Source organism: Physella acuta, unplaced genomic scaffold (assembly GCF_028476545.2).
Source record: "Physella acuta isolate Inbredline_101_S28 unplaced genomic scaffold, ASM2847654v3 ptg000818l, whole genome shotgun sequence".
Classification (NCBI taxonomy): Eukaryota; Metazoa; Mollusca; class Gastropoda; family Physidae; genus Physella; species Physella acuta.
This window is the reverse complement of record NW_026732336.1, coordinates 62,890-127,500: the sequence shown is the minus strand read 5'-3', so window position 1 is coordinate 127,500 and position 64,611 is coordinate 62,890. Positions and strand designations below refer to the sequence as shown.

At 38.2% G+C, this 64,611-nt stretch overlaps 2 protein-coding genes across 4 annotated transcripts in view; both read left to right on the top strand.

Moving 5' to 3' along the window:
- The window catches only part of LOC131951626 (uncharacterized), a 42,909-nt gene extending 24,586 nt beyond the window's left edge, over positions 1–18,323 (top strand). Inside the window, exons 9-15 of the mRNA XM_059313964.1 lie at positions 504–638; positions 2,433–2,618; positions 3,006–3,785; positions 11,057–11,287; positions 12,898–13,047; positions 15,054–15,182; positions 15,702–18,323. Coding sequence (XP_059169947.1) covers positions 504–638; positions 2,433–2,618; positions 3,006–3,785; positions 11,057–11,287; positions 12,898–13,047; positions 15,054–15,182; positions 15,702–16,328 — 2,238 coding nt within the window. The 3' untranslated portion in view covers positions 16,329–18,323. The remainder of the gene's footprint in view (positions 1–503; positions 639–2,432; positions 2,619–3,005; positions 3,786–11,056; positions 11,288–12,897; positions 13,048–15,053; positions 15,183–15,701) is intronic.
- A 9,272-nt stretch (positions 18,324–27,595) lies between these two features.
- On the top strand, positions 27,596–63,235 carry LOC131951625 (uncharacterized). 3 transcript variants are annotated; one of them, XM_059313963.1, is made up of 14 exons: positions 27,596–27,720; positions 32,299–32,413; positions 34,818–34,916; positions 38,718–38,865; positions 42,699–42,780; positions 42,867–43,026; positions 43,158–43,283; positions 43,386–43,520; positions 48,152–48,337; positions 48,725–49,501; positions 50,744–50,974; positions 51,182–51,331; positions 51,887–52,015; positions 62,562–63,235. In XM_059313963.1, the coding sequence occupies exons 1-14, from the start codon at positions 27,638–27,640 to the stop codon at positions 63,102–63,104; spliced, it is 2,964 nt and encodes a 987-aa protein (XP_059169946.1). In that variant the 5' UTR covers positions 27,596–27,637; the 3' UTR covers positions 63,105–63,235. The 3 variants fall into 3 exon arrangements, with proteins under 3 accessions (XP_059169946.1, XP_059169944.1, XP_059169945.1); XM_059313961.1 differs by having other exon boundaries at positions 48,152–48,448; XM_059313962.1 differs by having other exon boundaries at positions 27,602–27,720; positions 32,304–32,413; positions 48,152–48,448.
- Positions 63,236–64,611: the final 1,376 nt, after the last annotated feature.

Sequence of the window (64,611 nt, the reverse complement as noted above, 5' to 3'; positions counted from 1 at the left end):
GTTAATAATGCTCTAGGGTAAACTAAACTCACACACACACTCTCTCCTAATTCAAGATTTTTCTAACCTATTTCTGTATAACCTACAACTGACCCGTAACAAGTAACTAAATTTTATATTTCTAATTATTATTTGGTTAAGTAGCTATTTTTATAATGTAAATACTAAATTTCTTACCATAATATGGTTGAGTAACTAACTTTTATAATGTAAATGCTAAATTTCTAACCATAATTTGGTTGAGTAACTAACTTTTATAATGTAAATGCTAAATTTCTAACCATAATTTGGTTAAGTAACTAACTTTTACAATGTAAATGCTAAATTTCTAATCATAATTTGGTTAAGTAACTTTTATAATGTAAATGCTAAATTTCTAACCATTATTTGGTTGAGTAGCTATTTTTATAATGTGAATGCTAAATTTCTAATCATAATTTGGTTGAGTAGCTTTTATAATGTAAATGCTAAATTTCTAATCATAATTTGGTTGAACATTTTAGATGGACAGCACCGTGACAGCCAAGACGAAAATAGATTTCAAACAAATCTCGAATTGGTCCAGATTTAGAAATTTTCTTAAAACTATTCCATTGGATGAGACGTTCACTGTGACCGTATCAAAACTTCGCATAAAGGTTAGGATTAGATTGAAAATTTATTTGAGTCTAACTGTATAGCGTATATATATATATGAACACGTGTATTTATATGAGCACGTGTATTTCTAGATAGATTGTGTATTATGATACCATTAGTATGTGTGAATTGTGCGAATAGAGATCTGATTACAGGCCAACTGTTAGTGGGGTTGTTACTTTAAGGGGATATTATTCATTTTTTCTAAACTCACCAAACAATTTTTTTATCATTAAAACTATTGTTATCTGAATACAAAAATGGGCAAAGTATCCAAAAGTGCAAGAAACACATCGTGATGAAAAATCAGATTTTTTTAGTGATTTTTTATGCGCATATCCCCTAAATGTAACTATTACCTGTCTGAAACCAATGGGCATATCCTGGGGTGAAGGAATGACAGATAGGGTGATGTTGTATGTGGGAGAGAAGTGATGTTGTATGTGGGAGAGAAGTGATGTTGTATGTGGGAGAGAAGTGATGTTGTATGTGGGAGAGAAGTGATGTTGTGTGTGGGAGAGACATGATGTTGTGTGTGGGAGAGAAGTGATGTTGTATGTGGGAGAGAAGTGATGTTGTGTGTGGGAGAGAAGTGATGTTGTATGTGGGAGAGACATGATGTTGTATGTGGGAGAGAAGTGATGTTGTATGTGGGAGAGAAGTGATGTTGTGTGTGGGAGAGAAGTGATGATGTGTGTGGGAGAGAAGTGATGTTGTGTGTGGGAGAGACATGATGTTGAGTGTGGGAGAGACGTGATGTTGTGTGTGGGAGAGACGTGATGTTGTGTGTGGGAGAGAAGTGATGGTGTGTGTGGGAGAGAAGTGATGGTGTGTGTGGGAGAGAAGTGATGTTGTGTGTGGGAGAGACGTGATGTTGTGTGTGGGAGAGAAGTGATGGTGTGTGTGGGAGAGACATGATGTTGTGTGTGGGAGAGACATGATGCTGTATGTGGGAGAGAGGTGATGGTGTGTGTGGGGGAGAGAAGTTATGTTGTGTGTGGGAGAGACAAGATGCTGTGTGTGGGAGAGAAGTTATGGTGTGTGTGGGAGAGAAGTGATGGTGTGTGTGGGAGAGAAGTGATGATGTGTGTGGGAGAGAAGTGATGTTGTGTGTGGGAGAGAAGTGATATTGGATGTGAAATACTTGATATGTTACCGGCAACGTTGTATTGGAGCTACTGAATTCATGTACTCAGCTGGGCACATGTGTGATAAAAGGCGAGGTAGAAGCTCTACAAATCAACAGAGGTTGAAAATGTTGATTTCTTTCATTGATGTACAATATCTGCTCAACTATCATTTATAGGAACTGAACTTTATCTCTGTGTTATGTGTCTATTTAAGCTAGTGAACCATTTCTCTATCATTTAAATACGTTGTTAGAAAAATCGTATTGATAACAATATGTACACACATGCGCGCGCACGCACACACACATACACACGCGTATATATATATATATATATATATATATATATATATATATATATATATATATATATATATATATATATATATATATATATATATACAAATGCTGTTATGTTACTTTCGTGGTTCTTTATGTGTCTATCATGTGTGTCAATATGTCTAAATGTGTGTGCCATATGTCTGCCATATGTCTGCCATATGTCTGCCATATGTCTTCCATATGTCTGCCATATGTCTGCCATATGTCTGCCATATGTCTGCCATATGTCTGCCATATGTCTGCCATATGTCTGCCATATGTCTGCCATATGTCTGCCATATGTCTGCCGTGTGTCAGTACTCCTCCACTGGTCACCGAGCAGGTCAAAGGCAAGCGAATAATTCCCGAGTACGACCCTCCCGTCGGTTTGCTCAAGACGATGTACGACAATCTGGTCAGGTGTAAGATCCGAGCCCTGGGCCCCCTCGAGCCGTGCTGTGAGACCAACATCTTCACCTTTCTTGGGGAGAACACCCGGCACTTCATGCAGTGGCAGAAACTCGTCTTGGTAAGTCAAACCAATCCAAACCCGAACCACTTGGTAAGTCAAACCAATCCAAACCCGAACCACTTGGTAAGTCAAACCAATCCAAACCCGAACCACTTGGTAAGTCAAACCAATCAAAACCCGAACCACTTGGTAAGTCAAACCAATCCAAACCCGAACCACTTGGTAAGTCAAACCAATCAAAACCCGAACCACTTGGTAAGTCAAACCAATCAAAACCCGAACCACTTTTGCCATGTAACACTTTAGAGTTGTCTCATTTATGGGTTAGGTCAGTCTTATGTATGACTTAGGGAAGTCTTATGTATGGGTTAGGGAAGTCTTATGTATTGGTTAGAGCTGTCTGACTTATGCTCTCTTGAAGTGCCAAACGTTCTCTGTTCACAGCTCATCATCAAGGCTCTGCTGCTTGCGGCCATACCCCTCCCCTTCTACATCCGGCTTATCATCTACTACAAGTTTGAGGCCGAGGAGCTCACCCAACGACGTTTGGCACGTGAGGCTAACGGTCTGGACGAGGCTTTCAGTTTCTACCGAACCAATGTCATTCAGTATCTGACTCCGACTCACGCCATTTTTATCACCACATATATCCTTTACTTTCTCATCGGTGTCATCATCGGCTTCGCTAGTCCCAGCTTTAGGAACAAGCTAAAAGACATCTGCAAGTCATCTCTGCAAGACATGAACGCTGTCTCGCAGACAGAAGTTCTCGGCATGATGGTCCAAGCCTGCGTCTACCCGTTCAAACGTTGGGGTCTGCTGGGGTTCCTAGTGGCTCCCGTCTACCTTATCCTTGTCCTGCCTGCATGTTTGCTCTACTTTATCATTTACTGTGTGCCAACCATCTACTTGACCTACAAACTGCCGTATCACGCTAAACAATTAGCGAGTAGACAACCCCAAAATGTCAAAGGCGGCAAAAAGAAAATAGTCAGTAAACTGCAGCATTACGGCAAGAAGTGGCAGAAGATCGACCAGGCTGTCCATGCCGAGGACGAGGTCACGCCCGTGGATGAAAACCATTGTTGTCCTGACGATATGGGGTGTTACGGATGTCTCACCTTCAAAAGCGTCGGCTTACAAGTTGTGACAGCGATCTTTTGTCTGTGCATACTTTATTCTATAGCTTTGTTGTTCTCTGAATCAATTGGACTGTTTATAGAGGTACGTACTTTTAATATCAAAGAAGTGTACTGCGTGGCTTTGCTATGTTTTCGAAAAAAATAAATGTCGCCCTATACATATTCCTATACTAAAACTAATCAATTTTAAACTTAACACTAATTCTTATTAAATACGAACGGTTTATTTTGTTACTCGATATTTTTAACTGAATGAATTGGTCGAAAAATATACAAAAATCTCTTTCATTAATCGCTCATAGAAAGGATTTAAACAAAATATTAAATATTCATTTTAAGCATAATAAAATGTTGCACGTTATACACAATACTGCGATTAAGGAATAAATTATTGGGTTTTTGTTTTGTTCTATTGCTTGCTTATCAATTATTTCGACACTAAGACTTGTTGTCTTATGTAAATGGGAAGCTATGTAGTTTTATCGCCTTTAGTCCAATGAGAAACGTCAAAGCAGTGCTTCTTTCTAATAGCTTTCTTCATATTGGTTGTGGTTATTTTTCCATTGTAGTTGTGGCTAAATTTGCTATGGGTTGTTGAATTGTGTAATGATGTCAGTTGTTTTGTAGAATAGTTGTGTTTTGTGTGTATCAAAGGGAGATTGTTGTTGTGTTTTGTGTGTATCAAAGGGAGATTGTTGTTGTGTTTTGTGTGTATCAAAGGGAGATTGTTGTTGTGTTTTGTGTGTATCAAAGGGAGATTGTTGTTGTGTTTTGTGTGTATCAAAGGGAGATTGTTGTTGTGTTTTGTGTGTATCAAAGGGAGATTGTTGTTGTGTTTTGTGTGTATCAAAGGGAGATTGTTGTTGTGTTTTGTGTGTATCAAAGGGAGATTGTTGTTGTGTTTTGTGTGTATCAAAGGGAGATTGTTGTTGTGTTTTGTGTGTATCAAAGGGAGATTGTTGTTGTGTTTTGTGTGTATCAAAGGGAGATTGTTGTTGTGTTTTGTGTGTATCAAAGGGAGATTGTTGTTGTGTTTTGTGTGTATCAAAGGGAGAGTGTTGTTGTGTTTTGTGTGTATCAAAGGGAGATTGTTGTTGTGTTGGTTGCTTGGTGATAAAAAGGCGAGTCTTGTGGTTTTTGGGGTACCGTAGTTGGTGGTTTTTGGGGTACCGTAGTTGGTGGTTTTTGGGGTACCGTAGTTGGTGGTTTTTGGGGTACCGTAGTTGGTGGTTTTTGGGGTACCGTAGTTGGTGGTTTTTGGGGTACCGTAGTTGGTGGTTTTTGGGGTACCGTAGTTGGTGGTTTTTGGGGTACCGTAGTTGGTGGTAGATTTGGTCCTTGGTGGTAGATTTGGTCCTTGGTGGTAGATTTGGTCCTTGGTGGTAGATTTGGTCCTTGGTGGTAGATTTGGTCCTTGGTGGTAGATTTGGTCCTTGGTGGTAGATTTGGTCCTTGGTGGTAGATTTGGTCCTTGGTGGTAGATTTGGTCCTTGGTGGTAGATTCGGTCCTTGGTGGTAGATTTGGTCCTTGGTGGTAGATTCGGTCCTTGGTGGTAGATTTGGTCCTTGGTGGTAGATTCGGTCCTTGGTGGTTGATTTGGTCCTTGGTGGTAGATTTGGTCCTTGGTGGTAGATTTGGTCCTTGGTGGTAGATTTGGTCCTTGGTGGTAGATTCGGTCCTTGGTGGTAGATTTGGTCCTTGGTGGTTGATTTGGTCTTTGGTGGTAGATTTGGTCTTTGGTGGTAGATTTTGGTGGTAGGGCTTGCAGAGTTTGAGAGAGGCGGTTGCGTAGTAGTTCACCAGCATCACCTTAACTAATATGGCATCGAAGAGTGATTAGCTGCAGTCGTTTAGTGAATGGTTCCGTTGTGTCTTTGTTGGTTGGGAATGGGATTAGAAAAGGTGGGGTTGTGTCTTTGTTGATTGGGAATGGAATTAGAAAAGGTGGGTTTGTGTCTTTGTTGGTTGGGAATGGAATTAGAAAAGGTGGGGTTGTGTCTTTGTTGATTGGGAATGGAATTAGAAAAGGTGGGGTTGTGTCTTTGTTGGTTGGGAATGGAATTAGAAAAGGTGGGGTTGTGTCTTTGTTGGTTGGGAATGGAATTAGAAAAGGTGGGGTTGTGTCTTTGTTGGTTGGGAATGGAATTAGAAAAGGTAAGATTGTGTCTTAGTTGATTGGGAATGGAATTAGAAAAGGTGGGGTTGTGTCTTTGTTGATTGGGAATGATATTAGAAAAGGTGGGTTTGTGTCTTTGTTGGTTGGGAATGGAATTAGAAAAGGTGGGGTTGTGTCTTTGTTGATTGGGAATGGAATTAGAAAAGGTGGGTTTGTGTCTTTGTTGGTTGGGAATGGAATTAGACAAGGTGGGGTTGTGTCTTTGTTGATTGGGAATGGAATTAGAAAAGGTGGGGTTGTGTCTTTGTTGGTTGGGAATGGAATTAGAAAAGGTGGGGTTGTGTCTTTGTTGATTGGGAATGGAATTAGAAAAGGTGGGGTTGTGTCTTTGTTGGTTGGGAATGGAATTAGAAAAGGTGGGTTTGTGTCTTTGTTGGTTGGGAATGGAATTAGAAAAGGTGGGGTTGTGGCTTTGTTGGTTGGGAATGGAATTAGAAAAGGTAAGATTGTGTCTTTGCTGATTGGGAATGGAATTAGAAAAGGTGGGGTTGTGTCTTTGTTGGTTGGGAATGGAATTAGAAAAGGTGGGGTTGTGTCTTTGTTGGTTGGGAATGGAATTAGAAAAGGTGGGGTTGTGTCTTTGTTGGTTGGGAATGGAATTAGAAAAGGTAAGATTGTGTCTTAGTTGATTGGGAATGGAATTAGAAAAGGTGGGGTTGTGTCTTTGTTGATTGGGAATGGAATTAGAAAAGGTGGGTTTGTGTCTTTGTTGGTTGGGAATAGAATTAGAAAAGGTGGGGTTGTGTCTTTGTTGATTGGGAATGGAATTAGAAAAGGTGGGGTTGTGTTTTTGTTGGTTGGGAATGGAATTAGAAAAGATGGCGTTGTGTCTTTGTTGGTTGGGAATGGAATTAGAAAAGATGGCGTTGTGTCCTGTTGATTGGGAATGGAATAAGAAAAGGTGGGTTTTGTGTCTTTGTTGGTTGGGAATGGAATTAGAAAAGGTGGGGTTGTGTCTTTGTTGGTTGGGAATGGAATCAGAAAAGGTGATGTTGTGTCTTTGTTGGTTGGAAATGGAATTAGAAAAGGTGGGGTTGTGCCTTGCTGATTGTGAATGGAATAAGAAAAGGTGGGTTTTGTGTCTTTGTTTTTTGGGAATGGAATTAGAAAAGGTGGGGTTGTGTCTTTGTTGATTGGGAATGGAATTAGAACAGGTGGGGTTGTGTCTTTGATGGTTGGGAATGGAATTAGAAAAGATGGGGTTGTGTCTTTGTTGGTTGGGAATAGAATTAGAAAAGGTGGGATTGTGTCTTTGTTGGTTGGGAATGGAATTAGAAAAGGTGGGGTTGTGTCTTTGTTGGTTGGGAATAGAATTAGAAAAGGTGGGATTGTGTCCTGTTGATTGGGAATGGAATTAGAAAAGGTGGGGTTGTGTCTTTGTTGGTTGGGAATGGAATTAGAAAAGGTGGGGTTGTGTCTTTGTTGGTTGGGAATGGAATTAGAAAAGGTGGGGTTGTGTCTTTGTTGGTTGGAAATGGAATTAGAAAAGGTGGGGTTGTGTCTTGTTGATTGGGAATGGAATTAGAAAAGGTGGGGTTGTGTCTTTGTTGATTGGGAATGGAATTAGACAAGGTGGGGTTGTGTCTTTGTTCGTTGGGAATGGAATTAGAAAAGGTGGGGTTGTGTCTTTGTTGATTGGGAATGGAATTAGAACAGGTGGGGTTGTGTCTTTGACGGTTGGGAATGGAATTAGAAAAGATGGGGTTGTGTCTTTGTTGGTTGGGAATAGAATTAGAAAAGGTGGGATTGTGTCTTTGTTGGTTGGGAATGGAATTAGAAAAGGTGGGGTTGTGTCTTTGTTGGTTGGGAATAGAAATAGAAAAGGTGGGATTGTGTCCTGTTGATTGGGAATGGAATTAGAAAAGGTGGGGTTGTGTCTTTGTTGGTTGGGAATGGAATTAGAAAAGGTGGGGTTGTGTCTTTGTTGGTTGGGAATGGAATTAGAAAAGGTGGGGTTGTGTCTTTGTTGGTTGGAAATGGAATTAGAAAAGGTGGGGTTGTGTTTTGTTGATTGGGAATGGAATTAGAAAAGGTGGGGTTGTGTCTTTGTTGATTGGGAATGGAATTAGACAGGGTGGGGTTGTGTCTTTGTTCGTTGGGAATGGAATTAGAAAAGGTGGGGTTGTGTCTTTGTTGATTGGGAATGGAATTAGAAAAGGTGGGGTTGTGTCTTTGTTTGTTGGGAATAGAATTAGAAAAGGTGGGATTGTGTCCTGTTGATTGGGAATGGAATTAGAAAAGGTGGGGTTGTGTCTTTGTTGGTTGGGAATGGAATTAGAAAAGGTGGGGTTGTGTCTTTGTTGGTTGGGAATGGAATTAGAAAAGGTGGGGTTGTGTCTTTGTTGGTTGGAAATGGAATTAGAAAAGGTGGGGTTGTGTTTTGTTGATTGGGAATGGAATTAGAAAAGGTGGGGTTGTGTCTTTGTTGATTGGGAATGGAATTAGACAAGGTGGGGTTGTGTCTTTGTTCGTTGGGAATGGAATTAGAAAAGGTGGGGTTGTGTCTTTGTTGATTGGGAATGGAATTAGAAAAGGTGGGGTTGTGTCTTTGTTGGTTGGGAATGGAATTAGAAAAGGTGGGGTTGTGTCTTTGTTGGTTGGAAATGGAATTAGAAAAGGTGGGGTTGTGTTTTGTTGATTGGGAATGGAATTAGAAAAGGTGGGGTTGTGTCTTTGTTGATTGGGAATGGAATTAGACAAGGTGGGGTTGTGTCTTTGTTCGTTGGGAATGGAATTAGAAAAGGTGGGGTTGTGTCTTTGTTGATTGGGAATGGAATTAGAAAAGGTGGGGTTGTGTCTTTGTTGGTTGGGAATAGAATTAGAAAAGGTGGGATTGTGTCCTGTTGATTGGGAATGGAATTAGAAAAGGTGGGGTTGTGTCTTTGTTGGTTGGGAATGGAATTAGAAAAGGTGGGGTTGTGTCTTTGTTGGTTGGGAATGGAATTAGAAAAGGTGGGGTTGTGTCTTTGTTGGTTGGAAATGGAATTAGAAAAGGTGGGGTTGTGTTTTGTTGATTGGGAATGGAATTAGAAAAGGTGGGGTTGTGTCTTTGTTGATTGGGAATGGAATTAGACAAGGAGGGGTTGTGTCTTTGTTCGTTGGGAATGGAATTAGAAAAGGTGGGGTTGTGTCTTTGTTGATTGGGAATGGAATTAGAAAAGGTGGGGTTGTGTCTTTGTTGGTTGGGAATGGAATTAGAAAAGGTGGGGTGTGTCTTTGTTGGTTGGGAAAGGAATTAGAAAAGGTGGGGTTGTGTCGTACAGTTTATTATGCTTAATCTTGAGAACTCGTGAGTTGTATAATCGTGATTTGAGAACGTTGGGTAGTTGAGTTGAAAGTATAAAGAGCCGTCTTTTTCAGTTGTCGTGAGTTGATGGTATCGTGTTGGAGGTATTGAGTTGATAGTATCGAGTTGATGGTATCGTGAAAACGGTAATGTTTAGTTTTTGTGTAGTAGTGAGCTGTGTAATTGAGGGTTCAGTGTATCGAGGAGTCGAGTTGGTTGTTTTATACAGTTAGACTAGGTTCAAATGTATCGTGATGGAACATCCTACCTAAGATTGCTCCTAGGTAGGCGTTGTCCAGGCTGAAATTTTGATGGAAAAAATAGATATTAGCCATATGTATATTGTAGCCAGGAAAGTTTAAGTATTTTGTGACTCTTTTTGAGAACCTTGAACATTCAAGGGATGTGTAGGTCACAATATTATCTATTCGATAACTTGACTAATGTTTAGGAAAAGACCCACATTTTATCTATAGTTATCTAAATAGTAGTGTATTATTATATACTAGATAAATGGCCCATTGAAGGAGAAAAACAACCGGCGATAGTTTGATATTGGTTTTTTTCTGAACCGAAACCAAAACCAAAATCACCACCTCAACTTAAAATTTAACTGGAAACGAAAAATGTAATTGAATACGGATTTTTATAGAGAATCGGCATTTTTGTGCATGTGTATGTGTATGTGCATGTGCAAATGCATATGCATGTGTAAATGTATGTGTATGTGTATGTGTATGTGTATGTGTATGTGTATGTGTATGTGTATGTGTATGTGTATGTGTATGTGTATGTGTATGTGTATGTGTATGTGTATGTGTATGTGTATGTGTATGTGTATGTGTATGTGTATGTGTATGTGTATGTGTATGTGTATGTGTATGTGTATGTGTATGTGTATGTGTATGTGTATGTGTATGTGTATGTGTATGTGTATGTGTATGTGTATGTGTATGTGTATGTGTATGTGTATGTGTATGTGTATGTGTATGTGTATGTGTATGTGTATGTGTATGTGTATGTGTATGTGTATGTGTATGTGTATGTGTATGCGAATGCGTATGCGTATGCGTATGCGTATGCGTATGCGTATGCGCATGCGTATGCGTATGCGTATGCGTATGCGTATGCGTATGTGTATGCGTATGTGTATGTGTATGTGTATGTGTATGTGTATTTGTATGTGTATGTGTATGTGAATGCGTATGTGTATGTGTATGTGTATGTGTATGTGTATGTGTATGTGTATGTGTATGTGTATGTGTATGTGTATGTGTATGTGTATGTGTATGTGTATTTTTTAAATGTATGTTACGTCTACGTCTACTTCTACGTGTACCTGTACGTTTACGTTTTCGTTTATATTTTTTTATTTGTATGTTCATGTTCACGGTTGACGTTGTGGTGAGCTTTAAGGTTTATGTTTGATTTAGTTTTTACATAAGTGTTTTTGTTTGTGTTTGTTTATGTGTTTGGTTTTTTAGACATAGAAGTGCGCGGTTTATCTTTGTTTATCTTTTTGTTTGTGGTTGTGGTTGGTTGTGGTTAAGGTAGGTTAGAGTTAAGTTCAGGGTTATATAAATTTACTAGCTTTGCATATTGGAAATTTAACATATTCCCGAATTCCAGGCAGCGCCAGGTATATGACAAACATAATTATAAGTCACGGTTCTTTACAGATAAGTTGTTCACAAAAGCCAGTGCGGAGCCTGGCCGGGACGGCTAGTGTAATATATAAGAAACTTCAAAGTACTCATATTGTATGCCAGTTTATTGGGCGTCTGGTTTTTTTCGTGACGATGTGCGCTGATGCGGTCCTTTTGGAAGGGGGTGATAAAAGTCTTTTAAAACCATGATTGCCGGTGATGGCCTTTACTATACTGTTTGCAGGTGATGGCCTTTACTATGATGGGAATTATTATAAACGCTGGTAATGTCCTGAAGTACGTCTCGATGGTCTTGCTTGTTTTTGTCTACATGAATGATTGCTATAGCAACGTGTTTGAGAACTACCTGTCTTTAAATAAATTTGTCATTGAAGAATTCTCAGAGAGGACATCAGCCGAGCTCAAGAGTATTGCCAGTCAGTCCGCGGACGTGCAAGAAAATACGGCTTTTCAGGTACGATTAATTGAAAAACAGATACGGTTAATAGAATGTAGTTATGGTTAGAGTTAGTACAGTGTAGTTTCAGTTTACGCTTGTTTCAGTACAGTTTAGTTACATTGTAATTGCTTTTACATTCGCAATAATTTACGACGATATTTATTTCGTTTTATTTACCTGTGTGTACAACCACTCCAGCTACTCTCCTTGTCAGTGTTTCTTCAAGTCTTTTTTCTACGTGGTGGGGGGGGGGGGGCACTTGCTATTTATAGTGGGGGGGGGGGTCGGATTTAATTTTCCGGGGACACTGGTAAAAGTATATGTTTTCTATATAAAATCCAGTTCGGTGGTGGGGAGCTGTAGACTTTCTTCGGGGTGGGGATAATAATTAGATATTATTATAGTTCCATTTGCATCTTTTTATATAGATAACACATAAACCAACAAAATCTTAGTTGATGCATGAACCAGTTAATATAATTGTTTGTTTCATCTCTATTTTTACGGATGCTCCTTCGTGAGTACCGACATTCGGTTTAAACATCGCCCTACAAAAGAGATAGTAACTTAATAACCTAAATCTTGAGGCCTACTTAAAGTGGACACACATTCTTGAATAAAATGTATTTGTTGTAATCACGCAATGCAGGACCACACGATTAAAGATGTTAAATACGCATGCATATTTTTCAACGGTAATAGAATGTGTTGAGATTTTAAATTATTCATTTAAATTTTTCCATTAAAATAATTTTTTGTAATTTAATTATGATATTGTATTATTCATGTCATCTGAAAAAGCCTACGAGAAAACTACAAATTCGATATATAACACGAATATATAATATTTCACAAACCTATCTGAAATGGTACTCTGGTCATCGGGTCTAAACAGAGAGAGAGAGAGAGAGAGAGAGAGAGAGAGAGAGAGAGAGAGAGAGAGAGAGAGAGAGAGAGAGAGGATGGGCTGAATTAAAAACTATTTATTTCGGCTGCTAAAGGTTATTTAAACATAAAACTTTATCAAGATCTCGAATTAGATTTTCGCAGGTATACAATGCATCCTTCATCTTCCACAAACCACAAAGTGGAGAGATGCAAAATTGCGAAATCTCTTTTAATTATTGTGCACGATTAAAAAAAAAAAACACTTCTACCGTACAGATTTCTTTCTCTTTTCACGTTCGTAAAGACTTGATGACAATGCATTCTTGGCAAAATACATGTCTTAATTATAAGCAAATTATTTTTTAATTAATCGATGTTTCCTATAAACAGTACTCATTATTCGCTCTATGGTTTGCTTTCATTCGATGACTAATCTATTTTCTACTTGATTCTATTTTATTTAAACTTTTAAGTTTTCAAACAGTTCATGAAAATTCTATCCATACCCCAATTGAACTTGAATTGCCATCCCCTTTCCTGTTATATAAAAATATGATATATATATTCATAAGCATTTTATAAGAACTTTGCGGCTCTCCAAAAAAAAAAAAAAAACTTTTTTCACTTTCGGATTTCATTATGAGTTTCATCCTACTCCCCAGTTTTACATGATACAAGGGAACTTACTTAAAAACAAACAGTTATAAACAAAGCTATATACAAATATCATTCGGCAGATGAAATGTATTGATGAAAAGAAAGAGCGTCCCCCAAGAATCCATTACAAGGACGGGGAAATACAATGGGACATAGGCCAACCCTTGCTATTTTTAGACAAGTTTGATACGCCAAGAATTCCACTTAGGCTATTCCAGAGGTTGTGTCAGGTTAGTGGTCTAGGTTAGTCGGTCAGTTTTGTGGGTCAGTGGAGTGGGTCAGTGGAGTGGGTCAGTGGAGTGGGTCAGTGGAGTAGGTCAGGTGAGTGGTCTAGGTTAGTCGGTCAGTTTTGTGGGTCAGTTTTGTGGGTCAGTGGAGTCGGTCAGTTTTGTGGGTCAGTTTTGTGGGTCAGTTTTGTGGGTCAGTGGAGTGGGTCAGTGGAGTGGGTCGGTGGAGTGGGTCAGTGGAGTGGGTCAGTGGAGTAGGTCAGGTGAGTGGTCTAGGTTAGTCGGTCAGTTTTGTGGGTCAGTTTTGTGGGTCAGTGGAGTGGGTCAGGTGAGTGGTCTAGGTTAGTCGGTCAGTTTTGTGGGTCAGTTTTGTGGGTCAGTGGAGTGGGTCAGTGGAGTGGGTCATGTGAGTGGTCTAGGTTAGTCGGTCAGTTTTGTGGGTCAGTTTTGTGGGTCAGTTTTGTGGGTCAGTGGAGTGGGTCAGTTTTGTGGGTCAGTGGAGTAGGTCAGGTGAGTGGTCTAGGTTAGTCGGTCAGTTTTGTGGGTCAGTGGAGTGGGTCAGTGGAGTGGGTCAGTGGAGTGGGTCAGTGGAGTGGGTCAGTGGAGTGGGTCAGTGGAGTGGGTCAGGTGAGTGGTCTAGGTTAGTCGGTCAGTTTTGTGGGTCAGTGGAGTGGGTCAGTGGAGTGGGTCAGTGGAGTGGGTCAGGTGAGTGGTCTAGGTTAGTCGGTCAGTTTTGTGGGTCAGTTTTGTGGGTCAGTTTTGTGGGTCAGTTTTGCGGGTCAGTGGAGTGGGTCAGGTGAGTGGTCTAGGTTAGTCGGTCAGTTTTGTGGGTCAGTGGAGAGGGTTAGCTTTGTGGGTCAAGCGAGTGGTCTAGGTTAGTCGGTCAGTTTTGTGGGTCAGTGGAGTTGGTCAGTTCTGTGGGTCAGTGAAGTGGTCTAGGTTAGTCGGTCAGTTTTGTGGGTCAGTGTAGAGGGTTAGCTTTGTGGGTCAGGTGAGTGGTCTAGGTTTGTCGGTCAGTTTTGTGGGTCAGTTTTGTGGGTCAGTGGAGTGGGTCAGTTTTGTGGGTCAGTAGAGTGGGTCAGGTGAGTGGTCTAGGTTAGTCGGTCAGTTTTGTGGGTAATTTTTGTGGGTCAGTGGAGTGGGTCAGTGGAGTGGGTCAGTAGATTGGGTCAGGTGAGTGGTCTAGGTTAGTCGGTCAGTTTTGTGGGTAATTTTTGTGGGTCAGTGGAGTGGGTCAGTGGAGTGGGTCAGTAGAGTGGGTCAGGTGAGTGGTCTAGGTTAGTCGGTCAGTTTTGTGGGTAATTTTTGTGGGTCAGCGGAGTGGGTCAGTGAAGTGGGTCAGTGAAGTGGGTCACGTGAGTGGGTCAGTGGAGTGGGTCAGTTTTGTGGGTCAGTGGAGTGGGTCAGTTTTGTGGGTCAGTGGAGTGGTCAGGTGAGTAGGTCAGGTGAGTGGATCAGTGGAGTCGGTTAGTTGAGTGGTTCAGTGGGTCAGTTTTGTTGATCAGTTTTGTTGGTCAGTTTTGTGGGTCAGTGGAGTGGGTCAGTGGAGTGGGTTAGGTGAGTGGTTCAGTGGAGTGGGTCAGGTGAGTGGGTCAGTTTTGTGGGTCAGTTTTGTGAGTAAGTTTTGTGAGTCAGTTTTGTGGGTCAGTGGAGTGGGTCAGATTAATGAATTACTTTAATTAAATAAAGTTGTTGGGTCTAGTGTGTGTTTAATTTAGCGTAAATAACATTTGTATTGATGATATTTTGACCTGACTGACCCTCCCCATAACGCAGGTTCAAGTCTATGGTGCACCAGGTCCGGTGTATTGGGTCTAGTGTGTGTTTCAATTTAGCGTAAATAACATTTGTATTGATGATATTTTGACCTGACTGATCCTCCCCATAACGCAGGTTCAAGTCTATGGTGCACCAGGTCCGGTGTATTGGGTCTAGTGTGTGTTTAATTTAGCGTAAATAACATTTGTATTGATGATATTTTGACCTGACTGATCCTCCCCATAACGCAGGTTCAAGTCTATGGTGCACCAGGTCCAGTGTATTTGAGTCTGCTGATGGCTACAGGAAAGTTTATGATTATCGTCGTGTTTTTGATGTTTGTCATGATCGTTGTCATGGCCTTTGGAAACGTGTATGCGGTAGGTTTGTCTACAATATTAGTATGGGTACACTGTTAATTTGTGTGCTTTGTTAATTTGTATACATCGTTAGTTTAAGTACATTGTTAATTTGTGTATGCTTTAAATGTGTTATTACGTAAACTTATTTTGTGTATGCTGTTCATTTTGTTTACAGTGTAAATTTGCGTATGTTTAATTTTGTGTACATTGTTATGTAAACGTTTAATATCTGTAGGTCTTCGCTGTTAATTTGTGTACACTGTTTGTTTTAAAATTCTTATTCGTGTACAGTTTTATTTGGTGTACATTTTTCTGTGTATATTGTTAATGTGTGTTTGCTGTTAAATTTTTATAATCTTTATTTGTGTAAACGGTTGAATTTGTGTACACCGCTTATTTGTGTTTGCGGTTAATTATTGTATAATGTAGGATTGCGTACACTGTTAAATTGTATACATTATAAAATGGAGTACGCTTTTGAATTGTGCACTATATTAAATTGTGTACGCCGTTAAATTGTGTACATTGTATCGGTAGGTGTCATCGACCAACTCCACGTTGGCCACCCTCGCTGGTGGATTTATCCCGATGTTGCTGAAAAACGTCCTGTCATCTAGAGGTGCCAGAATCAGCCTGAAGACGGTCAGCTTCAAGGGTCAAATGGATGAGGTCATCAACGAATATAAACAGAACTGGCCGCTGGCCGATTTAGAAGCAAAAAAATATGTTCCAGGTGAGGAGGACGGTGAAGAAGAAAACAAGAAAGAAGAAGAAAATAAGAAAGAAGACGAGGTCCAGTCAAACGATGATAAACGTGATGGTCAGAAAAAAATAAAAGAAAACCTAATTAACCAAAAGGAAAACTTCAATGCTAATGTTTTTAACGGAAACGGTGACGCAACAACACTGAATCATGAAGAACCGGAAGTTGATCTTTTCCTACAGCTGACTCCTGACGTCACAGACACGTGGTCTGTGTACCACTCGAGCGAGGACAACACGTCGACCGGATCACGGTTCTTCGAGCCGGCAGACGTCCAGCCCAACATGTACCGTAGTGACAGCATTGATGAAGGCTACAGCCGGCAGTCACGTGGTCTGAACATGATGGCCAATGTGGCCCCCTTTGTTGTCATGTACGCTCACACTAAAGATGAACACTAACCCTCATCATAGCCAATGTTAATTGTTATGAAGAGCCCTAATCCTAACCTAAGTGAACTGTTGTAAAGAACTCATTCCAATATCAGCAATAAATCAGCAATCAAGGATCGCAACCTATCCCACAAAAAATATTTCCATTGCTTTTATTCCAGATAATTCTTTTTCATCTTTTTCATTCTTACTTGACGCAATGGTGTTCGTCGCATACGTTGACTGGACCGCCGGTACACTAGTACCGTGTGGGCCACTAGTACCGTGTGGGCCACTAGTACCGTGTGGGCCACTAGTACCGTGTGGGCCACTAGTACCGTGTGGGCCACTAGTACCGTGTGGGCCACTAGTACCGTGTGGGCCACTAGTACCGTGTGGGCCACTAGTACCGTGTGGGCCACTAGTACCGTGTGGGCCACTAGTACCGTGTGGGCCACTAGTACCGTGTGGGCCACTAGTACCGTGTGGGCCACTAGTACCGTGTGGGCCACTAGTACCGTGTGGGCCACTAGTACCGTGTGGGCCACTATGATAGATGCTGTAGTATTCCTATAAAGAGCCTAACTTTTTATTGCTTTAAAAAAAATCTTTATTTTTTGTTAAGTAACGCTAACTGCACCGGTGGCGTCACCTTCCCTCCCTTAATTATCATAGCGTGAAATTCAGCATTTTAATTTCGTTTCCTAACCCTAACCCTAACCCAGTTGGTCAGCCCCTTTTTTTTTTTTTTTTTTTTGTCGAGCTAGTGGCAACAATATACACTTTGTAAAATACGTAATGCAGTACAGATAAGCAGCTTACGTTAGAATCCGATAATGCTAAAAAAAAAAAAAAACGATCGCCTGCGAAATTAATTGGAGAAAATGAGCGCACACCTAAATCTGATATTGACTTAGTCGTTAGAGGCGAGCGCTTTTTCTGTGAATTTTAGAAGTCAATTGATCACTGTGTACTAAAATCTGCTCGTATTGACAAAATGGACACAGAAAACAGCCATTCCTAAACGGCCGTAAGCGCTATAACCTTCTGATTCAAAATTTCGACCAATCGTCTCTTAATATTCCGCATATTGAAAACATTCCAACAACAAATAAACTAGGGAAGTTCACTGAGGCAATACTAGGCATTTCGCTGACCAGTGCAACTTTTTACCAATTCCACGTTTTGGCCGTAATCCACTCATACACTTTAATAAGTGTACACTTTAATTAGTGTACAATTTAATTAGTGTGCACTGTTCATTTTTCATTGTTTTTTTTTGTGTGTATGTTTAATTTGTATACACTGTTCTAAATTCGTGCACGCTATCAAAACGTGAACGGTTATGTAGAGTCTCTAAGATTCAGACAGCCATACAAAATCTAAACGTTTGTACACATGTAAAGTTTCAATACATGAACACATGTGAAGATTCAACCTATGAACACATGTGAAGATTCAACACATGAACACATGTGAAGATTCAACACATGAACACATGTGAAGATTCAACACATGAACAAATGTGAAGATTTAACACATGAACACATATGAAAATTTAACACATGAACACATGTGAAGATTCAGCACATGAACACATGTGAAGATTCAACACATGAACACATGTGAAGATTCAACACATGAACAAATGTGAAGATTTAACACATGAACACATGTGAAAATTTAACACATGAACACTTGTGAAGATTCAACACATGAACACATGTGAAGATTCAACACATGAACAAATGTGAAGATTTAACACATGAACAAATGTGAAAATTTAACACATGAACACATGTGAAGATTCAAAACCCGTGCTGTAGAAATACACGCAAATGTTGCAAAACTAAACTTGTTTGTTTATAAATACATAATGACAAGCGTCTACCCATATCACTTGTGACGGAGCTTTCTCTAAACTGAGATCCAACTAGAATTGTTTGCCATTGATTTTACTCATATTGATAGCAGTTAATTATGCGATTTCACTAGTGAGTCCTAATAAATTTATTCACTACATCATTAATGCGCGCATGAGTTGTTTTTTTTTTTTTTTTTGGCCAACTAAATGAAGCTGGAGAAATCTTCTTTAGCCTTTATCTTATATTCTTATACAACAATAAGGGAAAATAACACTTTCAGCGCTATTGGGTTATAGACATTTTTTTTTAAATTAATGCTTACATTTTTAAAAAATGTAACATAATCTAGTAGAAAAAAATATTTCATGCCAAATGGTTAGTGTCATCGAGCAAAAAGTATTAAAAGAAATCTTTTTTTTTTTTTTGAGAAATTAAAGAGTACTACTTTTGGTCACCGGAACACACTGAAAATTTATCAGAATCAAGTAAGTAATATCTGTGTATAGATTTTCATCCACTGAACTAAATCAGTACTCAAGTTACCGATATTAGAAAAATTAAGAAAATAGAGTAAAGAATAAGTTAGTTTATTATTAGAACTTATAATTCTATATATTTCATCTGCCTCATGTATCGTGTTCGCAGGGAAATTAAGCTAGGAACATAGCTAGGTAGAAAGAGGATGCCTTCCTATCAAATTACGGCATCTCCTGATTCAGGTGGGGGACGGGGAGGGGGAACAAACCCACTAGCATCAATAATAGACTCAATTTAAACAAAAATCCCTTAAAAATTGATTTAAAAATCTACAAATTTAATATTTTATTTATGATGAAGTTTCGTCGGTACTCAAGTCAACCTGTTTTATGCACAAAGACAAACAAAATCACAAAACGTTTTTCCGGATGTAAAACGTCAAAGTTTGTCATCCTTACCCCCTCCCTTCAATGGTGCAGCCTCGCCCTCCCCTACCCAATACTGCCATAAATTCACAACAGCCCCCCCCCCATGCAACTCCAACTTTCCTCTCCCCAATTCAGCTCTATGTCTCTCCCTCCACCCCCATCTAATGAAGCTCTGCCTACCCCCCCCCCCCCCCCCTAATGAGCCTTACATTTCCCCCCACCCCTTCACAGTGTAACCACAGCTTTACATCGCGGTTCCCCCGCCCCCTCCCCCGCCAATCGCACACTTATACATTTCCCCCCCCCCACACACACACACACACAAAATATAGCCCCAGCGTCACTCCCCACATTGGAGCCACACATTCGTCCGATAAAGTCTCAACTGCCTCTCGCCAGTGTTGCCCCGCTTCGACCCCCCTTCCACCAACCCGCAATGTACCAGCACCTTCACCCCTTACATAATGTAGTCGTACACCCCACCCCCCCTTCCACCAACCCGCAATGTACCAGCACCTTCACCCCTTACATAATGTAGTCGTACACCCCCCCCCCCTTCCACCAACCCGCAATGTACCAGCACCTTCACCCCTTACATAATGTAGTCGTACACCCCACCCCCCCTTCCACCAACCCGCAATGTACCAGCACCTTCACCCCTTACATAATGTAGTCGTACACACCCCCCCCCTCCACCAACCCGCAATGTACCAGCACCTTCACCCCTTACATAATGTAGTCGTACACCCCCCCCCCCTTCCACCAACCCGCAATGTACCAGCACCTTCACCCCTTACATAATGTAGTCGTACACCCCCCCCCTTCCACCAACCCGCAATGTACCAGCACCTTCACCCCTTACATAATGTAGTCGTACACCCCCACACACACCCAAATACATCCCTTCGCTAATAACATACATGTCATAGCAACCAATGAAGGGTGTTATAATTAGTAGACCGATCGGACAAAATATAAACAACCTATATCAAGTCGATAAGAAAAGGACAAAAACCAATAATCCGAGGGTTATAATGCCAGACATGAAATTACCAAAGATTATAGGAAGTTTTCTCATTCAAAAAGCTTGGGGCTATCCTATCTGTTGAGGGAACGAAGCAAGAAATACTACATTAAGTGCCCAAACAACATCAACACTCAGTAACTTATGTAGCATTTGGCGAAATAAAAAGGCCAAAAAATGAGACAAAGGTCACAGGTCATATCTGTCATAAGAGTGCTAGGTGTGGTGTCATAAGGGTGCTAGGTGTGGTGTCATAAGGGTGCTAGGTGTGGTGTCATAAGGGTGCTAGGTGTGGTGTCATAAGGGTGCTAGGTGTGGTGTCATAAGGGTGCTAGGTGTGGTGTCATAAGGGTGCTAGGTGTGGTGTCATAAGGGTGCTAGGTGGTGTCATAAGGGTGCTAGGTGTGGTGTCATAAGGGTGCTAGGTGTGGTGTCATAAGGGTGCTAGGTGTGGTGTCATAAGGGTGCTAGGTGTGGTGTCATAAGGGTGCTAGGTGTGGTGTCATAAGGGTGCTAGGTGTGGTGTCATAAGGGTGCTAGGTGTGGTGTCATAAGGGTGCTAGGTGTGGTGTCATAAGGGTGCTAGGTGGTGTCATAAGGGTGCTAGGTGTGGTGTCATAAGGGTGCTAGGTGTGGTGTCATAAGGGTGCTAGGTGTGGTGTCATAAGGGTGCTAGGTGTGGTGTCATAAGGGTGCTAGGTGTGGTGTCATAAGGGTGCTAGGTGTGGTGTCATAAGGGTGCTAGGTGTGGTGTCATAAGGGTGCTAGGTGGTGTCATAAGGGTGCTAGGTGGTGTCATAAGGGTGCTAGGTGTGGTGTCATAAGGGTGCTAGGTGTGGTGTCATAAGGGTGCTAGGTGTGGTGTCATAAGGGTGCTAGGTGGTGTCATAAGGGTGCTAGGTGTGGTGTCATAAGGGTGCTAGGTGTGGTGTCATAAGGGTGCTAGGTGTGGTGTCATAAGGGTGCTAGGTGTGGTGTCATAAGGGTGCTAGGTGTGGTGTCATAAGGGTGCTAGGTGTGGTGTCATAAGGGTGCTAGGTGTGGTGTCATAAGGGTGCTAGGTGTGGTGTCATAAGGGTGCTAGGTGGTGTCATAAGGGTGCTAGGTGTGGTGTCATAAGGGTGCTAGGTGTGGTGTCATAAGGGTGCTAGGTGTGGTGTCATAAGGGTGCTAGGTGGTGTCATAAGGGTGCTAGGTGTGGTGTCATAAGGGTGCTAGGTGTGGTGTCATAAGGGTGCTAGGTGTGGTGTCATAAGGGTGCTAGGTGTGGTGTCATAAGGGTGCTAGGTGTGGTGTCATAAGGGTGCTAGGTGTGGTGTCATAAGGGTGCTAGGTGTGGTGTCATAAGGGTGCTAGGTGTGGTGTCATAAGGGTGCTAGGTGGTGTCATAAGGGTGCTAGGTGTGGTGTCATAAGGGTGCTAGGTGTGGTGTCATAAGGGTGCTAGGTGTGGTGTCATAAGGGTGCTAGGTGTGGTGTCATAAGAGTGCTAGGTGTGGTGTCATAAGGGTGCTAAGTATGGTGTCATAAGGGTGCTAGGGATGGTGTCATAAGGGTGCTAGGTGTGGTGTCATAAGAGTGCTAGGTGTGGTGTCATAAGGGTGCTAGGTGTGGTGTCATAAGGGTGCTAGGTGTGGTGTCATAAGGGTGCTAGGTGTGGTGTCATAAGGGTGCTAGGTGTGGTGTCATAAGGGTGCTAGGTGTGGTGTCATAAGAGTGATAGGTTTGGTGTCATAAGGGTGCTAGGTGTGGTGTCATAAGGGTGCTAGGTGTGGTGTCATAAGAGTGATAGGTTTGGTGTCATAAGGGTGCTAGGTGTGGTGTCATAAGGGTGCTAGGTGTGGTGTCATAAGGGTGCTAGGTGTGGTGTCATAAGGGTGCTAGGTGGTGTCATAAGGCTGCTAGGTGTGGTGTCATACAATTACAATAATTCCTCTCTACTTCGTATACGAGAAAGTAAAAATGGATAAAAAAATCATGTCTATATCCCGAGTTGCCATCACTAAGTATTTGAAATCACTAAGTAGTTGAAAGAATGTAGAAAATAAGTACTTATACCAATGTGTACAATTAGGTCTACCTAACTGAAACGGCACTTAAATTATCGGTATTTTAAGAGACCAGAAATGGAGTACCAGTTTCATTTATTGGAGGTCAAAGGTTAAAAGTGATCTAGTTATAGAATCTAATATTTGCATCTGAAATTGCGTCTTCTTAACTGAAACAGTACTCAAAACTATAGTAAAATATCATTTTTGGTTACCAGATATCGTTGTGAATTAGCTAGAAATATGCGCATGTAATACAGTACTTATATGTGAAATTTTGACTACCTATTGTAAACGGTATTCAAGCTATTGGCCTTAAAGAAACCATATCAAATAATAAGTACCACTTCCGGTTACCAGAAAATCGTTCAAAAGTTCCTACAGAGCTTTAAATTGAACATAATACCTGTATATGAAATTTCGCCAAAATAACTGAAAATATAGGCTACTCAAGTTATTGTGTTTACAGACACACTGATATACTGACGAATTTACAAAACCAAGTTTTTCCACTTCGGGGGGGGGGGGGTGTAAAACGTTGAGAATTGTGAAAATTTCGATTTCGGTGGGGTTTTTTTTCCAAGATTACAATGCCTTCTCTATATTTTGTATACGAGATTGTAAAAATCATTATTTCTCGTATTATCTTTGTTTCTTGTTTCTGTGTGTTGGGGAGGGGGGCGGTGGTGATGCAACGCTAAACAATTATATAGAGGTGTTGTAATCTAATGAGATGTTATGTAACGTTACACATTAGGACAAGAGGTGGTTATGACGTCACCTCCCATCAATACTCGCCCGGTCATTTCACTGACGTCACCAGGCGCGGATCAAGTACCCCCTGTTAGGAACAGACTATCCAATTGGAAGATGGATGTGGATATGGGGAAAGACAGTGTTTAGAGAACTATCCAATTGGAAGATGGATGTGGATATGGGGAAAGACAGTGTTTAGAGAACTATCGAATTGGAAGATGGATGTGGATATGGGGAAAGACAGTGTTTAGAGAACTATCGAATTGGAAGATGGATGTGGATATGGGGAAAGACAGTGTTTAGAGAACTATCCAATTGGAAGATGGATGTGGATATGGGGAAAGACAGTGTTTAGAGAAGAATGGCAGGAGCTGTGTTAAATTTTAGAATCAAGTAAAGTTTATGTGTTGCTGCTTTGAGCGTTGCTTTATGTATTACTCTTGTTGTTGTGGATTTTGTTATTTTCAACACAAATTCATGTTTTATGACTGGAGCAAAGTCTAGTCTATAGCGGCTAGTGTACACCAGTATCCTTTACTACTAGGTATGGATAAAGATTCTTGATTGAAAGACCTTAAAAAAAGGATTATCGCATCGTACGAGCCTTTGAAAGGCTGGGTTCACTTGTTGTGTTTGAGCTAGCGGCCTTTGAATGTGTCACCGCGTGTTGCGCCGTATCCAGCCCTCAAGTGCCTTTAAAGTCCACAGACGGCGCCGTCAAGCGTGGGCCTCCTTGTGTGCTCTGGACGGTAAGGTTACTACAGGCAAACACCAGGTAAGGGAAACCATAAGAATATTTTCATTTCTACAATGTACCTGTGTGTAGGATTTTACTTAGGGTTACCTATATGACTGTCTTCTAGTCTGTAATTAAATTAGTTTATCTGCAGAAATACTACTACTTTTGTAGTAATATCTGTAGATTAATATAAATGAGACTGGTATGTTTATAATTGGTATGAAAAATATTTGCATCTATTTGATTTATATCTGTAAGATTTGTATCTGTGCGGTTGATATCTGTGAGGGTTGGCGTTTTAGGACCAGAAAAGCTCATGTTTGTTGAACAGAAAAGCTCATGTTTGTTGAACAGAAAAGCTCATGTTTGTTGAACAGAAAAGCTCATGTTTGTTGAACAGAAAAGCTCATGTTTGTTGAACAGAAAAGCTCATGTTTGTTGAACAGAAAAGCTCATGTTTGTTGAACAGAAAAGCTCATGTTTGTTGAACAGAAAAGCTCATGTTTGTTGAACAGAAAAGCTCATGTTTGTTGAACAGAAAAGCTCATGTTTGTTGAACAGAAAAGCTCATGTTTGTTGAACAGAAAAGCTCATGTTTGTTGAACAGAAAAGCTCATGTTTGTTGAACAGAAAAGCTCATGTTTGTTGAACAGAAAAGCTCATGTTTGTTGAACAGAAAAGCTCATGTTTGTTGAACAGAAAAGCTCATGTTTGTTGAACAGAAAAGCTCATGTTTGTTGAACAGAAAAGCTCATGTTTGTTGAACAGAAAAGCTCATGTTTGTTGAACAGAAAAGCTCATGTTTGTTGAACAGAAAAGCTCATGTTTGTTGAACAGAAAAGCTCATGTTTGTTGAACCGAAAAGTCCCTAGTTCGAACACCCTTACAGATGAGGCTACATAGCTTTGGATAGCAATCCATCTATGAGTTGAATCTCCGAATTAAACAACTGCTGCCTTGTAGTTTATTGTTGGTTAGACAAAGAGGTTAAAGCAAATCAAGAAAAGCATAGGAGTCACCAGACTATGTGGCGCATAACCAGTTGACACATAACCAGTTGACACATAACCAGTTGATACATAACCAGTTGACACATAACCAGTTGACACATAACCAGTTGACACATAACCAGTTGATACATAACCAGTTGACACATAACCAGTTGATACATAACCAGTTGATACATAACCAGTTGACACATAACCAGTTGACACATAACCAGTTGATACATAACCAGTTGATACATAACCAGTTGACACATAACCAGTTGACACATAACCAGTTGACACATAACCAGTTGACACATAACCAGTTGATACATAACCAGTTGACACATAACCAGTTGACACATAACCAGTTGACACATAACCAGTTGACACATAACCAGTTGACACGTAATCAGTAGCGAAACTGTGGAACTAGAAAAAAAGAGCCACCCACTCCTCCACAAAACATTTTCGGGCTCAACTTATATATATATATATATATATATATATATATATATATATATATATATATATATATATATATATATATAAAGCAATGTATGTGTGTCTGTCTGTTTGTTTGTTTGTTTGTCTTTAATGCATTAGTAGACGTTTCGTTTGATCGCCGTGAAACTTTGGAAAGTTGTTGAGTGTACTCTTGGGGAGGTATCTGCGAAAAAAAAATTAATTCGCCTTGGCGCCCAGACACCCTAACCCGACATGGCGCCATTCGATTTTTCTACAGTATATAAAATATAAACGTCGATTGCGGTTTTACACCGATCGCCATGAAGCTTTGGGGAGCTGATTAGCTCCAGGGGAGGTTTGAGCATTTTTTTTCTTAATTTCGCAAGGGCGGCGCCCCATGAAAGTGCTATTTTGGCTATATACGGTACATACAAAAAAATAAAAGCTAGATGCAGTTCGACACCGTGCATCCGAGTTTTCAATTTTCAATTTTCAATTTTGCACGGAAAGCGCCACGGCATGGTACAATTTTGCGCCACTGGGTTTCACATGAGCGCAACTGCACCTACGTTCGCTTTAAACCGTGCGATACACGATGAATACAATGCGGTAGTATAGTTGCTCACTAAACTGAATCAGGTGCGTCCGCCAACGCCCCGATAGGGTGTGTTTTGGCGCCCAGGGCTATACCTTGTCCGCTTTTGCGCCGACGTTCGTTTTAAACAGTGCGATAGACTATGGATAAGATTGGGGTATTATAGGTGTTAAGTAAATTGAATGTGGCGCGTCCTCCTTGGGCTATCCATTAAGCACTATGGCGCCTACGTTAGTTTTAAGGTGCACCCCCACAATATTGACACGGTGATATACTACACTCGATGCTTAACCCGCAAGAGGCGCACCTTCAGTAGTGTAATCGGGGGCTCCCGAGAGAACCCCTCTACGTCCCTGACAACTGGGCTGTTTAGAAGTGTTGTCTACCTCACTATTACGGTGAGTTATAAAGTACATGATGCTTTCATGTACCAGTCCATGTGCGTTCTCGACGGAATTGTAGGTATACACGTGCCCCGATAAATATGATCCAATCGCAGGGTTTGTTGACTTTTAATAACTCAGTTTTAGAAAACAAGGTTACACGTCTAAGAATATAAGATAGGTAACGCATTTATGAAACCGTCCTAATATATTGCATCAGACTTTCTTCTAACCCCTCGGCGATGCGCGGCGACGGGCACGCTAGTATATATATATATATATATATATATATATATATATATATATATATATATATATATATATATATAAACACCATCTGTAACATCGTCGTTTGACAAAACAACACTTAAACCTAATCCTAGCTCTATCTTTAAACTTACCAATAACCACAACCAACCAAAACCAAAACACACTCAAAAACACAAACAAAAAACACAAAGAAAACACAAACGCAACCACAACCACAAAAGCAAACGCAAATATAAATGCAAACGCTAATATAAATGCAAACGCAAATATAAATGCAAACTCAAACACAAATGCAAATGAAAATCCAAACGCAAACGTAAAGTCAAACGCTAATACAAAGGCAAAAATAAACACGCAAATAATAACTCAGAACAGAATGCAAAATTAAACGCGAACATAAACACAGACTTAAACGCAAAAATAAACATAAACGCATATTGCTCACAGTATAACCCGGAGCGCCATAAAAGGAGATTAAGGATCGGCTTCTAAGCTGTTATTGATTAAAAATAATAGTACGTTCATTGTATAAAATAATTAAATGCCAGTAGGCCTATTTAAAATGTCCGTGTTGTACACACAACATTGTACTTAACCAATCAATTCTTATTATTTTTTAATGTTTTTCAAACAACAAAATCAACTAGTAAAATATATATTTTTACTGGTGTAAAGTTTTATTTATAAGGGAATTAATTTTTTTGTGATCTATCAAGGAAAACGATTGGATGTAAAGGGACTAAGGAAAGTAATTTGAACACTTATGTTTTGACACTAATAAAAATGTCGTAGTGGGTGATATATGCAATTAGATTTTGTTCTTTACACGTGACGTAAATTAAAATGATAAGTTTGGAAAATGAAACTATTTTTACAAAAACATAAATATTGATATTATGAATTTAGGCAATAAACATGTAATATACGTGTCATTCACGCGTCCGTCCGCCCGCTGTCACATATAATAAAATTTATTCCAACGTATATTCATCGTGAGAAAATATGCCACATAGAAATGGGCCCAAACTAATTTCTTGCCTAAAAAAACTTATTTTGTCGTTATTGGAGAAAATCCCTTTCAGCATTAGAACGAAGACAAAGGAGGTATTTATGATATTGGTATATGTGAGATTGGCCATTGTGAGATTGCTATCTGTGAGATTGGTATTCTCGTGAATGAGTGGAAACACTATTTGAAAATCCCATGGCAAATTACTATAATTGCTCAAAGCCTTTCAGGTCGCAAAATTTTACTTTTACAGAGCGGATGTTTAAAAGATCGATAATTACAACTGTAAAAAATGAGACTGTGCTACCGACTAATTTGTCTGTTTCATGTCTGCACATCATTTGCTCTTCTTGTCGAAGGCAAGAATATTGACAAGTAAGTAGAAGACAACCCTTCAGCATCAGTGTTAATGTAAACACAACGCCTGCGTCGATTGCTGAATCAGATACCACGTCTGCTTCAGTTGCGCTGGAACATAATAATATATTACATAATATATCAGAATAGTATCATGTAAACGGATATAGCTTGTTACATGGTAATGGCAGAAATTTAAAAAACGAAACATTAAAGCATACAAAAATAAAACTATGAAAAAAAATGCAAAAAAAAAAACCGTTATAATAACAAAGACAAAATGATTGTTTTTTTCATATATAATAATGTACTACTATTTAAATAACTATAAAGAAAAGCGTAGGTCAATATATTATGTATTTAATACTATAACTAATAATTAGGAAGAAACCCACGCTTTTCTTTATAGTGATTTACAATAGTATTGTATTTTTATACTTTTTTAACTATTTATTTTCTCTTTTTACTTTCTCGTATATACGAAGTATAGAGAAAGTATTGTAATCGTGCACAAAAATCACTTGAAATTTTAACAATTTTCACCGTATTACACCTCAGTCCTTCATCACATCCGAAGTATAGAGGACTTATTTTAATCGGGCAATAATTATCAATCCAGATTTATCAAAATTAAGAGGTTTCATGCGTAATCCAGTCTGTAAAACTGGGCTTTGCAATTCTGTCCGTATGTCTGTGTGTCTGTCTGTGTGTGTGTGTGTGTCCGTGTGTAAACACGATAACTTGAGTACCGTTAAAGCTAGCTTGATGAAATTTCATATATAAGTATTTCATCAAAATCGTAGATCCGTATCAACTTTTGAGCGATTTCCGATAACCGAAAGTGGTACTTTTTCTACTTTGAATTTTTCAAAAGCCTATAACTTGAGTACTATTTCAGATAGATAAATGAAATTTCACATGTAAGTATAAGATCTAATTCTCTACTTTCTGTTAAATTTTGAGTAATTTCCGTTGACTGGAAGTAGTAATTTACGCTACTTCCGATTTCTCAAAAAACTAATGTAAATTTTTAAAGTACTAATAATATTGCGCACTATTATGTACTTTTTTTATTTGGCGTTCACTTGGTGTGCAATTATTTTGTCTACGAGATTTTATTCTATTTTTAAAAATTTAAGTATTTAAAATGGATTAAAAATCATGTCTACAGCCCGATTTCCCATCCCCTGTAGTTTTATATAAGAATATTCGAGAAAGTTTAGGGGAGATCACTCCCGGTTTATTTAAAGCATTATTACATACAAGTGTATTATTAGAATATGCAATTTTTTCAGTGTATTTTACATTTTTACTTTCTTGTATAAAGAGTATAGAGGAATATTGTAATCGTGCACAAAAATCACATGAAATTTCGACAGTTTTTCACCATTTTAGTTCTCAGTACTTCATCACACACGGAGTATTTTCGATTTCTAAAAAAAACGCAAATCAGTTTATAAAGTACTAATAATATTCCTCAATATCATGCACATATCGCTTGACGTTCACTTGGTGCGCAATTATTTTTTCTACGAGATTCTAATTTTAAAAGTTTAAGTAATTAAAAATGGATTAAAAAATCAAGTGTATATTCCGAGTTTCCATCCCCCGTAGTGCTATATAAGAATATTCGAGAAAGTTTATGGGAGATCACTCCCGCTTTATTTTATTTACAATAGAGTTACAAGACTAAAAACAATTGCACACCGAATGAACATGATAATACATGTATAATTGTGCAGAAAGAGTAGTTGGACTGCCTACTAATTTATAAACTTTTAATCCTAATATATAAAAGCCCATGAGCGCACTTCTCTCTGCCCGCAATATGTTTGGCAACGTCGTCAGCCTGTTCAGCGATATATAGAGAACTTAAAGATATGGACTTGTGTTGAAAATAATATGGTAGACGGTATAGATGTATAAACTAAACTTTATTTAAAGATGGATAATCAAAATAAAGGCATATTCGAATGTAGAACAGATTTCTAACTAAAGCGTTTATTGTCGTGATAAGAACGCATGAAACAATGACGTCACATGAAGTTTAAACTAAGTCTAAGGAAAGAACACAAAACTAATGGCGTCATCTTCCAATTTTAGAATATGAAGAAATGAACTATGTCATTCAAATTTGGTTTAAATCTATAGATCTACTTATCATGACGTTCGCAATGAAATGTATACAATTTTCTAGGCTAAAAGTAATATAAAGTACTTTAAAAAACAACATAAATACCATTGAACAGCCGGAATTTTAATGGAATCTTAATCTGTGTGTACATTTAATAATGTTAAATTAATACGGTGTTGTGTTGACTAATAATGTAAACATTTTTTTAAATAGGTATTGGTAGCCTATGTTATTTTAAATGTATCGGAGTTTTAGCTATTTAGCTATTACTTTGCTTTGTCACTAATATCGTTCGACGTATAGTAAAGCACACTGCGTTTTGACTGATAACTATTTTATCAAATAGTTTTCTCAAACAAGTATATCATTAAAATATAGAGGCCTATGATTCCCGTGTAACGGATACCGACGGTTAGTTAATTCATAAAGCCCATGGTCTTACCCTACAGTAATATGACATTCAAGCAGCTTCGCCTGTCTGTATGAAACGATATATATATGCCACTAAGATAAATGAATGGGTTTTCAGTAGTCCAATATCAACGGTAATTAACTTAGATGAGATATTTGTTAAAGTTTTCATTCCATGATGTTTCCATAAAACGTTATCCTTAACCCGGACAACTAGGAAAAATTGAAAGTGATCCGAGTAAAAGATAGTTCACTTCTGTTTGAAATTAAAACAGTTCTCAAGTTATCACGTTCTCCTGGCAATAAAGTACCACTTGCCATTACTGGAAATCGTTGAGAAGTTGAAAGTAACTTACACATACAATCTAATACTTCTTTGTGAAACGTTCTCGACTTTTTAATCTAGGAAGTAGTGTACTACAATTTACGGTTCCAGAAATTGCTCAAAAATTGATCAAAAATACACATTTCAAATAATACTTATTTTTCAAATTAGATCCTCGAGCTATCGTGTTTACAGAAAAATGCATACACATACACACACACACACAGAGAGAGAGAGAGAGAGAGAGATGTGTCCGAACCTAACCCTAACCCTAGATTTTTTTCACGATTACAATACATCCTTAGTATTCCGCACAAAATAAATTAGGGACGTTTAAAACAGTGAAAACTTGAAAACTTTTGCGTGATTTCTATTTCTTCTGTATACAAGAAACTACAAGCGTGAGTGATCTCCCGTTAACTATCACGAATATTCTTATACATCACTAAGGGAAATGGCAAACCCAGTGCAATCAGGATACAGACATGTTTTTTTTTAATACTTAAAAAAGAATTGTGCATCTAATGAACGAACATAATACGTGAATAATAGCGCTATAATTTAGTTCTTTATAAAGAAAAAAAAAGATTAATATTTAAAAAGTTAATTAAACGTCTATTTAAGTCACATTTTGTGTGGCATATTTTATTGTAATTGTGTCTGTATCTACATGAAAAATTTGAAAGAAATCGGTTCAGTGGAATTGATATTTTTGGAGACAATAGGGAAATATCATAAAGCGCCACATCCAATCTATTTAAAATCGGAGACATTTAAGACAATATTATTTTGTACCTATGTACACTGCTTCGTTCAACGAAATGAAACGGTACTTAATTTATGAGTATTTTTGAAACCGAAAATAGGGTAAAATTACTATTTCTGGTTATCGGATGTAACTCAAAAATTTAAATTATCCAAGTGTAAGATCCTATACTTATCACGTCTTCCTAACTGAAACAGTAAAGTAAGACCTAGCAATCCATTGGGCAGATGAAGTAGAGTTGATATGTTACTTGACCTCGGCATATGAAGGGAAGGTGTGGTCAGCACTTTGCCAAGCCGGTACCCATTAGAACTGTGTGCACTCAGTCACGTAAACCTGAATGAACCCGGATTCGAACTCGAGAATTTCGGATTAGCAGCCTAGCTCTCAACTCCCTAGGCCACACCGCCCCAGTAACTGAAATAGTTCTTAAGTTAAAGTGTTCACACGGAAATAGAGAAAGCTCCCTCATCCGGTTATCGAAAAATGAATGAAAGTTGATAGAAATTTCCGCACACCATTTAGTACATATGTATGACATTTCGTCGACCTAAGTTAAACGGCTATGAAACCGAAAGTAGAGTAAGTACCACTTCCGGTAGCTGGATATTGCTCCAAAGTTGATTTAATACCGTTCCGGTAGAATGTAAAACGTCAAAGTTTTAAAAAATCTCTATTTAGATTGTTTTCGTGATTACAGTGCATCTTTTATGTTCCCATTATGATAAAATATCTGCTAATTATTCAGCACAACTACCATACTCCATCTGTAGAATACGAGAGAGTAAAAATTATGAAATTCATTTAAAACATTCAATTCCATATTTAAATGTGTACACAGGATCCTGTTCAGTATTACTAATATTGATCAACTCTGCATGAAATTCCCCTAATTACATTACAGGGAAATAAAAGAAACAATTCCAAAATAAATAACATTTTTTTTTACTTTGCAACCAGCAGAGAAGGTGATGAGTCAAGGGTGGACATTTTAAGGGACGCCGGGACGGAAGAATTGGCTGTGGGAGAATGTGATCTTTCTACAAGCGATGATCTGCAGCGTTTCATTCTTAATGTAAGCGTCTTAGTATTCTTACTTGAGCATCTAATATATCCCAAATTTAACTGTCTAAAATGTTACTAATGTAAGCGTCTAAAATGTCCTTAATTAAAACGTCTAGTGTAAAGTAAAACTCTTTAATATCTTTGACGCAAGTCTAAAAATGTAATGGTATAAATTATTCTAAATACAAGCGTTTAAAATATCCTAAATTTAATGGTAAAAAGTATTCTTCATGAAAGTGCCTATAATATCCCTAATGCAGGGGCAGAACTACCATGCCGCCAGACCCCGAATTGCCGACCCGAAAAAAAATGAATTTTAATTTTCGTAAATAAATTTTTTCGTGCACATTGATAGTGGTTTTGTAAAAATGAAACAGGTCTACTATAGCAGTGTTCTACCATAACACTCACACATTGTTGCATAAACGCTCAAATTACCTCCACGACTTATTCTCCTTCTTAACATAGCCTAGTAGGTGTGCACGTACGGCTCATTTTCTCTATGTACGGTATAAAAAAATAAAAGGTAAATGCGTTCGACACCGTTCATCCGGTCGCCATCAAACTTTGAGGACTTGATTGGAACACTCCAGGTGAGGTTTCAGGGGGGGGGGGGTGAGGAAAGGTTTTATTTGTGTCAGTTATTCTCCATGTCTCAGCTCCATAGACTAAAACAAGTTTCACTAGTGTGTTGAAGAGCCGGATTTTTATTCCAAGGGTTAAATCTCCAGAACCCCAAATATTTTTTTGGTTGGTTGAAGACTGCTCTTGCCTTGCCCGTCCTTATCTTTATGTCTGCTTCTATCCCGTCCTGCTTATCAACAATACTTCCATTGTCGTTTAATCTATTTACTTCTTCTAAGGCTTCTTTTACCAATGTTACAGGGGTGCTGCGTGATGCATTGACATTGAGAACTTTAATTTTCAATCTGTGGATGTTCAATGCCAGGCATGTAAAAAAATTAGCAACACTGTTGCTTTTATCTTGCATTTGCTGTTGTGTGTGAGAAAGAAGGGCCAAGTCGCCAGCAAAGTCCAGGTCATCCAGCTGGTTCCACAGTGTCCACTGTATACCGTTTCGCGTTTTCTCTGTTTGAACATCTTCATAATCTAGCCTATGGCCAGCAGGAACAGCAATGGTGAAAGTAGACAACCCTGCCTTACTCCGTACTGGGAAGGCCTCCAAAGTCTATTTGCCATGCAGTACTCTACTTTTCAGACCTTCATATGAAGACATAATAATGTTGACTATTTTCTGTGTCACCCCATAGTGTCTCAACAATTTCCACATTGACTGTCTATCCAGGCTATCAAAGGACTTCTCATACTCTATGAAATTAATATAGAGAGATGAGTTCCACTCTTGGGTCTGTTCAACGATGATGCGCAGGGTAACAATTTGGTCTATGCATGATCTTTCCTTCCTAAAGCCCGCCTGTTGATCTCGAAGCTGTAGGTCTATCACTTCCTTCATTCTGTATAATATTATTCTGTTGAAGACTTTGCCTGGGATGGACAAAAGTGTTAAACCTCTATAGTTAGAGCATGCACTAAGATCGCCTTTCTTTTGAAGTTTTATGAGTAGTCCCTTCTTCCACTCCTTCACTCCTTTGGTATTTGTTTACCTTCCCAGATTTTCTTGAAGAGTGTGTATAGTAGTGTGGTGCTAGTTTCTATATCTGCTGTCAGTGATTCTGCCGGTATACCATATGTTCCTGGAGCCTTCAAATTTTTCAGCTGCTTTATAGCTTTATGTATCTCTTCTCTTGAAGGTGGGTTGCAGTCTATAGGGAGATCACTTTCAGCTGGTGGTCTATTCAGTGGTTCTTCAAAACGTTCTGCACATCTCTTCCTCTGTCCTTCCTCATCAGGTATTGTCTTTCCATCTTTTGTCTTCCCTGGCCTTTCTGGCTTAATGAACTTCCTAGATATCTTTTTAATTATATTGTACACGTCCCTAATATTCCCATAGTAAAGTGCTTTTGTTTCACTTGCCAGCAGTTCTAAATAACTCCGTTTCTCTTTCCTTTTGCATTTCTTGACACTTGTTTGTTTCAGTATATTCTTCAATCATGCCGCTAGCGAGATGTAATTACAAGTAAACAATCTGTATTGCTTGTTTGTTTTTTCTTGAAAAAGTTTTTACTATTTAAGATATCCGTAGTTCAATTTTTGTTACAATAATTTAACATCCAATATTGCTTAGTGCGTTAAGTTTTCTGCTTCAAGTAGTTATGAAGGTACACGGTGGAGGCTAGAGACTGGGTTGGTTTAGTGATTGCCAAAAAAAAAAAGAATGATGTTGTATTAAATATAAAACAAATATGGTTAAAGGACAAGATTAAAATTTTGGGTTAGGTGCAGGGCATGGATTTTTGCCTCAAGTTATAATGAATGTAAAACGATATCCACAGGCAGAAGAAAGAGAGTCCGTCAATTTGTTCCAGTTTACGGTATATCTTAGAAACTACAATTCAAGTCCCTATAGAAATAACACTGGTTTTTATTACAAGGTAAGATAAGGTTAGGGTTAGAATTAGGATAAGATTTAAGATTTAGGTTGAGATTGTTACGTTTACGTCTACGTCTACATTTGCGTCTACGTTTACATTTACGTTTTACGTCTACGTTTACGTTTTACATTTTAGTCATTGTTACGATTACGATTACGATTACGGTTACGGTTACGGTTACGGTTACGGTTACGGTTACGGTTACGGTTACGGTTACGGTTACGGTTACGGTTACGGTTACGGTTACGGTTACGGTTACGGTTACGGTTACGGTTACGGTTACGGTTACGGTTACGGTTACGGTTACGGTTACGGTTACGGTTACGGTTACGGTTACGGTTACGGTTACGGTTACGGTTACGGTTGCGGTTACGGTTACGGTTACGGTTACGGTTACGGTTACGGTTACGGTTACGGTTACGGTTACGGTTACGGTTACGGTTACGGTTACGGTTACGGTTACGGTTACGGTTACGGTTATGGTTTTAAATGTCTTCTTTTTTAAAGTAGGCCTACTGATTCACCGCTCTATTATACATTATTACTTAATGAGCAATTATTTTTTCTACTCGATTCTATATTATTTTCAAAGGTTATGTATTGAAAAACATTTATAAAAATATTTCTATGACACAATTGCCATTGTACTCACTTTTAAATAAGAACTAGCCGTCCCGGCCAGGCCCTGCTCTGGCTTCTGTGAAAAACCTTTCTGTTAAAGACCATTACCTGTGTGTTTAGTAATCATCATAAACCCGGCATTGCACACCGAAACCACAACCAACAAAAACAACAAAACGAAAACATAACGCTAATACAATTACAAATACAAACGAAAACAAAAACCTAACAACAAACCCAACCACTACCACAAACACCAATACAAACACAAAGAAAAAACAAACAAAAAAGCAAACGAAAACAAAAACCTAACAACAAACCCAACCACAACCACAAACACCAATACCAACCAATAACAACACAAAAAAAAACGAAAAAGCAAACGAAAACAAACCAAATCCAAACGCAAAACCAACCAAAAACACAAATACAAACCCAAAGAAAAAAAACACAAACAAAAACGAAAAAAGAAAGAACAAAAACGAACCAAATCAAACCGCAACCACTAACGCAAACCCAACCTAAACACAAAGAAAACACTAACGCGAACATAAACGCAAAGTGCTCACAGTCTAGCCCGGGGCGGAATCGCTTGTTTTAGCTTAATAAACGACTATAGTACCCCAACTTATTCATAGTCTTTTGCACTCACTTAAACGAACGCGCCTGTTTCAATTTAATGAACAATTTTAATACTCCAAGCTTATCCGTAAAATACCTACAACATTTGCACTTGATCAATCCCCGCTAATTATGTAATTATTTTTTTTTCCCAACACCAAAACAAAGTAATTAAAAAGTAAATTATTTTCCACAAAATGCAATGGTTTTATAAAGGGAAGTAATTGTGTTTTCCTAATTTATCAAAGGGAAGTAAGTGCTATAGGACTAAATAAAGACATAATTAGAATTTTTGTAAAAGATGATATTTTTTTAAAAACTTGTGTTTAATGAAAATGCCGAAAATTATTACTTTCAGTTTGATAAATGAAAATTATTTCCCAAAACTTTTAATATTAATTTTTTAACTCATAAATTTAGACCATAAGGACTTTAATTATCTAACACTTAAATCCATTGAAGATCCACGACAAACATATGTGTTACATACAGAATTGAGCTTTATATATTAGTTTAAAAATTTCAAAATTGGTTATGGTAAAAAACCAGTAAATTAGTATTAATTAAAGGTATTTCATTATACCAAATTTAGAAACTTCGAAAAAAAATGTTTCTAGAATGTTTTCTTTTACATAAATTAGCCAGATGGGTCTATTAGGATTGTAAAAGAAGGATCGATTATTATATGATTATCTATTTCTTCGTTCTTAATTTTAGTGTTGGAAGGGATCCCCTCCAACACAATTAAGTTTAATTTCATGATCAATACATATGTTACTTATTTAACATTGGATGCCATTGCCATGGCAACCATATTGTAAGAAGAGACAGTGAAGCGTGCAACTATGTTCCCTTAAAATAGATACACACAAATAAATAAATTAGGTTTATTAATTAAGTACATTTCTACAGAGCCTATAGCTTTAAAATATATCTATAAACTTTCAATACCCCCGAATGCACCGAAATAGTACGCATTGCAATAAAACGAATAAACGTTCTAAGGAAAGAAGTTACCAGATAGATATCAACCTACTATCATTTGAGGGTTGTAAGTGGGGTGTTAAAGATTCCCAACTAACTTTGTCTAAGTTAACTGTGCGCGAAACTGCAATCACCCATAATAAGCACACAAGTCTCGACCCTTTGAATGTGAGGTTTTTCTCAAATGCCAGTGCAAGACTAGCCGAGACTACTAGTAACATAAATGTCTTGTATCAGCCGCCAATATCTGATGATCTGTCTGATGTCAGATACAATTCTTGTATGAATGGCCAATATCTAATGATCTGTCTGATGTCAGATACAATTCTTGTATGAATGGCCAATATCTGATGATCTGTCTGATGTCAGATACAATTCTTGTATGAATGGCCAATATCTGATGATCTGTTTGATGTCAGATACAATTCGTGTATGAATGGCCAATATCTGATGATTTGTCTGATGTCAGATACAATTCTTGTATGAATGGCCAATATCTGATGATCTGTTTGTCTGGAGTCAGATACAATACTTGTATGAATGGCCAATATCTGATGATCTGTCTGATGTCAGATACAATTCTTGTATGAATGGCCAATATCTGATGATCTGTCTGATGTCAGATACAATTCGTGTATGAATGGCCAATATCTAATGATCTGTCTGATGTTAGGTACAATTCTTGTATGAATGGCCAATATCTGATGATCTGTCTGATGTCAGATACAATTTTTGTATAAATGGCAAATATCTGATTATCTGTTTGATGTCAGATACAATTCTTGTATGAATGGCCAATATCTGATGATCTGTTTGTCTGATGTCAGATACAATTCTTGTATGAATGGCCAATATCTGATGATCTGTTTGTCTGATGTCAGATACAATTCTTGTATGAATGGCCAATATCTGATGATCTGTCTGATGTTAGGTACAATTCTTGTATGTATGGCCAATATCTGATGTTTTGTCTGATGTCAGATACAATTCTTGTATGAATGGCCAATATCCGATGATCTGTCTGATGTCAGATACAATTCTTGTATGAATGGCCAATATCTGATGATCTGTCTGATGTCAGATACAATTCTTGTATGAATGGCCAATATCTGATGATCTGTCTGAAGTCAGATACAATTCTTGTATTAATGGCCGATATCTGATGATCTGTTTGTTTGATGTCAGATACAATTCTTGTATGAATGGCCAATATCTGATGATCTGTTTGATGTCAGATACAATTCTTGTATGAATGGCCAATATCTGATGATCTGTCTGATGTCAGCTACAATTCTTGTATGACTGGCCAATATCCGATGATCTGTTTGTCTGATGTCAGATACAATTCTTGTATGAATGGCCAATATCAGATGATCTGTTTGTCTGATGTCAGATATAAATCTTGTATGAATGGCCAATATCTGATGATCTGTCTGATGTCAGATACAATTCTTGTATGAATGGCCAATATCTGATGATCTGTCTGATGTCAGATACAATTCTTGTATGAATGGCCGATATCTGATGGTCTCTTTGACCAAGACTGACATATCATACTTGCTATCTGTTGACCAGCCCTGGCTATGGTACACAACAAAAAACCAACATGGCCGGACTCTACTGATGCTGTCCTTTCATTACGACGTCTTGTCCATGAACATTCTCACCATTGGCGTCAAGAAAGCGGACATTGAACTCAGGGACAATCCGTTCGGTTGTTTTGGTAGGTATTTTTTTTTTTATCCACGAGATTTTCGTGGGTATTTTTTTTTTTTTTTTGTGGATTGAATATTTTGTTGGGTTCAGTTGTTACTTTTGTACAGGAGGTTTTGGTGGGTACAGTTGTTACTTTTGTACTCGTGGTTTTGGTAAGTATATTTTTATTATGCATATATATATATATATATATATATATATATATATATATATATATATATATATATATATATATATATATATATATATATATACTAGCCGTCCCGGCCAGGCCCTGCTCTGGCCTCTGTGAAAAACATTTCTGTTAAAGACCATTACCTGTGTGTTTAGTAATCATCATATACCCGGCATTGCCCACCCTAACCACAACCAACGAAAAAAAAACAAAAAAAACACAAACATAACGCAAACACAATTACAAATACAAACGAAAACAAAAACCTAACAACAAACCCAACCACAACCACAAACACCAATACAAACACAAAGAAAAAACAAACGAAAAAGCAAACGAAAACAAACCAAATCCAAACGCAAACCCAACCACAACACAACACAAACACAACACAACACAATATAAACACAACACAACACAAACACAACACGAACACAACAAAACACAACACAACCCGGGACAGCTAGTATTATATCGGCCACTACCCGAAGAATTGCATTAAAGAAATTGCAAGAAAACCACTTTTTAGATTAGACACATTAATTAGGCGGTAATTTTATTATAGAGTATCGATGAAGAAATTTCTTTTGAGTTGGGGAGGGGGGGGGGGCTCAGACGTTCTTACGTGGGGGTGGGGCTTCGCCCCTACCCGAAGAATTGTATGAAAGAAACTCTTCACGCAAAACACTTAGATTAGACCAAATTGCCTTTGTATTCAATGTTTACTCGAGAAACAATGACGTCATATTACTGAGATTATTTTCTACTCTATGCTAAATGTGACCGCGTCATACTTCGTCTTTCGTTTCACTGTGAGAGTTTTTAATTTCCTTGTGTTTTCTCTAGAGCGTTCTTGTCAGACAGATAGATAGATAGATAGATACATACATAGAGAGACAGCGAAACTATTAGTATTAATGGTATATCTTCTTGTAGTTTGGTGCAGGTGTCTATAAAAGAGCTTTCTGGTGCGACAAAAACGAATTCCCCTTCGTGCGCAAAAAAGGACAGACAAAATGAATGCGCAAAAAAATAGTAACGTGCGGGAATTCCCATTCCCGAATACAGATGTCTTTTGTTACTTCACCTGTCTTTGATTAAAAGTAATAATAAGAAAACAGTACGATCAGTGTGTGGAATAAATAAAAGGCAGTATTAAAAATACAAACAACATTGCACTTAATCAATCCCAGCTAATTATGTAATTATTTTTTTCCTAACACCAAAACAAAGTAATAAAAAGTAAATTCTCTCCCCGATTTGTTTTTTAAGGGAAGTAACTGTGTTTTCCTAATCAAGGGACGTAATGAGCGCTAAACGACTAAATGCAAATACTTTTCAGACACAATTATCTATATATATAATTCTCTTCTTCGAGCCGTTAGAAAACAAGCTGCAAACGCTCTCCCTACCTCCCCACCCCTACATGGTTTTAGTGAGCTGTGTTCACTCTAAATGTTTACAAGCAGAGCCAACGATTTTAAACGTAGGGGGGGGGGGGGGGAGGAGGGGGGGGGGGGGGAGGGAAGGAAGGGGGGGTTATGGTCCTTAACGAGCTACTTATAGTGTTTTAAAGAAATATTTTCAGTGTCAGCGTTGGTACTGTCGAATTCACAAATTATGAATTATTGAAAATTAGAAACAACTAAATAGCGGCGTATGTTATGCCGCGGGCCGGCTCGTACATTTTATAAACGCTGATTCATTTTTTTTAAATTTTATGTAATATTCATAATGAAAAATATTATTCTAAGTATGCAAAATGAAAAATGTTTTAAAACACTTTCAATATTAATTATTTAAGTCACTTATTTAGACCATGAGTACTTTAAAAATCTATTACTTAAATCAATGTAAGTATGGTTTTTTCTTATATTCCTTTGAAATCCACGACATACAAACTTACAGATTTGAACATTTTATATTATACGAGCCGACCCGCTGCGTATCATACGCCGCTATTTGGTTGTTTTTTTTTTCTACTTTTCAGTAATTTATAATTTGTGAATTCGACAGTACCAATGCTGCCACTGAAAATATTTGCTTAAAAACACTACCCCCCCCCCCCCTTTCCCCCCCCCCCCCCCCCCCCCACGTGAAAGCGGCCTCCTCTTAGTTACCTCCTCTAAGTTTAAAATCGTTTCAAACTAAATTATCTGCCCCTAATAGCCGTCACCAAACCCGTCTCCATGATTGTAAAATGTAAACAGCGTGAACCACAGCTCACCAAACCATGTGAGGGGGTGGGGGTGGGGGGGGGGGGGGGGTTGGAGGTGGTAGCGTAAGAGAGGAAGAGAATTATATATATAGATATATATATATATATGTATATATATATATATATATATATATATATATATATATATATATATATATATATATATATATCAGGATATAAAGAGGTATATCATGCATTTATATGTATATAAATATATAGATATTAATCATTCTTTAAATATTCTAAGATTAAATTTCCTAAATCATACTTTAGCGATCTTTTAGATTTGTTTAAAACAGTAGCTTGGTTAAATCTTGATATCAATGAATATTCTAAATCTTTAATCACGGGTAGCAGTTTAATTACTGACGCCTACAGTTTTCTTTCATTGTTAATTACCCAACGAAAATTCCCCATCTTAAACACACACTTAGCGGTGTAGGTGTAGGTGTAGGTGTAGGTGTAGGTGTAGGTGTAGGTGTAGGTGTAGGTGTAGGTGTAGGTGTAGGTGTAGGTGTAGGTGTAGGTGTAGGTGTAGGTGTAGGTGTAGGTGAAGGTGAAGGTGTAGGTGTAGGTGTAGGTGTAGGTGTAGGTGTAGGTGTAGGTGTAGGTGTAGGTGTAGGTGTAGGTGTAGGTGTAGGTGTAGGTGTAGGTGTAGGTGTAGGTGTAGGTGTAGGTGTAGGTGTAGGTGTAGGTGTAGGTGTAGGTGTAGGTGTAGGTGTAGGTGTAGGTGTAGGTGTAGGTGTAGGTGTAGGTGTAGGTGTAGGTGTAGGTGTGTGTGTAGGTTTAGGTTTAGGTTTAGGTTTAGGTTTAGGTTTAGGTTTAGGTTTAGGTTTAGGTTTAGGTTTAGGTTTAGGTTTAGGTTTAGGTTTAGGTTTAGGTTTAGGTTTAGGTTTAGGTTTAGGTTTAGGTTTAGGTTTAGGTTTAGGTTTAGGTTTAGGTTTAGGTTTAGGTTTAGGTTTAGGTTTAGGTTTAGGTTTAGGTTTAGGTTTAGGTTTAGGTTTAGGTTTAGGTTTAGGTTTAGGTTTAGGTTTAGGTTTAGGTTTAGGTTTAGGTTTAGGTTTAGGTTTAGGTTTAGGTTTAGGTTTAGGTTTAGGTTTAGGTTTAGGTTTAGGTTTAGGTTTAGGTTTAGGTTTAGGTTTAGGTTTAGGTTTAGGTTTAGGTTTAGGTTTAGGTTTAGGTTTAGGTTTAGGTGTACGTGTACGTGTACGTGTACGTGTACTTGTAGGCGTAGGCGTATGCGGTGGCGTATGTGCAGACATGATTATTTCCTTTGTGATAGAGATATGAGCAGAATTAGCTATAGGCCAATCTATGAGCGAGAATGTTAGTTGGTCTATGAAGTTTGATGTGGTTTTGGTGTGTGCAGAAATGTTAACTACTGCTTATAAAATTGTTTTATTGTTTTCATACACCACGTTTTTTAAATACTAAACTTAATTTTCAGTAAATTTGAGTACTGATATGCAGGCCAATTCAATCCGAATGTTGTTATTGAGTCAATCTGTCGTTGATAAGTCACCGTCAAGGTTGGTTCATCAGTGTGTGTCCATAGATAGATGGCATTAGACAGTTCGGTGTTGCCCTTTTTATATAGTCTAAGGTTTACCTCCAGTGAAAGATTTGTTTGTAACCAAGAAATCCAACAAATTGCTGGACGTGCAGACTTTGTCCACAACTGTTGCCGTAGAGATATCCACAACAACGTCGTCTGTTCAAGAAACCAAGAGGACTTTTGGATCAACATTTTATACCTGGCCATAACTTCGATCAAGGTCAGACTTTTTATTTGACCACATATATATAGCTGTGTAGTTATGGGCAACGGTACAAACCTTATTTTATATTGCATTTTGATGTTTGTCTTCTAACGTTCTAAATTACGCTTTACTGTTTTCTGCATTAGATTTTGATGTTTTTATTCTGCCCTAAATTTCTGCCAAAGACTGTTTACAACGCCGCATATGTTGCATCGGAATATGTTGTTCACCTAAAGAACTCGATCCAAATGAAGATTTTCATCACAGATCAGGTAAGTCTTCTGATGTTTGCAAATAAGAATGCTCTTTGAAGTGAATACAATGCGGCCAATATGGGTATTTTTAAATGTCCTGATGAGGTGGTTTCACTTCAGGCAGACACCAACGTCCGCTACAGAAAACGTTTGACCTTTGAGCAGATCTCCGCGTGGGCAAAATTCAGAGAAGCTGTTGACAACTTGCCGAGAGAAGAAACTAGTCACGTGCATATATCACAGCTGCGGATTAAGGTTTGGGTAGAGGGCAAAGATTAAGGTTTGGGTAAAGTAGAGGGCAAAGATTAAGGTTTGGGTAGAGGGCAAAGATTAAGGTTTGGGTAAAGTAGAGGGCAAAGATTAAGGTTTGGGTAGAGGGCAAAGATTAAGGTTTGGGTAAAGTAGAGGGCAAAGATTAAGGTTTGGGTAGAGGGCAAAGATTAAGGTTTGGGTAAAGTAGAGGGCAAAGATTAAGGTTTGGGTAAAGTAGAGGGCAAAGATTAAGGTTTGGGTAGAGGGCAAAGATTAAGGTTTGGGTAGAGGGCAAAGATTAAGGTTTGGGTAGAGGGCAAAGGTTAAGGTTTGGGTAAAGTAGAGGGCAAAGATTAAGGTTTGGGTAGAGGGCAAATATTAAGGTTTGGGTAGAGGGCAAAGATTAAGGTTTGGGTAGAGTGCAAAGATTAAGGTTTGGGTAGAGGGCAAAGATTAAGGTTTGGGTAAAGGGCAAAGATTAAGGTTTGGGTAGAGGGCAAAGATTAAGGTTTGGGTAGAGGGCAAAGATTAAGGTTTGGGTAGAGGGCAAAGATTAAGGTTTGGGTAGAGGGCAAAGATTAAGGTTTGGGTAAAGGGCAAAGATTAAAGTTTGGGTAGAGGGCAAAGATTAAGGTTTGGGTAAAGTAGAGGGCAAAGATTAAGGTTTGGGTAGAGGGCAAATATTAAGGTTTGGGTAGAGGGCAAAGATTAAGGTTTGGGTAGAGGGCAAAGATTAAGGTTTGGGTAGAGTGCAAAGATTAAGGTTTAGGTAGTGGGCAAAGATTAAGGTTTGGGTAGAGGGCAAAGATTAAGGTTTGGGTAAAGTAGAGGGCAAAGATTAAGGTTTGGGTAGAGGGCAAAGATTAAGGTTTGGGTAGAGGGCAAAGATTAAGGTTTGGGTAGAGGGCAAAGATTAAGGTTTGGGTAGAGGGCAAAGATTAAGGTTTGGGTAGAGGGCAAAGATTAAAGTTTGGGTAGAGGGCAAAGATTTAGGTTTGGGTAGAGGGCAAAGATTAAGGTTTGGGTAGAGGGCAAAGATTAAGGTTTGGGTAAAGGGCAAAGATTAAAGTTTGGGTAGAGGGCAAAGATTAAGGTTTGGGTAAAGTAGAGGGCAAAGATTAAGGTTTGGGTAGAGGGCAAAGATTAAGGTTTGGGTAGAGGGCAAAGATTAAGGTTTGGGTAGAGGGCAAAGATTAAGGTTTGGGTAGAGGGCAAATATTAAGGTTTGGGTAGAGGGCAAAGATTAAGGTTTGGGTAGAGGGCAAAGATTAAGGTTTGGGTAGAGGGCAAAGATTAAGGTTTGGGTAGAGGGCAAAGATTAAAGTTTGGGTAAAGTAGAGGGCAAAGATTAAGTTTTGGTTAGAGGGCAAAGATTAAGGTTTGGGTAGAGGGCAAAGATTAAGGTTTGGGTAAAGTAGAGGGCAAAGATTAAGGTTTGGGTAAAGTAGAGGGCAAAGATTAAGGTTTGGGTAGAGGGCAAAGATTAAGGTTTGGGTAAAGGGCAAAGATTAAGGTTTGGGTAAAGGGCAAAGATTAAAGTTTGGGTAGAGGGCAAAGATTAAGGTTTGGGTAAAGTAGAGGGCAAAGATTAAGGTTTGGGTAGAGGGCAAATATTAAGGTTTGGGTATAGGGCAAAGATTTAGGTTTGGGTAGAGGGCAAAGATTAAGGTTTGGGTAGAGGGCAAAGATTAAGGTTTGGGTAAAGTAGAGGGCAAATATTAAGGTTTGGGTAGAGGGCAAAGATTAAGGTTTGGGTAGAGGGCAAAGATTAAGGTTTGGGTAAAGTAGAGGGCAAAGATTAAGGTTTGGGTAAAGGGCAAAGATTAAAGTTTGGGTAGAGGGCAAAGATTAAGGTTTGGGTAGAGGGCAAAGATTAAGGTTTGGGTAAAGTAGAGGGCAAAGATTAAGGTTTGGGTAAAGTAGAGGGCAAAGATTAAGGTTTGGGTAAAGTAGAGAGCAAAGATTAAGGTTTGGGTAAAGGGCAAAGATTAAAGTTTGGGTAGAGGGCAAAGATTAAGGTTTGGGTAAAGTAGAGGGCAAAGATTAAGGTTTGGGTAGAGGGCAAATATTAAGGTTTGGGTAGAGGGCAAAGATTAAGGTTTGGGTAGAGGGCAAAGATTAAGGTTTGGGTAGTGGGCAAAGATTAAGGTTTGGGTAGAGGGCAAAGATTAAGGTTTGGGTAAAGGGCAAAGATTAAGGTTTGGGTAGAGGGCAAAGATTAAGGTTTGGGTAGAGGGCAAAGATTAAGGTTTGGGTAAAGGGCAAAGATTAAGGTTTGGGTAGAGGGCAAAGATTAAGGTTTGAGTAGAGGGCAAAGATTAAGGTTTGTGTAGAGGGCAAAGATTTAGGTTTGGGTAAAGTAGAGGGCAAAGATTAAGGTTTGGGTTAAGTAGAGGGCAAAGATTAAGGTTTGGGTAAAGTAGAGGGCAAAGATTAAGGTTTGGGTAGAGGGCAAAGATTAAGGTTTGGGTAGAGGGCAAAGATTAAGGTTTGGGTAGAGGGCAAAGATTAAGGTTTGGGTAAAGTAGAGGGCAAAGATTAAGGTTTGGGTAGAGGGCAAAGATTAAGGTTTGGGTAAAGTAGAGGGCAAAGATTTAGGTTTGGGTAAAGTAGAGGGCAAAGATTAAGGTTTGGGTAGAGGGCAAAGATTAAGGTTTGGGTAAAGTAGAGGGCAAAGATTTAGGTTTGGGTAGAGGGCAAAGATTAAGGTTTAGGTAGAGGGCAAAGATTAAGGTTTGGGTAGAGGGCAAAGATTAAGGTTTGGGTAGAGGGCAAAGGTTAAGGTTTGGGTAAAGGGCAAAGATTAAGGTTTGGGTAGAGGGCAAAGGTTAAGGTTTGGGTAGAGGGCAAAGGTTAAGGTTTGTGTAGAGGGCAAAGATTAAGGTTTGGGTAAAGTAGAGGGCAAATGATTAAGGTTTGGGTAGAGGGCAAAGATTAAGGTTTGGGTACAGGGCAAAGATTAAGGTTTGGGTAGAGGGCAAAGATTAGGGTTTGGGTAGAGGGCAAAGATTAAGGTTTGGGTAGAGGGCAAAGATTAAGGTTTGGGTAGAGGGCAAATATTAAGGTTTGGGTATAGGGCAAAGATTTAGGTTTGGGTAGAGGGCAAAGATTAAGGTTTGGGTAGAGGGCAAAGTTTAAGGTTTGGGTAAAGGGCAAAGATTAAAGTTTGGGTAGAGGGCAAAGATTAAGGTTTGGGTAAAGTAGAGGGCAAAGATTAAGGTTTGGGTAGAGGGCAAAGATTAAGGTTTGGGTAAAGGGCAAAGATTAAGGTTTGGGTAAAGTAGAGGGCAAAGATTAAGGTTTGGGTAAAGTAGAGGACAAGATTATGGTTTGGGTAGAGGGCAAAGATTAAGGTTTGGGTAGAGGGCAAAGATTAGGGTTTGGGTAGAGGGCAAAGATTAAGGTTTGGGTAGAGGGCAAAGATTAAGGTTTGGGTAAAGGGCAAAGATTAAAGTTTGGGTAGAGGGCAAAGATTAAGGTTTGGGTAGAGGGCAAAGATTAAGGTTTGGGTAAAGTAGAGGGCAAAGATTAGGGTTTGGGTAGAGGGCAAAGATTAAGGTTTGGGTAGAGGGCAAATATTAAGGTTTGGGTAGAGGGCAAAGATTAAGGTTTGGGTAGAGGGCAAAGATTAAGGTTTGGGTAAAGTAGAGGGCAAAGATTAAGGTTTGGGTAGAGGGCAAAGATTAAGGTTTGGGTAAAGTAGAGGGCAAAGATTAAGGTTTGGGTAGAGGGCAAAGATTAAGGTTTGGGTAGAGGGCAAAGATTAAGGTTTAGGTAGTGGGCAAAGATTAAGGTTTGGGTAGAGGGCAAAGATTAAGGTTTGGGTAAAGTAGAGGGCAAAGATTAAGGTTTGGGTAGAGGGCAAAGATTTAGGTTTGGGTAGAGGGCAAAGATTAAGGTTTGGGTAGAGGGCAAAGATTAAGGTTTGGGTAAAGTAGAGGGCAAAGATTAAGGTTTGGGTAAAGTAGAGGGCAAAGATTAAGTTTTGGTTAGAGGGCAAAGATTAAGGTTTGGGTAGAGGGCAAAGATTAAGGTTTGGGTAAAGTAGAGGGCAAAGATTAAGGTTTGGGTAGAGGGCAAAGATTAAGGTTTGGGTAAAGTAGAGGGCAAAGATTAAGGTTTGGGTAGAGGGCAAAGATTAAGGTTTGGGTAAAGTAGAGGGCAAAGATTAAGGTTTGGGTAGAGGGCAAAGATTAAGGTTTGGGTAGAGGGCAAAGATTAAGATTTGGGTAGAGGGCAAAGATTAAGGTTTGGGTAGAGGGCAAAGATTAAGGTTTGGGTAGAGGGCAAAGATTAAGGTTTGGGTAAAGTAGAGGGCAAAGATTAAGGTTTGGGTAGAGGGCAAAGATTAAGGTTTGGGTAGAGGGCAAAGATTAAGGTTTGGGTAGAGGGCAAAGATTAAGGTTTGGGTAAAGTAGAGGGCAAAGATTAAAGTTTGGGTAAAGTAGAGGGCAAAGATTAAAGTTTGGGTAAAGTAGAGTGGGAAGATTGATTACGGATTGATTAAGCGTTAGGATTAAGGCTTTGATAAATAACAGGGCTTCCCTCAGGTACAAGGTAAGATTTTGTTATTACCTAATGTGATGTAGTTTTACGACTATATGTTGAACATCTGATTCTGCATTACTTGACAGGTAAAAGGAAAAAGGATTCTACCTGAATGTGAACCTCCTACTGGGTTATTAAGGACAGTTTACGATAACCTATTCAGGTGTAAACTAAAAAACCTTGACCCTTTTAAAGATTGTTGTGAATCAAGTATCTTCGCGGACATGGAGCCGAACTGTCGGCTTAAAATTACATGGTTCAATTTTATTCAGGTACAATATTGTTCAGGTACAATTTTTTTCAGGTACAATTTGGTTCTGGGACAATTTTTTCTGGTACAATTAGGTTCTGGTACAATTTTGTTCAGGTTCAATTTTATTCAGGTACATTTTTGTTCAGGTACAATTTGGTTCTGGTACAATTTGGTTCTGGAACAATTTTTTCTGGTACAAACCCTAACGCATGAGGTAATATGGTCTTCGATGTTGAACAGTTACAAATATAGCTACATTTTAAAAATATTCTGTCTGTCGTACTCAAATGTGATGTTGTATCAACTGCCTGTCGACTTGTCATATGATCTTTTCAAGTTATGTCTCTTTATTGTCCTGGTATTTTTATGATGTCTTTACTTTTGTGATACATCCTTTTTTCTGCAGGTAATTGTGAAAATGCTGATGATTGTTATATTCCCGATCCCGTATTACATCCGTTTAATCATCTACTTTAAATTCGAAGAAGATGAACTTACCCAGCGACGAAGAGCTTTGGAGGCTAACGGTCTGTACGAGTCGTTTAACTTGTACAGGGCGAGCGTGGTGCAGTACTTGACTCCAACTCATGGCCTGTTTCTTGCTACCTACGCTTTGTACGTGCTTGTGGCTGTCATCATCGGCTTCTCTGATCGTACCTTCAGGGAGAAACTAAAAGACATTTGTCGTTGTTCTCTTCAAGATATGAACGCCGTCTCTCAGACAGGCGTACTTGGCATTGGTGTACGGGCGATTCTTTACCCTTTTAAACGCTGTGGTATTATGGGATTTCTCCTGGCTCCAGTTTATTTAGTCGTTCTGGTCCCTGTTAGCATTTGTGTGTTTCTACTCTACTGTTTACCTACAGTCTACTTAAGCTTCAGAATTCCATACCACGCACGTAAACTGGCCAGAGAATCAGCTTTAGTAGCAGATAAAGAGAAGAACCAAATGTTAGTCAAGATGCAGATGTTAGGGAAGAAATTATCTCGAATTGATAAGTCTGTTCACAGCGACAAGCTCACCTCGACGGGAGAAAATGTGTGTTGTCCAGACGAATGGAGTTGTGCAGGATGTGCTAGCGTGAGGAGCGTTTTGCTTCAAGTACTCACCTCAATCTTCACACTGTGCATTCTTTACTCGATAGCCTTGGTCTTTTCGGAGTCCATCGGTTTATTTGTTGAGGTTAGTAAATATGGGTTGTCTATTTGTTGAGGTCAGTAAATATGGGTTGTTTATTTGTTGAGGTTAGTAAATGTGGGCTGTTTATTTGTTGAGGTCAGTAAATATGGGTTGTCTATTTGTTGAGGTTAGTAAATGTGGGCTGTTTATTTGTTGAGGTTAGTAAATATGGGTTGTCTATTTGTTGAGGTTAGTAAATGTGGGCTGTTTATTTGTTGAGGTCAGTAAATATAGGCTGTTTATTTGGCGAGGTGAGTAAATATGGGCTGTTTATTTGTTGAGATCAGTAAATATGGGTTGTCTATTTGTTGAGGTTAGTAAATGTGGGCTGTTTATTTGTTGAGGTGAGTAAATATGGGCTGTTTATTTGTTGAGGTCAGTAAAGTTTTTACAAGCTTTTATTTAACTCACTTCCTCGTCAGTCGTCAGTCTGTCTGACAGATACGGTTCGTAATTGGTACGTGGGTCAAGACATGAAGACAATCCATTATGACATTAAATTTGACTTAATTGAATGTCTAATTAATTTTTTTATGAATTAATTAAAATTTGGACCGAATTAGTAGGCAATTCTATCCACACGCGTCATCACGGCCGTGTTGGGCGTGGAGCGAAGGGGGCTCTACGTCAAAAGCGCGTCATCACGTTCAATAGACGCGCGATGGTTTTTTAGTCGGGTCAGCAGTCTAGTTCTTTACCACTAGACTACGCCATCCCATAATATTTTTTTGAAACTTTAGCTATAAACTTGACAATGGTTTTTAGTCATGTAACTATTGTCACAAGCCGATGATGAAAACTGTAATACTAAAGTGAACACACAACTGACGCTGTAAATTACATGTCTGAGGCCAAAAAAAAAAACAAAAAAAACATTTTCTCTAAAATTAGCATTACTGTTTAAATTTAAGCACTCCACACCTCAGCCGTCACTAAATAATTAAGTATTCAAATTCTCAAATGTTTTTGAAAACCTAAGCGAAGCTAGGCAGTATGCCTAGTTATTACATAAAAGCTTGTTATTAAAACGTTTTTTTATGAATTTTTTTGTTGATTTAACAATGTCAAATCTGATTGTATGTTATTTATGGATTTTTTGTTGATTTAACAATGTCAAATCTGATTGTATGTTATTTATGGATTTTTTTTTCGATATAAATCTTAGTCATGGCTTTTATTCTTTGTAGGTAATTTTTTTAATACAAATCCGATTGAAGGAAATGGCCTTTATTATACTGTTTGCAGGTGATGGCCTTTACTATGATGGGAATTATTATAAACGCTGGTAATGTCCTGAAGTACGTCTCGATGGTCTTGCTTGTTTTTGTCTACATGAATGATTGCTATAGCAACGTGTATGAGAACTACCTGACATTCAACAAAACTATCATAGATGACATCATTGAAAGGACGACCTCAGACCTCCGAAGAATAGCTAGCATGTCCTCTAGTGAACAAGAAAACACCGCCTTTCAGGTACGAGAGTTTGTAAGAATGTAAATCTTCAACTGTTCAATGAATACAGGCTACTTAAAGGCATTTATATTTCAGTCTAAAGCTTAATAATTATTTATAAATTTATTCTACAGTTTTAGTTGAAAATTTAAATGACTTGAACCTGTAGTGCAGAAGTTTAGGTTTCATATTTTCTTCAATTGAACCTTTCACAAATCTCATCACCAGGTAACTTGTCTAGATGAGACCAAAGAAAAAATACCAAAATTAGATTTTTCAAACAAAGAAATCCGGTGGAAAATTGGGCAGTTACTGTTATTTCTAGATTGCAATGACACACCCAGAATTCCGTTGCGACTTTTTCAAAGACTTTGTGAGGTAAAGAGTCTGCAAATCATTCATGAGTAGAAGGTTAAGAAGATGAACGGCTACAGACTTGTATGGTTGTATTTGTGAATTACAGAAAGATTGTTTTAAGACGGAAACGCGAAACTCATGAGAGAATGTTGCGATATTTTATTGACATGTCTAACGAATAGATTCAAGAATACATTTGCCTGACATAAGAGGTTCTCTATCAGAATGTAAATCATCACACACAATGACTTGTATAATAGAGTTATAATTATGACTGCAAAAATCAATCGATAAAGTTGGCTTAGATTGTATAAAACGTCGTTTTATTTTTTAATATGTTAGGTTCAAGTCTATGGTGCATCGGGTCCGGTGTATTGGGTCTAGTGTGTGTTTCAATTTAGCGTAAACAACGTTTTTATTGATGATATTTTGACCTGACTGACCCTCCCCATAACGCAGGTTCAAGTCTATGGTGCACCAGGTCCGGTGTATTGGGTCTAGTGTGTGTTTCAATTTAGCGTAAATAACGTTTGTATTGATGATATTTTGACCTGACTGACCCTCCCCATAACGCAGGTTCAAGTCTATGGTGCACCAGGTCCAGTGTATTTGAGTCTGCTGATGGCTACAGGAAAGTTTATGATTATCGTCGTGTTTTTGATGTTTGTCATGATCGTTGTCATGGCCTTTGGAAACGTGTATGCGGTAGGTTTGTCTACAATATTAGTATGGGTACACTGTTAATGTATGTACTTCGTTAATGTGTGTACTTCGTTAATTGGTGTACGCTGTTAATATGTACACTGTTTTAATTTGAGTATGTTATACGTTTGTGTACTATTTTAATTTGAGTGTGTTACACGTTTATGTACTATTTTAATTTGTTCCTTTGGGGTTATTTATAATATATGTTGTGCGACGCAATTGTTTAGGGGTCATCCATTTATGACGTCCACACGGGGGGTGGATGTTCTCAAAAAATCGGCTTTTATGGATGCTTGTGGACTGGGGGGGGGGGAGTTCGGGTCCATGTAGACCTCTACATGTTGAATTTACCATTGACGTGCTTACGATTTAAAACAAACATAAAACTCTTATCCTGCATGTAACACGTGAAATTAAAACAACAACATCGCAGCGTGTAAACAAAGTACTGGATTCCCTCCTACACCCAGGTCATCTCTAAAAATAAGTAACGTCAAGATATTTAATGATTGTTACCTCCCCTCCCTCCCGACTATCACTAATCTTCATTTTAAAAAACCAGGAACCCAACACATACAATTACGTCCCACCTCAAATATTTAATGAACATGGTCAGCGTTGAATAGGCCTAGATTGGTTTTAATTTAAAGTTTTTAAGAAACTTAAACGTGAAGCAACGGCTTTATCTTAGTTTCTAACATTATTGCAAAGGGTGTCGTCACACCTTCTGAAATCCCCCTCCAGTTCTCTGGAGTGTGACGTCATTTTTGGACGAACAAAAAAAAGGCACCTCTTTGGAAAGCGAGCGATTAAGTAAACAAAATAGGAGCCATCAGCTTATCTTTAAGACTTTTCTCCTGGGGGGGGGGCGACAAAAATTTCCGGGGGGTAGGGGGGTGGACATTTAAAATATATATTTTCTATATAAATTTCGTTTGGGGGGTGGGTTGTGCCCCCCCATACCCCCGCACCCCCCACCCCCACCTCACCCTCCCCAGAAGAGATGCCTGGAAGAAACTGGAAGCCATGAACCAGAGGAGGCCTTGCGATTAATTAATGTCATTAGTGCTAATATTAATCATTCAACGAGTACAAAAAATAATACGAGTGCAGAGAATCGTACTGTGTTATCAACCCATTCCAACGCACACACACAAAAGGTTAATAATTTGCATGCGCTTTTGGTTTGTAATGGAGAAAATCCTTAAACTCTAAAAAAAAAAAAAATATTTATATTTTGACGTTTAAAATAAAACCTACTAATGTTTCTCTCCACGGGCTAAATTCTACTTTTAATATTTAGTTGTAACAATTAACATTATCGAAAATAATAGAGCCGTATCAGTAACAAGAACACATTACATGTAACTAAATAGTAAATTAATAGTAGGTTTTCAGAGGTCTATTAATTTTTTTGTGGACGTCCCCAAGGGGGGGGAGGTGTGGTCAAGTCGAAAGTGGATGCGTGTGGACGGGGATGGGGAGGGAGGGGTCTAAAATCAAAATTTCTATCTCCGTCATGAATGGATGACCCTATGTCGGTTCATTTTTGTCCTATATTCAAATAAAGTATTTAATCACCAGATGTCCTCTACCAATACTACCCTGCTCCTATATTCAAATAAAGTATTTAATCACCAGATGTCCTCTACCAATACTACCCTGGCTATGTTATATTCAAATAAATTATTTAATCGCCAGATGTCCTCTACCAATACTACCCTGCTCCTATATTCAAATAAATTATTTAATCACCAGATGTCCTCTACCAATACTACCCTGCTCATATATTCAAATAAAGTATTTAATCACCAGATGTCCTCCACCAATACTACCCTGCTCCTATATTCAAATAAATTATTTAATCACCAGATGTCCTCTACCAATACTACCCTGGCTATGTTATATTCAAATAAAGTATTTAATCAACAGATGTCCCCCACCAATACTACCCTGCTCCTTTTTTTCAAATAAAGTATTTAATCACCAGATGTCCTCCACCAATACTACCCTGCTCCTATATTCAAATAAAGTATTTAATCACCAGATGTCCTCTACCAATACTACCCTGCTCCTTTATTCAAATAAATTATTTAATCACCAGATGTCAACCACCAATACTACCCTGGCTATGTTATATTCAAATAAAGTATTTAATCAACAGATGTCCTCCACCAATACTACCCTGCTCCTATATTCAAATAAAGTATTTAATCACCAGATGTCCCCCACCAATACTACCCTGCTCCTATATTCAAATAAAGTATTTAATCACCAGATGTCCTCTACCAATACTACCCTGGCTATGTTATATTCAAATAAAGTATTTAATCACCAGATGTCCTCTACCAATACTACCCTGGCTATGTTATATTCAAATAAAGTATTTAATCGCCAGATGTCCCCCACCAATACTACCCTGGTCCTATATTCGAATAAAGTATTTAATCGCCAGATGTCCTCTACCAATACTACCCTGCTCCTATATTCAAATAAAGTATTTAATCGCCAGATGTCCCCCACCAATACTACCCTGCTCCTATATTTAAATAAAGTATTTATTCACCAGATGTCCTCCACCAATACTACCCTGGCTATGTTATATTCAAATAAACTATTTATTCACCAGATGTCCTCCACCAATACTACCCTGCTCCTATATTCAAATAAAGTATTTAATCACCAGATGTCCTCCACCAATACTACCCTGGCTATGTTATATTCAAATAAACTATTTATTCACCAGATGTCCTCCACCAATACTACCCTGCTCCTATATTCAAATAAAGTATTTAATCGCCAGATGTCCCCCACCAATACTACCCTGCTCCTATATTTAAATAAAGTATTTATTCACCAGATGTCCTCCACCAATACTACCCTGGCTATGTTATATTCAAATAAACTATTTATTCACCAGATGTCCTCCACCAATACTACCCTGCTCCTATATTCAAATAAAGTATTTATTCACCAGATGTCCTCCACCAATACTACCCTGGCTATGTTATATTCAAATAAAGTATTTGTTCACCAGATGTCCTCCACCAATACTACCCTGCTCCTATATTCAAATAAAGTATTTATTCACCAGATGTCCTCCACCAATACTACCCTGCTCCTATATTCAAATAAAGTATTTATTCACCAGATGTCCTCCACCAATACTACCCTGCTCCTATATTCAAATAAAGTATTTAATCACCAGATGTCCTCCACCAATATTACCCTGCTCATATATTCAAATAAAGTATTTAATCACCAGATGTCCTCCACCAATACTACCCTGCTCCTATATTAAAATAAAGTATTTATTCACCAGATATCCTCCACCAATACTACCCTGCTCCTATATTCAAATAAAGTATTTAATCACCAGATGTCCTCCACCAATACTACCCTGCTCCTATATTCAAATAAAGTATTTAATCACCAGATGTCCTCCACCAATACTACCCTGCTCCTTTATTCAAATAAAGTATTTATTCACCAGATGTCCTCCACAAATACTACCCTGCTCCTATATTCAAATAAAGTATTTAATCACCAGATGTCCTCCACCAATACTACCCTGCTCCTTTATTCAAATAAAGTATTTAATCACCAGATGTCCTCCACCAATAGTACCCTGCTCCTTTATTCAAATAAAGTATTTAATCACAAGATGTCCTCCACCAATAATACCCTGGCTATGTTATATTCAAATAAAGTATTTAATCACCAGATGTCCTCCACCAATACTACCCTGCTCCTATATTCAAATAAAGTATTTAATCACCAGATGTCCTCCACCAATACTACCCTGCTCCTATATTCAAATAAAGTATTTAATCACCAGATGTCCTCCACCAATACTACCCTGCTCCTTTATTCAAATAAAGTATTTATTCACTAGATGTCCTCCACCAATACTACCCTGCTCCTTTATTCAAATAAAGTATTTAATCGCCAGATGTCAACCACCAATACTACCCTGGCTATGTTATATTCAAATAAAGTATTTAATCGCCAGATGTCCTCTACCAATACTACCCTGCTCCTATATTCAAATAAAGTATTTAATCGCCAGATGTCCCCCACCAATACTACCCTGCTCCTATATTCGAATAAAGTATTTAATCACCAGATGTCCTCCACCAATACTACCCTGGCTATGTTATATTCAAATAAACTATTTATTCACCAGATGTCCTCCACCAATACTACCCTGCTCCTATATTCAAATAAAGTATTTAATCACCAGATGTCCTCCACCAATACTACCCTGCTCCTATATTCGAATAAAGTATTTAATCACCAGATGTCCTCTACCAATACTACCCTGGCTATGTTATATTCAAATAAAGAATTTAATCGCCAGATGTCCCCCACCAATACTACCCTGCTCCTTTATTCAAATAAAGTATTTATTCACTAGATGTCCTCCACCAATACTACCCTGCTCCTTTATTCAAATAAAGTATTTAATCGCCAGATGTCAACCACCAATACTACCCTGGCTATGTTATATTCAAATAAAGTATTTAATCGCCAGATGTCCCCCACCAATACTACCCTGGTCCTATATTCGAATAAAGTATTTAATCACCAGATGTCCTCTACCAATACTACCCTGCTCCTATATTCAAATAAAGTATTTAATCGCCAGATGTCCTCCACCAAGACTACCCTGCTCCTATATTCAAATAAAGTATTTAATCACCAGATGTCCTCCACCAATACTACCCTGCTCCTTTATTCAAATAAAGTATTTATTCACCAGATGTCCTCCACAAATACTACCCTGCTCCTATATTCAAATAAAGTATTTAATCACCAGATGTCCTCCACCAATACTACCCTGCTCCTTTATTCAAATAAAGTATTTAATCACCAGATGTCCTCCACCAATAGTACCCTGCTCCTTTATTCAAATAAAGTATTTAATCACAAGATGTCCTCCACCAATAATACCCTGGCTATGTTATATTCAAATAAAGTATTTAATCACCAGATGTCCTCCACCAATACTACCCTGCTCCTATATTCAAATAAAGTATTTAATCACCAGATGTCCTCCACCAATACTACCCTGCTCCTATATTCAAATAAAGTATTTAATCACCAGATGTCCTCCACCAATACTACCCTGCTCCTTTATTCAAATAAAGTATTTATTCACTAGATGTCCTCCACCAATACTACCCTGCTCCTTTATTCAAATAAAGTATTTAATCGCCAGATGTCAACCACCAATACTACCCTGGCTATGTTATATTCAAATAAAGTATTTAATCGCCAGATGTCCCCCACCAATACTACCCTGCTCCTATATTCAAATAAAGTATTTAATCGCCAGATGTCAACCACCAATACTACCCTGGCTATGTTATATTCAAATAAAGTATTTAATCGCCAGATGTCCTCTACCAATACTACCCTGCTCCTATATTTAAATAAAGTATTTATTCACCAGATGTCCTCCACCAATACTACCCTGGCTATGTTATATTCAAATAAACTATTTATTCACCAGATGTCCTCCACCAATACTACCCTGCTCCTATATTCAAATAAAGTATTTAATCGCCAGATGTCCCCCACCAATACTACCCTGCTCCTATATTTAAATAAAGTATTTATTCACCAGATGTCCTCCACCAATACTACCCTGGCTATGTTATATTCAAATAAACTATTTATTCACCAGATGTCCTCCACCAATACTACCCTGCTCCTATATTCAAATAAAGTATTTAATCACCAGATGTCCTCCACCAATACTACCCTGGCTATGTTATATTCAAATAAAGTATTTGTTCACCAGATGTCCTCCACCAATACTACCCTGGCTATGTTATATTCAAATAAACTATTTATTCACCAGATGTCCTCCACCAATACTACCCTGCTCCTATATTCAAATAAAGTATTTATTCACCAGATGTCCTCCACCAATACTACCCTGCTCCTATATTCAAATAAAGTATTTAATCACCAGATGTCCTCCACCAATACTACCCTGCTCATATATTCAAATAAAGTATTTAATCACCAGATGTCCTCCACCAATACTACCCTGCTCCTATATTAAAATAAAGTATTTATTCACCAGATATCCTCCACCAATACTACCCTGCTCCTATATTCAAATAAAGTATTTAATCACCAGATGTCCTCCACCAATACTACCCTGCTCCTATATTCAAATAAAGTATTTAATCACCAGATGTCCTCCACCAATACTACCCTGCTCCTTTATTCAAATAAAGTATTTAATCACCAGATGTCCTCCACAAATACTACCCTGCTCCTATATTCAAATAAAGTATTTAATCACCAGATGTCCTCCACAAATACTACCCTGCTCCTATATTCAAATAAAGTATTTAATCACCAGATGTCCTCCACCAATACTACCCTGCTCCTATATTCAAATAAAGTATTTAATCACCAGATGTCCTCCACCAATAGTACCCTGCTCCTTTATTCAAATAAAGTATTTATTCACCAGATGTCCTCCACCAATAATACCCTGGCTATGTTATATTCAAATAAAGTATTTAATCACCAGATGTCCTCCACCAATAGTACCCTGCTCCTTTATTCAAATAAAGTATTTAATCACCAGATGTCCCCCACCAATACTACCCTGCTCCTTTATTCAAATAAAGTATTTAATCACCAGTTGTCCTCCACCAATACTACCCTGGCTTTGTTATATTCAAATAAAGTATTTAATCACCAGATGTCCTCCACCAATACTACCCTGCTCCTATATTCAAATAAAGTATTTATTCACTACATGTCCTCCACCAATACTACCCTGCTCCTTTATTCAAATAAAGTATTTAATCACCAGATGTCAACCACCAATACTACCCTGGCTATGTTATATTCAAATAAAGTATTTAATCGCCAGATGTCCCCCACCAATACTACCCTGCTCCTATATTCAAATAAAGTATTTAATCACCAGATGTCCTCTACCAATACTACCCTGGCTATGTTATATTCAAATAAAGTATTTAATCGCCAGATGTCCCCCACCAATACTACCCTGCTCCTATATTCAAATAAAGTATTTAATCGCCAGATGTCAACCACCAATAGTACCCTGGCTATGTTATATTCAAATAAAGTATTTAATCGCCAGATGTCCTCTACCAATACTACCCTGCTCCTATATTCAAATAAAGTATTTAATCGCCAGATGTCCCCCACCAATACTACCCTGCTCCTATATTTAAATAAAGTATTTATTCACCAGATGTCCTCCACCAATACTACCCTGTCTATGTTATATTCAAATAAAGTATTTAATCACCAGATGTCCTCCACCAATACTACCCTGCTCCTTTATTCAAATAAAGTATTTATTCACCAGATGTCCTCCACCAATACTACCCTGCTCCTATATTCAAATAAAGTATTTAATCACCAGATGTCCTCCACCAATACTACCCTGGCTATGTTATATTCAAATAAACTATTTATTCACCAGATGTCCTCCACCAATACTACCCTGCTCCTATATTCAAATAAAGTATTTAATCGCCAGATGTCCCCCACCAATACTACCCTGCTCCTATATTTAAATAAAGTATTTATTCACCAGATGTCCTCCACCAATACTACCCTGGCTATGTTATATTCAAATAAACTATTTATTCACCAGATGTCCTCCACCAATACTACCCTGCTCCTATATTCAAATAAAGTATTTATTCACCAGATGTCCTCCACCAATACTACCCTGCTCCTATATTCAAATAAAGTATTTAATCACCAGATGTCCTCCACCAATACTACCCTGCTCATATATTCAAATAAAGTATTTAATCACCAGATGTCCTCCACCAATACTACCCTGGCTATGTTATATTAAAATAAAGTATTTATTCACCAGATATCCTCCACCAATACTACCCTGCTCCTATATTCAAATAAAGTATTTAATCACCAGATGTCCTCCACCAATACTACCCTGCTCCTATATTCAAATAAAGTATTTAATCACCAGATGTCCTCCACCAATACTACCCTGGTCCTTTATTCAAATAAAGTATTTATTCACCAGATGTCCTCCACAAATACTACCCTGCTCCTATATTCAAATAAAGTATTTAATCACCAGATGTCCTCCACAAATACTACCCTGCTCCTATATTCAAATAAAGTATTTAATCACCAGATGTCCTCCACCAATACTACCCTGCTCCTTTATTCAAATAAAGTATTTAATCACCAGATGTCCTCCACCAATAGTAACTTGCTCCTTTATTCAAATAAAGTATTTAATCACAAGATGTCCTCCACCAATAATACCCTGGCTATGTTATATTCAAATAAAGTATTTAATCACCAGATGTCCTCCACCAATAGTACCCTGCTCCTTTATTCAAATAAAGTATTTATTCACCAGATGTCCTCCACCAATAATACCCTGGCTATGTTATATTCAAATAAAGTATTTAATCACCAGATGTCCTCCACCAATAGTACCCTGCTCCTTTATTCAAATAAAGTATTTAATCACCAGATGTCCCCCACCAATACTACCCTGCTCCTTTATTCAAATAAAGTATTTAATCACCAGTTGTCCTCCACCAATACTACCCTGGCTTTGTTATATTCAAATAAAGTATTTAATCACCAGATGTCCTCCACCAATACTACCCTGCTCCTATATTCAAATAAAGTATTTATTCACTAGATGTCCTCCACCAATACTACCCTGCTCCTTTATTCAAATAAAGTATTTAATCACCAGATGTCCTCCACCAATACTACCCTGGCTATGTTATATTCAAATAAAGTATTTAATCGCCAGATGTCCCCCACCAATACTACCCTGCTCCTATATTCAAATAAAGTATTTAATCGCCAGATGTCAACCACCAATAGTACCCTGGCTATGTTATATTCAAATAAAGTATTTAATCGCCAGATGTCCTCCACCAATACTACCCTGCTCCTTTATTCAAATAAAGTATTTATTCACCAGATGTCCTCCACCAATACTACCCTGTCTATGTTATATTCAAATAAAGTATTTAATCACCAGATGTCCTCCACCAATACTACCCTGCTCCTTTATTCAAATAAAGTATTTATTCACCAGATGTCCTCCACCAATACTACCCTGCTCCTATATTCAAATAAAGTATTTAATCACCAGATGTCCTCCACCAATACTACCCTGCTCCTATATTCAAATAAAGTATTTAATCACCAGATGTCCTCCACCAATACTACCCTGCTCCTTTATTCAAATAAAGTATTTAATCACCAGATGTCCTCCACCAATACTACCCTGGCTATGTTATATTCAAATAAAGTATTTATTCACCAGATGTCCTCCACCAATACTACCCTGCTCCTATATTCAAATAAAGTATTTATTCACCAGATGTCCTCCACCAATACTACCCTGCTCCTATATTCAAATAAAGTATTTAATCACCAGATTTCCTCCACCAATACTACCCTGCTCATATATTCAAATAAAGTATTTAATCACCAGATGTCCTCCACCAATACTACCCTGCTCCTATATTAAAATAAAGTATTTATTCACCAGATATCCTCCACCAATACTACCCTGCTCCTATATTCAAATAAAGTATTTAATCACCAGATGTCCTCCACCAATACTACCCTGCTCCTATATTCAAATAAAGTATTTAATCACCAGATGTCCTCCACCAATACTACCCTGCTCCTTTATTCAAATAAAGTATTTATTCACCAGATGTCCTCCACAAATACTACCCTGCTCCTATATTCAAATAAAGTATTTAATCACCAGATGTCCTCCACCAATACTACCCTGCTCCTTTATTCAAATAAAGTATTTAATCACCAGATGTCCTCCACCAATAGTACCCTGCTCCTTTATTCAAATAAAGTATTTAATCACAAGATGTCCTCCACCAATAATACCCTGGCTATGTTATATTCAAATAAAGTATTTAATCACCAGATGTCCTCCACCAATAGTACCCTGCTCCTTTATTCAAATAAAGTATTTATTCACCAGATGTCCTCCACCAATAATACCCTGGCTATGTTATATTCAAATAAAGTATTAAATCACCAGATGTCCTCCACCAATAGTACCCTGCTCCTTTATTCAAATAAAGTATTTAATCACCAGATGTCCCCCACCAATACTACCCTGCTCCTTTATTCAAATAAAGTATTTAATCACCAGTTGTCCTCCACCAATACTACCCTGGCTTTGTTATATTCAAATAAAGTATTTAATCACCAGATGTCCTCCACCAATACTACCCTGGCTTTGTTATATTCAAATAAAGTATTTAATCACCAGATGTCCTCCACCAATACTACCCTGCTCCTATATTCAAATAAAGTATTTATTCACTAGATGTCCTCCACCAATACTACCCTGCTCCTTTATTCAAATAAAGTATTTAATCACCAGATGTCCTCCACCAATACTACCCTGGCTTTGTTATATTCAAATAGAGTATTTAATCACCAGATGTCCTCCACCAATACTACCCTGCTCCTTTATTCAAATAAAGTATTTAATCACCAGATGTCCTCCACCAATACTACCCTGGCTACGTTGGCTGGTGGATTTGTTCCCATGCTGTTGAAAAACGTTTTGTCGACTAGGGGTGCGAGGCTAAGTCTGAAGACGGTCAGTTTCAAGGGTCAGATGGACGAGATTATCGACGAATTCACGCAGTCCTGGCCTGTGTTGGACTTAATTGTTGAAAGATTTACACCCGAGGAAAAGGGTACAGAGGGCGAAATGAAAATCGAGAAAGAAATCACTGAAAAGGAAGAGAAAAATGAAATATTGGGCCAAGTTAGAGGACCTGGTGACGTCATCATGGCTAGCGGAAATGAGGAGAATGTGGTTGACCTATTTATAGACTTGAGTGTGGCCGACACCGCTGGCTGGTCCATCTACGGGTCTGTAGAAGAACTGTCCTCTGGCTCGGAGATATTCATGCCACCTTATTTTGAGCCCGACGTGTCGACAGAGCCTCAGCATCAACCACGGCCACAAGTCACACAGCTAGCGGTAGTAACTCCCGTCATTGTCATGTACTCACACGATGATGACCACTGATGATCAAAACTTGTTTACATGAGTCTTTGGAGTCATTCAAACATCGTTTGCATTTTGTTGCATTGTATTAAATAGACTACTTTTATTTAACTGTAATAAAATACAAGACAAAGTAAAATATTATGAGGAACTTCGTGTACACACCCCTCCCCCCCCCCCCTCTAACCCATGTACACACTCCCCCCCCCCCCCCCCTTTTTTTTACATTTAAATGTTCCTATGCTATTCTGATATTTAATTAATAAAATGAGTAAACATCTTGACCTTATTTTCCAAACTTACTACGGCCAATATGGCAGTAGGTATTTTGGAATTCAGCCATTTTGACATTTATTATCCTGGCATACTAAGATATACAAATTGTATTGTTTTACAAATAAAAAAAAAAGGCTTCGGGGAATTTTGACGTGTTGACCTCCCGTCATGTGTGTGTGTCTATAAGTCTGTGTGTTTCTGTGTCTGTGTGTGTGTGTCTTTCTGTCTGTCTGTATTAGTAGCGGATTAAGACGGTGTTGAAAGGGTTGCAGTCAGGGGTCCCAGATTTTTACGGGCCGTCAAATTTACCGCATAATTGTTGGTTTCCACTATAAATACTAAATTTTTAATGTTTGCATCACAAGCTTCAATGTTTTTTTTTTACAAATATCTGTGTCACAGACCTTTCTCCTACCTTTTATATTACACATACAAAATCAAAAGACAAGCCTTCTTTTGCAGTTTTTCATATTTATTTTGTTTTCATACAGGCAGCGTGTTCACTCAAGCTATGCCATCTTCTTGCCTCCTTTCTCTCCTGTTCCTTTCGCGCATGCGCACAGCCACTGTCTCCCTGATGCAATCTCGCCTTTTTTACAACACACGCACTCCCAAGATACAATCCACCATCATTTCACTGTTATACGCCCTTTCTCCCGTTTAAAAAATTGATTTATTAATTTTTTTTTTGTTATATAGATCACATTCACTATAAAATCTTCATGATACATGTAACAGTGAAATGGAAATAATGTTGAAAAAGAAACCTGCTAATGAACATCCTAAATTATTTTATATGTACACTTTTTAAATTTAAACAATGATATTCATAAAATACATGGCAAAGTGTAAAGCGTCACTTATCTTATAAGTATCGCCATTAAGAAAAATTGTAACTTAGGTAAACCTTCTTAGTTTAGTAAGAACAAATGACTCTAACTAAGGAACATCTCCTCTTAGTGTAACAAAAAAAGAAATCATTAAACCTCACTAAGGAATATTGCCTCTTAGTGTATCTCAAATAAATCTAACTTAGGAAAACTCTATTTTAGTAGAACAAAATTATAGCTATGCAATAGCTCCCATGGGCAAATCATATCCTTGATTTCCCTACTTCACTGGCTGAGGTAAACTCCTCATCATAACATATGTAAATTACCACATCTGTCAGCTCATACTGCCATAATCATGTTTATTACTTAACAAGATATACAGTATACATACAAATCATAAAAATACAACAAAATGTATG

Coding starts and splice junctions, on each gene's coding strand:
- LOC131951625 (XM_059313961.1), top strand. CDS start 27,638: ATGAGACTGTGCTACCGACTAATTTGTCTGTTTCATGTCTGCACATCA. Junction 32,414..34,817: donor TGCAGCGTTTCATTCTTAAT/GTAAGCGTCTTA, acceptor CGATATCCACAG/GCAGAAGAAAGAGAGTCCGT. Junction 50,975..51,181: donor AAGAAAACACCGCCTTTCAG/GTACGAGAGTTT, acceptor TCTCATCACCAG/GTAACTTGTCTAGATGAGAC.